This window comes from Dama dama, chromosome 28, assembly GCF_033118175.1.
Source record: "Dama dama isolate Ldn47 chromosome 28, ASM3311817v1, whole genome shotgun sequence".
NCBI classification, from domain to species: Eukaryota; Metazoa; Chordata; class Mammalia; order Artiodactyla; family Cervidae; genus Dama; species Dama dama.
The window spans coordinates 60,375,337-60,447,425 of record NC_083708.1 but is presented as its reverse complement, the minus strand read 5'-3'; positions in this window follow the sequence as shown (position 1 = coordinate 60,447,425).

Here is a 72,089-nt window from a genome sequence, read left to right as displayed (position 1 = left end):
TTTTGAAATTGCATCCAAGTACTGCATTTTGGACTCTTTTGTTGACTATGATGGTATGCCATTTCTTCTAAGGAATCTTGCCCACAGTAGTAGATACAATATGGTCATCTGAGTTAAATTCACCCATTCCAGTCCATTTTAGTTCGCTGATTCCTAAAATGTTGATGTTTTCTCTTGCCATCTCTTTTTTGACCACTTCCAATTTGCCTTGATTCATGGACTTAACATTCCAGATTCCTATGCAATAGTGCTTTTTACAGCATCAGACTTGACTTCCTTCATGCAAAGATGGGCACAATAAAGGACAGAAATAGTATGGACCTAACAGAAGCAGAAGATATTAAGAAGAGGTGGCAAGAATTCACAGAAGAACTATACAAAAAAGATTTTCATGACCCAGATAACCACAATGGTGTGATCACTCACCTAGAGCCATCCTGGAATGCAAAGTAAAGTGGACCATAGGAAGCATCACTAGGAACAAAGCTAGTGGAGGTGATGAAATTCCAAATGAGGTATTTCAAATCCTAAAAGATGATGCTGTGAAAGTGCTGCACTTAATATGCCAGCAAATTTGGAAAACTCAGCAGTGGCCACAGGACTGGAAAAGGTCAGTTTTCATTCCAATCCCAAAGAAAGGCAATGCTAAAGAACGTTCAAACTACCACACAATTGCACTCATCTCACATGCTACCAAAGTAATGCTCAAAATTCTCCAATTCAGGTTTCAACAGTACATGAACGGTGAACTTCCAGATGGTCAAGGTAGATTTAGAAAAGGCAGAGGAATCAGATGTCAAACTGTCAACATCCATTGGATCATCAAAAAAGCAAGGGAGTTCCAGAAAAACATCTACTTCTGCTTTATTGACTATGCCAAAGCCTTTGACTGTGTGGATCACAACAAACTGCAGAAAATTCTGAAAGATATGGGAATACCAAGCCACTTGACCTGCCACCTGAGAAATCTGTATTCAGGAACTGGACATGAAACAACAGACTGGTTCCAAATAGGAAAAGGAGTATGTCAAGGCTGTATATTGTCACCATGCTTATTTAACTTATATGCAGAGTACATCATGAGAAACGCTGGGCTTGAAGAAGCACAAGCAGAATCAAGATTGCCGGGAGAAATATCAATAACCTCAGATATGCAGATGACACCACCCTTATGGCAGAAAGTGAAGAGGAACTAAAAAGCCTCTTGATAAAAGTGAAAGAGGGGAGTGAAAAAGCTGGTTTAAAACTCAACATTCAAAATGCAAAGATCATGGCATCCAGTCCCATCACTTCATGGCAAATAGATGGGGAAACAATGGAAACAGTGAGAGACTTTATTTTCTTGGGCTCCAAAATCACTGCAGATGGTGACTGCAGCCATGAAATTAAAAGATGCTTGCTCCTTGGAAAAAACCTATGACCAACCTAGACAGAATATTATAAAGCAGAGACATTACTTTGCCAACAAAGGTCCGTCTAGTCAAGGCTATGGGTTTTCCAGTGGTCATGTATGGGTGTGAGAGTTGGACTATAAAGATAGCCGAGCACTAAAGAATTGCTGCTTTTGAACTGTGGTGTTGGAGAAGACTCTTGAGAGTCCCTTAGACTGCAAGGAGATCCAACCAGTCCATCCTAAAGGAAATCGGTCCTGAATATTCATTGGAAGGTTGATGCTGAAGCTGAAACTCCAATACTTTGGCCACCTGATGTGAAGAACTGACTCATTTGAAAAGACCCTGATGCTGGGTAATATTGAAGGCAGGAGAAGGGGAGGACAGAGGATGAGATGGTTGGACGGCATCACTGACTCAATGGACATGAGTTTGAATAAACTCTGGGAGTTGGTGATGGACAGGGAGGCTTGGCGTGCTGCAGTCCATGGGGTCGCGAAGAGTCAGACATGACTGAGTGACTGAACTGAACTGAACATAAATATTTATAAGCTAAACCAATTATTAAATGTATACTTTCAAATTCTGATAAGTACTATAAAGGAAAGGAAGAGCATTATAAGAAGGAACACCTTTATTTATTTTTTAACTTTTTTATTTTATACTAGGATATAGCTGATAAACAATGTGATGGTTTTAGGTGGAAGGCAAAGGGACTCAGCCGTCCATATACTTGTATCCATTCTCCCCCAAACTCCCTCCCATCCAGGCTGCCACATAGCATTGAGCGGAGCGGAACACCTTAATTCATGAGGTAGAGGAAGAGACATGATGTCTAAGCTGAGGCCACGAAGGGGACATTCACATGAAGAGTCTAGGGCACAGGAGACAGTACATGCGAGGCCCCAGGAAAGAAGAGTTCAGCCTCTCAAGGGAAAGAAGAGGCCGCTGTGACTCGGACATGGGTAGTTTTGAGGGATATACCAGCAAGATGGGGGAGGTAGCTGAGAGGTGCCTGATCGTGCAGGGACTTGTAGGCTATTTTCAGTGGGTGGAGGGACAGGAAGTGGTAAGCAGAGAGTCCACGTGCTTCTCCCTGGATGTGTAGACCGCTTGTATGTCCTACCTCATTTTTCTCCTGTTTGTTGTCATCTGCTCATCCTTTGACAGGCTTCCTAGGTGGCATTAGTGGTAAAGAACCTGCCTGCTCATGCAGGAGACATAAGACATGTGGGTTTCATCCCTGGGTTAAGAAGATCCCCTGGAGGAGGGTATAGCAACCCACTCCAGTATTCTTGCCTGGAGAAGCCCACGGACGAAGGAGCCTGGCAGACTACGGTCCACAGGATCTCAAAGAGTCGGGTATGACTGAGTGAGCACACACACACTCATTAACTCTTTTCATTACCCCCTCCTTCTTCATATATGGTCTTCCTTTCCATGAAACTACAGTGATTAGTCACATAAAGACTTCAGCATTCACAAGACTATCCACAGAGGACTCTGGTTTTTTAATGCCACCATCTCTAATATATGCTGCCCTATTCCACCCCAGGCACCCACACTGCAATTATAGCCTAGGCCCTTGGTTTTATCAGAAGAAATGCCTCCACCTTCAAAATCTCGATTTCAAGCATTTCATTCTCCAGTCACCACTTGCAACCCTTCTAGCTCACTTGTTCAGTGTTCCACTGATAAAATTCTTGAACCTTATCAAGACCTCCATTTTTGAATCTTATTAAGAATCCACCCCACCAGTTTTCACCATCAGTCCATCTTCTTTGCCCCTCTCTCCCTAAAGGTAAGTACCAGTAGAAAATGAGATCCCTGGTTGATTTCAATAGTTGACATGGGTAACCAAACAGCTGAACTCTGATGGAGAAAAACCACACTGAAAACTTGACTGACTTCACATAATATTCATGACCACAAACCCCAACTGCCCCCCAAACACCAGCAACCTGACTGCATTCCCCCATTTCTCTGTCAGTCTCCAAAATGATTATCTTAAATCTTTTCCTTCCTCCTCAAGTCTCTTCCATCCCCCTCATTTGGTTACCTCACTTCATGTTTCATGGAGCAAATACAAGCCTTCCCACAGGAAGTCACTCATCTTCCATCATTGCATTTATAAACCTCTTTGCATCAGCACCAACTTTCTACTCTTTGCTTCTTCTTGAAATGGAAAATGTATCTTTCCTCCTACTCAAGCTGAAACCTTGTTTTGGGGGGTCCTGTCTGTGACATTCTCAAGGTCTTCACTCTGTCATCAACCCCTCTCTCTCCCCCCTATCATCAAGTCTCTATTTCTACCCAGCGGTATCCATAAGCCTAAAAATATGCCCCAGAAATATTTTTTTAAAGAAAAGAAGCAGGGAGGAGCCAAGATGGCGGAGGAGTAGGACGGGGAGACCACTTTCTCTCCTACAAATTCATCAAAAGAATAACTGAACGCAGAGCAAACTTCGCCAAACAACTTCTGATCACTAGCTGAGGTCATCAGGCGCCCAGAAAAGCAGCCCATTGTCTTCGAAAGGAGGTAGGACAAAATATAAAGATAAAAAGTGAGACAAAAGAGCTAAGGACGGAGATGCGTCCCGGGAAGGGAGTCTTAGGCGGCATTGCTTGGGGTAGGGTCCGGGCCTGAGTGCCCTGAGGACAATCGGAGGGAGCTTCTGTGAGCTGCCAACTTGAACTGTGCGAGACTAAAGGCGAGAGAGTAAATTAACCGGCCCGAACACACTGCCGGCCGTTCGCAGAACAAAGAGACCGAGAGGGTCCAGAGAGGAGCTCGCAGGCTGCGGACCGGCCCAGCCCCGCCGGAGGCAGGAGGCAGGGGGCAGGGGAAGGTCGCGGCGAGACACAGGGCGCAGGCACCCGACCGGCGCGGGCGGGGACTGGGGCTGGGGACGCGGAGGGCAGAAGGCACGCGCACCCGACTGGCGCCAGCGGAAACTGAGACTGGGTCCGCGGAAGGGAGGGGGCGGCCACACGTGGGGAGAGTGCGCCCACCGAGCCCCTGGCTGCCTGGACCGCTCTGACGGGGAAGGCACAGAGAGCAGGCGCAGCTTTTCCTTCCGCGCTTTTGTGGAACACCCGAGGGCTGGAGCCTCGCGCAGCGCGGGGCGCGCTCCATATAGAACAGCCGGGAGCCCGAGCAGCGCAGACAGAGAAGCAGCGCCGGCCCCTCCCGGCAGCCCCAGCCCCGCCCCGCAGCGTCAGCCCCTCCCGGCAGCGCCAGCCCCTCCCCGCAGCGCCAGCCCCTCCCCGCAGTGTCAGCCCCTCCCGGCAGCGCCAGCCCCTCCCGGCAGCGCCAGCCCCGCCCCGCAGAGCGACGGAACTAGCTACCTGAATAAGAGTCCACCTCCGCCCGCCTGTGTCAGGGCGGAAGTGAGGCTCTGAAGAGACCGGCAAACAGAAGCCAAATAAACAAAGGGAACCGCTTCAGAAGGGACTGGTGCAACAGATTAAAATCCCTCTAGAAAACACCGACTACACCGGAAGGGGCCTGTAGATATCGAGAAGTGTAAGCTGGAACGAGGAGCTATCTGAAACTGAGCTGGACCCACACTAACCGCAACAGCTCCAGAGAAACTCCTAGATATAATTTTACTTTTCTCTCTCTTTTTTTTTTTCTTTTTTATTTTTTTCTATTTTCCTTTAAAATCCCCTATTACTCCCCCATTACTCCTTAACTTTCATTTCCATAGATTTTTATGATTTTTTTAATTAGGGAAAAAAAATTTTTTTTTCTTTTTTTTTCTTCTCTTTCTTTTTCTTCTTTTTCCTTATTTTTTTTCTTATTTTCTTCCTTTTTTTTCTTTCCTTTTTCTCTTCTATTTTCTATTCTTCTTTTTCTCTTATTTCTTTTAAAGTCCTCTAGTACTCCTCTACTACTCCTTAATTTTCATTTTCAATACACTATAACCTTACAAAAAAAAAAAAAAAAGAGAAGCCCTATTTTTAAACCGAAGATTATTCTCTCCCAATCTTGACTCTGTTTTCTACCTCAGAACACCTCTATTTCCTCCTTTCCCCTTCTCTTCCCAATCGGATTCTGTGAATCTTTGTAGGTGACTGGGCTACGGAGAACACTCTGGGAACAGACAGCTGCGTGGATCTGTCTCTCTCCTCTTGAGTCCCCCTTTTTCTCCTCCTGTTCATCTCTATCTCCCTCCTCCCTCTCCTCTTCTTCATGTGACTCTGTGAACCTCTCTGGGTGTCCCTAACGGGGGAGAATCTTTTCGCCATTAACCTAGAAGTTTTATTATCAGGGCTGTATAGTTGGAGAAGCCCTGAGACTACAGGAAGAATAAAACTGAAATCCAGAGGCAGGAGACTTAAGCCCAAAACCTGAGAACACCAGAAAACTCCTGACTACATGGAACTTTAAGTAATAAGTGACCGTCCAAAAGCCTCCATACCTACACTGAAACCACCACCCAAGAGCCAATAAGTTTTAGAGCAAGACATACCACGCAAATTCTCCAGCAACGCAGGAACATAGCCCTGAACGTCAACATACAGGCTGCCCAAGGTCACACCTAACACATAGACCCATCTCAACACTCATAACTGGGCACTCCATTGCTCTCCAAAGAGAAGAAATCAAGTTCCATGCACCAGAACACTGACGCAAGCTTCCCTAACCAGGAAACCTTGACAAGCCAATCATCTAACCCCACCCACTGGGTTAATCCTCCACAATAAAAAGGAACCACAGACCTCCAGAATACAGAAAGCCCACTCCAGACACAGCAATCTAAACAAGATGAAAAGGCAAAGAAATACCCAACAGGTAAAGGAACATGAAAAATGCCCACCAAGTCAAACAAAAGAGGAGGAGATAGGGAATCTACCTGAAAAAGAATTTAGAATAATGATAATAAAAATGATCCAAAATCTTGAAAACAAAATGGAGTTACAGATAAATAGCCTGGAAACAAAGATTGAAAAGATACAAGAAATGTTTAATAAAGACCTAGAAGAAATAAAAAAGAGTTAATTAAAAATGAATAATGCAATGAATGAGATCAAAAACACTTTGGAGGGAACCAAGAGTAGAATAACGGAGGCAGAAGATAGGATAAGTGAGGTAGAAGATAAAACGGTGGAAATAAATGAAGCAGAGAGGAAAAAAGAAAAAAGGATCAAAAGAAATGAGGACAACCTCAGGGACCTCTGGGACAATGTGAAACGCCCCAACATTCGAATCATAGGAATTCCAGAAGAAGAAGACAAAAAGAAAGGCCATGAGAAAATACTCGAGGAGATAATAGCTGAAAACTTCCCTAAAATGGGGAAGGCAATAGCCACCCAAGTCCAAGAATCCCAGAGAGTCCCAAACAGGATAAACCCAAGGCGAAACACCCCAAGACACATATTAATCAAATTAACAAAGATCAAACACAAAGAACAAATATTAAAAGCAGCAAGGGAGAACCAACAAATAACACACAAAGGGATTCCAATAAGGATAACAGCTGATCTATCAATAGAAACCCTCCAGGCCAGAAGAGAATGGCAGGACGTACTGAAAGTAATGAAAGAGAATAACCTACAACCTAGATTACTGTATCCAGCAAGGATCTCATTCAGATATGAAGGAGAATTCAAAAGCTTTACAGATAAGCAAAAGCTGAGAGAATTCAGCACCACCAAGCCAGCTCTTCAACAAATGCTAAAGGATCTTCTCTAGACAGGAAATGCAGAAAGGTTGTATAAACGTGAACCCAAAACAACACAGTAAATGGCAACGGGACCACACCTATCAATAATTACCCTAAATGTAAATGGGTTGAATGCCCCAACCAAAAGACAAAGACTGGCTGAATGGATACAAAAACAAGACCCCTATATATGCTGTCTACAAGAGACCCACCTCAAAACAAGAGACACATACAGACTAAAAGTGAAGGGCTGGAAAAAAATATTTCATGCAAGCGGAGACCAAAAGAAAGCAGGAGTCGCAATACTCATATCAGATAAAATAGACTTTCAAATAAAGGATGTGAAAAGAGACAAAGAAGGACACTACATAATGATCAAAGGATCAATCCAAGAAGAAGATATAACAATTATAAATATATATGTACCCAACATAGGAGCACTGCAATATGTGCGGCAAACACTAACGAGTATGAAAGAGGAAATTAATAGTAACACAATAATAGTGGGAGACTTTAATACCCCACTCACAACTATGGATAGATCAACTAAACAGAAAATTAACAAGGAAACACAAACCTTAAATGACACAATGGACCAGCTAGACCTAATTGATATCTATAGGACATTTCACCCCAAAACAATCAACTTCACCGTTTTCTCAAGTGCACACGGAACCTTCTCCAGAATAGATCACATCCTGGGCCATAAATCTGGTCTTGGAAAAGTCAAAAAAATTGAAATCATTCCAGTCATCTTTTCTGACCACAGTGCAGTAAGATTAGATCTCAATTACAGGGAAAAAATTGTTAAAACTTCAAACATATGGAGGCTAAATAACACGCTTCTAAATAACCAACAAATCATAGAAGAAATCAAAAAAGAAATCAAAATATGTATAGAAATGAATGAAAATGAAAACACAACAACCCAAAACCTATGGGACACTGTAAAAGCAGTGCTAAGGGGAAGGTTCATAGCATTACAGGCTTACATCAAGAAACAAGAAAAAAACCAAATAAATAACCTAACTCTACACCTAAAGCAACTAGAGAAGGAAGAAATGAAGAACCCCAGGGTTAGCAGAAGGAAAGAAATCTTAAAAATCAGGGCAGAAATAAATGCAAAAGAAACTAAAGAGACCATAGCAAAAATCAACAAAGCTAAAAGCTGGTTTTTTGAAAAAATAAACAAAATTGACAAACCATTAGCAAGACTCATTAAGAAACAAAGAGACAAGAACCAAATTAGCAAAATTAGAAATGAAAATGGAGAGATCACAACAGACAACACTGAAATACAAAGGATCATAAGAGACTACTACCAGCAGCTCTATGCCAATAAAATGGACAACTTGGATGAAATGGACAAATCTTAGAAAAGTATAACTTTTCAAAACTGAACCAGGAAGAAATAGAAGATCTTAACAGACCCATCACAAACAAGGAAAACGAAACTGTAATCAAAAATCTTCCAGCAAACAATAGCCCAGGACCAGATGGCTTCACAGCTGAATTCTACCAAAAATTTAGAGAAGAGCTAACATCTATCTTACTCAAACTCTTCCAGAAAATTGCAGATGAAGGTAAGCTTCCAAACTCATTCTATGAGGCCACCATCACCCTAATTCCAAAACCAGACAAAGATGCCACAAAAAAAGAAAACTACAGGCCAATATCACTGATGAACATAGATGCAAAAATCCTTAACAAAATTCTAGCAAACAGAATCCAACAACATATTAAAAAAATCATACACCATGACCAAGTGGGCTTTATCCCAGGAATGCAAGGATTCTTTAATATCCACAAATCAATCAATGTAATACACCACATTAACAAATTGAAAGATAAAAACCATATGATTATCTCAATAGATGCAGAGAAAGCCTTTGACAAAATTCAACACTCATTTATGATTAAAACTCTCCAAAAAGCAGGAATAGAAGGAACATACCTCAACATAATAAAAGCTATATATGACAAACCCTCAGCAAGCATCACCCTTAATGGTGAAAAATTGAAAGCATTTCCCCTGAAATCAGGAACAAGACAAGGGTGCCCACTCTCACCACTACTATTCAACATAGTGTTGGAAGTTTTGGCCACAGCAATCAGAACAGAAAAAGAAGTAAAAGGAATCCAGATAGGAAAAGAAGAAGTGAAACTCTCACTGTTTGCAGATGACATGATCCTCTACATAGAAAACCCTAAAGACTCTACCAGAAAATTACTAGAGCTAATCAATGAATATAGTAAAGTTGCAGGATATAAAATTAGCACACAGAAATCCCTTGCATTCCTATATACTAACAATGAAAAATCAGAAAGAGAAATTAAGGAAACAATACCATTCACCATTGCAACAAAAAGAATAAAATACTTAGGAGTATATCTACCTAAAGAAACAAAAGACCTATACATAGAAAACTATAAAACACTGATGAAAGAAATCAAAGAGGACACAAACAGATGGAGAAACATACCGTGTTCATGGATTGGAAGAATCAATATTGTCAAAATGGCTATTCTACCCAAAGCAATCTATAGATTCAATGCAATCCCTATCAAGCTACCAATGGTATTTTTCACAGAACTAGACCAAAGAATTTCACAATTTGTATGGAAATGCAAAAAACCTCGAATAGCCAAAGTAATCTTGAGAAAGAAGAATGGAACTGGAGGAATCAACCTGCCTGACTTCAGACTATACTACAAAGCCACAGTCATCAAGACAGTATGGTACTGGCACAAAGACAGAAATATAGATCAATGGAACAGAATAGAAAGCCCAGAGATAAATCCACGAACCTATGGACACCTTATCTTTGACAAAGGAGGCAAGGACATACAATGGAAAAAAGACAACCTCTTTAACAAGTGGTGCTGGGAAAACTGGTCAACCACTTGTAAAAGAATGAAACTAGAACACTTTCTAACACCATACACAAAAATAAACTCAAAATGGATTAAAGATCTAAATGTAAGACCAGAAACTATAAAACTCCTAGAGGAGAACATAGGCAAAACACTCTCCGACATAAATCAAAGCAAGATCCTCTATGACCCACCTCCCAGAATATTGGAAATAATAGCAAAACTAAACAAATGGGACCTAATGAAACTTAAAAGCTTTTGCACTGCAAAGGAAACTATAAGTAAGGTGAAAAGACAGCCCTCAGATTGGGAGAAAATAATAGCAAATAAAGCAACAGACAAAGGATTAATCTCAAAAATATACAAGCAACTCCTGCAGCTCAATTCCAGAAAAACAAATGACCCAATCAAAAAATGGGCCAAAGAACTAAACAGACATTTCTCCAAAGAAGACATACAGATGGCTAACAAACACATGAAAAGATGCTCAACATCACTCATTATCAGAGAAATGCAAATCAAAACCACAATGAAGTACCATTACACGCCAGTCAGGATGGCTGCTATCCAAAAGTCTACAAGCAATAAATGCTGGAGAGGGTGTGGAGAAAAGGGAACCCTCTTACACTGTTGGTGGGAATGCAAACTAGTACAGCCGCTATGGAAAACAGTGTGGAGATTTCTTAAAAAACTGGAAATAGAACTGCCATATGACCCAGCAATCCCACTTCTGGGCATACACACCGAAGAAACCAGATCTGAAAGAGACACGTGCACCCCAATGTTCATCGCAGCACTGTTTATAATAGCCAGGACATGGAAGCAACCTAGATGCCCATCAGCAGATGAATGGATAAGGAAGCTGTGGTACATATACACCATGGAATATTACTCAGCCGTTAAAAAGAATTCATTTGAAACAGTCCTAATGAGATGGATGAAACTGGAGCCCCTTATACAGAGTGAAGTAAGCCAGAAAGATAAAGAACATTACAGCATACTAACACATATATATGGAATTTAGAAAGATGGTAACGATAACCCTATATGCAAAACAGAAAAAGAGACACAGAAATACAGAACAGACTTATGAACTCTGTGGGAGAATGTGAGGGTGGGATATTTCAAAAGAACAGCATGTATACTATCTATGGTGAAACAGATCACCAGCCCAGGTGGGATGCATGAGACAAGTGCTGGGGCCTGGTGCACTGGGAAGACCCAGAGGAATCGGGTGGAGAGGGAGGTGGGAGGGGGGATCTGGATGGGGAATACATGTAAATCTATGGCTGATTCATATCAATGTATGACAAAACCCACTGAAATGTTGTGAAGTAATTAGCCTCCAACTAATAAAAAAAATTAAAAAAATAAAAATAAAAATAAAGAAAAGAAGCAAACCTTCATCACTGACCCGAGTTTGCGTTTCATCTCCATTTCTCTACTTCTCCTCACAGCAGGACCTCTCAAAAGCATCCATTTCCTCAGTAACTGTTCACTTCTGTATCTCCTACATTCTGTCTTCTGACCCTACAAACCTACAGATTTTCTGAGTTATCAACATTACCATGCTGCCAAATCTAGTGGCCAATTCTCTACTCTTCCTCCTAGTAGCATCTGACAAGCTTAAGCACTCCTGACCAGAAATACTAGGGATGCTGTGAGTCAGCAAGCATAGCGGTTTATATTTCCAGGGTAAAAGGTAGTTCATTTGGGCTTTTGAGTATGAACTGTGTCTTCTCAACCTAAAGCAGTTCTCTTTCCTCCTACAGTTTCCCTGGGTCCTATCTAATTATACCTATTCTTCAGCCCTTCTTTCATACTAAGTATAAAAGACAAATGTAAGAGACAATGTTGCTTCTCACAGTTTTTAATAGGAATGGAAACCTCAGTCAAAAATATAGAAATGTGAAAAAATAAAATTCAGGCATCCACCAGCTAGAACTATTAATATAAGAGGCAGTGCCAAAAACACTCTCCGACATGAATCAGAGCAGGATCCTCTATGACCCGCCTCCCAGAATATTGGAAATAATAGCAAAAATAAACAAATGGGGCCTAATGAAACTTAAAAGCTTTTGCACAACAAAGGAAACTATAACCAAGGTGAAAAGGCAGCCCTCAGATTGGGAGAAAATAATAGCAAATAAAGCAACAGACAAAGGATTAATCTCAAAAATATACAAGCAACTCCTGCAGCTCAACTCCAGAAAAATAAATGACCCAATCAAAAAATGGGCCAAAGAACTAAACAGACATTTCTCCAAAGAAGACATACAGATGGCTAACAAACACATGAAAAGATGCTCAACATCACTCATTATCAGAGAAATGCAAATCAAAACCACAATGAAGTACCATTACACGCCAGTCAGAATGGTTGCTATCCAAAAGTCTACAAGCAATAAATGCTGGAGAGGGTGTGGAGAAAAGGGAACCCTCTTACACTCTTGGTGGGAATGCAAACTAGCACAGCCGCTATGGAAAACAGTGTGGAGATTCCTTAAAAAACTGGAAATAGAACTGCCATATGACCCAGCAATCCCACTTCTGGGCATACACACTGAGGAAACCAGATCTGAAAGAGACACGTGCACCCCAATGTTCATCGCAGCACTGTTTATAATAGCCAGGACATGGAAGCAACCTAGATGCCCATCAGCAGATGAATGGATAAGAAAGCTGTGGTACATATACACCATGGAATATTACTCAGCCATTAAAAAGAATTCATTTGAATCAGTTCTAATGAGATGGATGAAACTGGAGCCCATTATACAGAGTGAAGTAAGCCAGAAAGATAAAGAACATTACAGCATACTGACACATATATATGGAATTTAGAAAGATGATAATGATAACCCTGTATGCAAAACAGAAAAAGAGACACATGTACAGAACAGACTTTTGGACTCTGTGGGAGAAGGTGAGGGTGGGATGTTTTGAGAGAACAGCATCAAAACATGTATACTATCTATAGTGAAACAGATCACCAGCCCAGGTGGGATGCATGAGACAAGTGCTCGGGCCTGGTGCACTGGGAAGACCCAGAGGAATTGGGTGGAGAGGGAGGTGGGAGGGGGGATCGGGATGGGGAACACATGTAACTCCATGGCTGATTCATGTCAATGTATGACAAAACCCACTGCAATGTTGTGAAGTAATTAGCCTCCAACTAATAAAAATAAATGGAAAAAAAAAAAAAAAAAAGAGGCAGTGCCAAGGCATACATTCCAGAAGGCCTTTGTGCAATCACCAAACCTACAAATCGCCCTATTGTGTATAAGACCTCGGAAGGAAAAAAATATCTGGTAACATTAATGGCCAAAATACTGGTATTTTGGTCAGTGCTTTGGTCATCTGATGTGAACAGCCGACTTACTGGAAAAGTCGCTGCTGCTGGGAAAGACTGAGGGCAGAAGGAGAAGAGAATGTCAGAGGATGAGATGGTTGGATGGCATCAGTAACGCAATGGACATGAAACTGGACAAACTTTGGGAGATGGTGAGGGACAGAGAGCCCTGGCATGCTGCAGCCCATGGGCTCACAAAGAATCAGACCCGACTGGGTGACTGAACAACATTAATGATCTGCAAGCAATGGTGCTGGGCTGGTTAAGCACCACCAGCGGCTCTGTCTGGAGAAGGAAATGGTTACCCACTCCAGTATTCTTGCCTGAGGATTCCCTGGACAGAGGAGCCTGGTAGGCTACAGTCCACGGGGTCAAAAGGAGTTGGACACGACTCAGCAATTAACACTTTCACTTTTTCAGTGCCTCTGTGTATGATGTCACTGTTGTCTTCCAGGGATGACCTACCTTCCTCCTCCACGACCCTGAAATCTGCAAACACCAGCGGCCACAATAGGGACATAATCTACGGTGTACATTCAACGCATGGTTTGAAAAGCACATCATTATTTCAAAAAGTTTAAAAAGAGAAAAACCAGGATAACTTTGTGTGAGTAAATCTCCACAACACATTGATTGTCAAAGGGGAATAAAGTGATTATCACTCACAGTCTCTGAACGTATGAATTCTAATTCCTGCAGTAAACAACACTTGTTCAAACTGGCTTCTGACAACTGACTCAGTTGGAAGGATTCATCTAAACACCAAAAACATAAAATGGCTCTTCACTGAATGGATAGCATTTTAGCCTCAGCCAAAATAATTAATTGAGATCTTACAGATACAAAACCACAAGGAGAGACACACTGGAAATGCAGCCATAAAGACTCTGATTAAAATATGAATTTCTTATTGTGACTGGTTTCTTATTTATGACAATACACTGGAACACTTGAAGATCCGGGAGCATTTCAATCTGGAGCATTTGTTGAGGTGTCTCTTTTCAAGTGACTAAAACTTATCACAATAAATACAAAATTGATTTTTTAGTTTGCATTTTCAAAAGAAATAATTGAAGTCACTTTTATGCTACTTGCATGTAAACTCAACTGTTTTAACCTGAAGCCAGCATCTTTAGAAATATAATTAATTTTCAAGCTCAAAGTAGGAAGATGATAAAAACAAGCACTCTGCATGATTTGTTAACATAGCTAATCCTTACCTCTCTGGACACTTGTTTTCTAGTTTATGGATTTAGAACATTTTCAGTTGCTTTCCTAACTTGTTTTCTGCTTCCTTTAAGGCTCTGCATTGTTTATTAGCAACAAATTCAGAGTACTCAAGGGTAACTAAGGAGGTAGAAGGAAAGTTCAGTCAATTTTCCTGTGTTTTCTGGTAATAATTTCATTGGGATTAATGGTTGGCTGATGGCTTTTCATTCACATGTATCCATATTTTTCCCATATCAGCATTGATCTTTGGCCAAAAATGAGTGATAAATGACTGTAGCCAAGATGAGCTTGGCTCTTCTAAGTTAAATATACATTCACCAGGCGACCCAACCCAGCAACTAGGCATTTGCCCAAGAAAAATGAACAACATAGGTCCACACAAACATGTGTAGATACAAGTTTATGGTAGCTCCAGCAATTATCACTAAAAACTGGCAAAAACACAAATGCCCATCAATGGGTAGATGGATAAATAAGTTGTTTATAGAATACAACAGCATTAAAAAGGAGGGAACTGCTGATATGTGTAACATCGTGGATGAGACTCGAACACTACATATTGTATGGTTCTATTTAAATGACATTTCTCTTATTTCACAGATTTTTTTTTTATGTGGACCATTTTTAAAAGTCTTTATTGACAATATTGCTTCTGTTGTATGTTTTGGTTTTTTGGTTGCAAGGCCTGAGGGATCTTAGCTCCCTGCCAGGGACTGAACCTACAACGCCTGCATTGGAAGGCAGAGTCTCAACCACTGGACCACCAGGGAAGTCCCTAAATAACATTTTGAAAGAGGCAAAACTATAATACGGACCAAAATAGATCAGTGGTTGAAAGGGCTGAGAGTGGCTAAACGAGAATGACTAGAAAGGGACATGAGGAATTCTTTTGTGGGGATGGAAAAGTTCTATGCCTTGAAGTCCATGGTGCTTACACAACACAGGGTACACTTGTCAAAATTCATCAGAACGACACACGTGAAAACAGTGAATTTTTTTTAAAGGGTGTGCATACTGCATATGAATTACGTATCAGTCAACTCACTTTATTTCTGAAACTTCATAACATTGCCACCAACCTTGGGGAGCCTACAGATGGTGGAAAAGACAAACCCAGTGAAAGGTCAATTCATGATAACCAAGGAGATATATTTAGGCTTATTTTTTATTAAAGTATAGTTGATATAGAACATTATATAAATTACAGGTGTACAATAGTGATTCATAAGTTTAAAGGCTATACTCTATAGTTATTATAAAATATATGCTATACTCCCCATGTTGCACAATATATCCTTGTAGCCTATTTCATTCATAATAGTTTGTTCCTCTTAATCCCTGCCCATGCATTGCCTCTCCCGTTCCCCACTCCCCACTGGTGATAATTAGTTTGTTTTCTGTATCTGTGAGTCTACTTCTTTCCTATTATATTCACTAGCTTGTTATATTTTTTAGATTCCACACATAAGTGATATCATACAGTATTTGTCTTTCTCTGTATGACTTATTGCCAACATCCGTTGGCTCACAGAAAAAGCAAGAATTCCAGAAAAACATCTACTTCTGCTTTATATGCCAAAGCCTTTGACTGTGAGATCACAGCAAACTGTGGAAAATTCTTAAAGAGATGGGAATACCAAACCACCTGACCTGCTTCCTGAGAAATCTGTATGCTGATCAGGAAGCAACAGTTAGAACCAGACATGGAACAGCGGACTGGTTCCAAATTGGGAAAGGAATACATCAAGGCTGTATATTGTCACCCTGCTTATTTAACTTGTATGCAGTGTACATCATGAGAAACGCTGGGCTGGCAGAAGCACAAGCTAGAATTAAGATTGCCAGGAGAAATATCAATAACCTCAGATATGCAGATGACACCACCCTTATGGCAGAAAGTGAAGAGGAACTAAAGAGTCTCTTGATGAAAGTGAAAGAAGAGAGTGGAAAAGTTGGCTTAAAGTTCAACATTCAGAAAACTAATATCATGGCTTCCAGTCCCATCACTTCATGGCAAATAGATGGGGAAACAGTGGAAACAGTGAGAGACTTTATTTTCTTGGGCTCCAAAATCACTGCAGATGGTGACTGCAGGCATGAAAGTAAAATAAACTTGCTCCTTGGAAGAAAAGCTATGACCAACCTAGACAGCATATTAAAAAACAGAGACGTTACTTTGCCAACAAAGATCCGTCTAGTCAAGGCTATGGCTTCTCCATTAGTCATGTATGAATGTGAGAGTTGGACCATAAAGAAAGCTGAGTGCTGAAGAAATGATGCTTTTGAACTGTGGTGTTGGAGAAGACTCTTTAGAGTCCTCTGGACAGCAAGGAGATCCAACCAGTCCATCCTAAAGGAAATCGGTCCTGAATATTCATTGGAAGGACTGATGCTGAAGCTGAAGCTCCAAGACTTTGGCCACCTGATGCAAAGAACTGACTCCTTGGAAAAGACCCTGATGCCGGGAAAGATTGAAGGCAGGAAGAGAAGGGGACGACAGAGGATGAGAAGTTGAACGACATCACTGACCCGATGGACATGAGTTTGAGCAAGCTCCAGATGTTGGTGATGGGCAGGGAAACCTGGTAAGCTGTAGTGTATAGTGTCACAAGGAGTCGGACACAACTGAGCAACTGAACTGATATGACTTATTACCAAGTACATCTTTTTAAAAAAACTAGTAGAAGAACTTACAAGATATGTAGTATAATAACCTCCCCTCATGTGATTCCTCATGGGTTTAATTATGAGTCAAATGGAATGTAGGAATAATCACATATGAAGTCACATTTTCTGAGATAGTTCTAATTGTGTCACTTCAATACACAGGAAATTATTTTTGAAGTTTGCAAGAGTAAAAGGGATTAAATTTCCTAATGTAGTCAGTGAAATCTAATCAAATTATAAAGAGTCAAAATAGTCTTTAGTACCAAAGTGAATTACTCTGTGGAAACAAAGAGTACTTTTTTATAGGTTATTCTCTTACGATGTATGTGATTTTATCACAATGATGCAGTCAACTTATTGTTTAGCGTAAGAACTACAATATACTTATCACCTGTAAAAAAGATCAAAATTATTATTTTGGACATATGAATCCCAATATTTAACCAGGTTATAGATGAGGCTTCACACTAAGCAATGAATTGAGTTATGCAGACTTTGCTCTCGCCTCCCTGATGTGAACTGTCTTGGTTTGCCAGCATATAACTGAACACAGAATTTCAGCTCTCAAGGTGTTGCCCAGGGATATCATTTTACAGTTACTGCCAAGCAATACCTTCCACAAAATTAGGCAAGGAAGACAGTCTGTAAGAATTGCCTCAGCACAGGGCTTTTCAAATCTTTGAACTAGACTCACAGTAAGAAATACACTTTCCATCATGCATTTGACAGAAATCATGACATGTTTCTCAAGACACTGATTTTTCCTTTGCACTTTTCTATTTTTCTCCTTTTAAAATGTTGGTTGCGCCTCACTGAATTAATTGTATTATCCAACTACCTTAAAATTTGATGTCCTCAAGGACATGAAACCTACCATTTTCCTAAAGATTATATAATCCAGATTACTGCATATCATTAAGGAGTATTTCATGTTGGCAGCATTCATGGTAAGCACCCCTCCCATTCCCATTAACCTGAACTGCTTTGACTGAGTTGCACTTTGGTTGAATACCATAAGCCCATATGAAAATGATACCTACATTAATTATTGAGAATGTTGTCAAAGACTTTGTTCATTATGCTGCAGAGTATTTCCTCTATGAGGGTCAAGGGTAGGAGAAAAGTCCTTCTGGCTTCAATGTCAGGAATAATGGTGATTATCCTAGGTGACTGGCTTATTTTCCCCTCCTCATATTTCCAGTTAGACATCTTATTTTCCACTCACAGCCTGTCTCTATAACACATACGTAGGATTTTGTGGCTAGAATTTGGGCACTTAACGTCATTCCTAATTCCCTTATACTCTCCTATCCTTTCTATTTTCCTTTGCCTCATATTTTTTACTGGTCTTATACTTCTTTTAATCTATTATGTATATATTTGTATGCCACTTTAGGGACTTCCCAGGTGGCACAGTGGTAAAGAATCTGCCTGCTAATGCAGGAGATGCAAAAGATGTGGGTTCTATACCTGGATTGGGATGATCCCCTGGAGGAGTAAATGGCAACCCACACCAGTATTCTTGCCTGGGAAATCCCATAAACAGAAGAGCCTGGTGGGCTACAGTCCATAGGGTCGCAAAGAATCAGACACAACAGAGCTTGCACACACACATACATGCCACTTTAAAACTTTGCGAAGCAAAACAAGGAGAAAGAGGAGAGAGCAAATTAGAAAGGAAGACATAAAGGTTAGTTTCCATAAATGACAACAAGACTCAGACGTCTAAGCCTTCATTTCACACAGTCTCAAACTGAAATTAAGAAGGTACAAATTCACAACACTTTGCCCTATCTGTATCAGAAACAATAATTAAAAGAGAAATCATTTTGCTGCTATTTTAAAGCTAATAAAAAAATGGTTTCAGAGTTTTATCTAAAACTAAAGTATCCCAAATACAATGGCAAACACTGCCAGGACCAGTCAGAAATAACTTCAAGCAAAGACTACCTTCTGTAATGGTGTATGACTTGCCGTAATACTAGAGACTGCAGTATTTTCTCTGCAGTCAAACAGAACAGCATTGAAACTCCAATGGCAGGGACCTACATGGAAAGAAGTTTCTTCTGAGAGAAGCAAATAACATGGATTTTACCAGTGACCAAGGTGACTGTGGCTTCCAACACATTTCTAAATAATAAAATAAGGCAGGATATTAGAGGACAGATAAAATCAACTATGAAAATGCATATTTGGCTCCATTTGTTTAAGACCTCCCTGAGGTAGTTCAAAACCAAGGAAATTACTTGGCAATATCAACAATGAAGTAGAATTAATTTTCTGATAATGTTATAGAAAATCAAATTGAACTTAGCCTTGCTTTTAGCACCCAGTCTGAAAGCTGGACTTATTAAATCTATATTACAATAGTTGAGCAGTGAAATGTTAATATCCATCCCACAACTTTTCACCGGGCTTCCCTGGTGGCTCAGAGCGTAAAGCGGCTGCCTGCAATGCGGGAGACCCGGGTTCGATCCTTGGGTCGGGAAGATCCTCTGGAGAAGGCAATGGCAACCCACTCCAGTACTCTTGCCTGGAAAATCCCATGGATGGAGAAGTCTGGTAGGCTACAGTCCATGGGGTCACAAAAAGTCGGACATGACTGAGCGACTTCACTTTCACAATTTTTCAAGTAATTCTTATGATCTGTTTGTACTGTATTTGTAACTTTAAGGATACTGGTATATAAGTGAGGGATGATAATACTACAGGCAGCCCTCAGTTCTCAGTTTCAGTGGGGAACTGGTTCCATGACCCCTGAAGATACCAAAATCCAAGGCTGCTCAAGTTCATCAGACAAAATGGCATATTATTTGCATATAACCTAGGAGCATCCTCCTGTATACTGTAAATCATCTCCTGATTACTATAATACCATGCTATATAAATAGTTGTGAATACTATAAATAGTAGCCAGCACAGGGCAAATTCAAGTTTTATTTTTGGGGGCTTTCTTAAATTTCTTTTAAAATTTCAATCCATGGTTGATTGAATCCCTACATGAATAATCCTGGAGGCAAAGAATTGTCTACATTTTCCTTAATGGTTCACCGATCCTGATGCTTCCTTGATTTCCCTTACCCATTCCACTCTACCCAGCTCTGATTACATCTACATGGTGATATCCACACAGAAATGAAAGGACAGGCAGTTGGGAACAAAAGTAACCTTAAGAACCTTTAGAATGTTCTAAATACAACATTTATTCTAAGTATAAATTTCAATAAACAGTAATAGGAAAAAATGGTTGCTGGAAGGATCGTAATTATGCTACACAATAGCAGATTAATTACTTGAGTACTTTCTTTCAATGTATAATGAATAGTCTCCATGTGGCTAAGTTTTAAGTTATGTCAAGAAATTAACTTTGAGCCATCATGCGATAGCTAAACAATAGCTTTTTGGGAGAAAAGATAAAACAAGAAGAAATGGCTTCTGCTTTCTAATAGCACTCACTTTTGGGAATTGTGTCTCTAAGCTCCTCTGGTTTCCTTGAAGATCTTCCACTCTCCTCCAATTTTCTCCCCTCTGTCTCCATTGGCTTTGATCCTCTTCCATCCTCCTCGATTCAACTCTAAAAGACTTAGCACTAAGTCTTGGGTGTCTTCTCTGCATCACCCATCCTCCACCCTGAATCATCTCAGTCACTCTTAGACTTCACGCCATCTACACGCTAACAGCTCCCAAAGGCACATTCTAGACTCGGTCAGTCCTTTGCCCTTTGATGTGCATGTTTGTGTGTGTTCTAGGCACTCAGGCGTGTCCGACTCTTTGTGATTCCATGGACTGTAGCCAACCAGGCTCCTCTGTCCATGGAGTTCTCCAGGCAAGAATACTGGAGTGGGTTGCCATTCCCTTCTCCCAACCCCAGGGATCAAACCTGGGTCTCCTGAATTGCAGGCAGACTCTTTACCCTCAGAGGCATCAGGGAAGCTGATTTGACTTGCATAGCCCCCCCATTCAGTAAATATTGACTTACTGACTGTCCATGATATACAAGGCATTAACCAGGGTCTGAGAATATGGTGGTGAGCTGAACAAAGTCTCTGTTTTCATGAAGCTTATCTTCTAGTGAAGAAACAGGCCATAAATACAATAAACAAGTAAAATATGTATGTGTTAGAAGCAATAACTGCTAAGGAGGAAAATTAATCAGGATCCAGGGAGAGAGAATTAAAATTGAAGGTAGAAACCCTTCTGGGTAGAGAGGCCAGGGAAGAATCTCTGAAGAGTTGAAATTTGATCAGAGAGCTGAATGGAGTAGGAATAAGAGACAGGTAAAGATCTATGGGAAGAGATTTTTGAGGCAGAAAGTAGAGTGAGTGCAAAGGCCCTGAGGCAGGAATGACATGGTGAGTTTCCACAAACAGTAAGAAGACAGCTGTGCCTGAAGCAGTGAGTGAGAGGAAGAAAGGAAGAAAATGGGATCCGAGAGCAAGCAGAAGACAAAACAAGACCTTGACAGCCATTATAAAAACTTTAGATTTTATTCTAACTGAAATGGGAAGCCAGTGGAGGGTTTCAAGCAAGAGAATGATACGGTCTGATCTAGTGGTCTGCTTAATGTCTCTACTTAAATGTCTTACAAGCATCTCAAACTGAACACATTTACAACAGTATTCTTCATCTTCTCACCACCAAAATAAAATAAAATAATCCTGCATCTTTTCTATTTTCCCCCAATTTAGTAAATGGTATCACAAATACCCAATTATTCAACCAAAACCTTGTAGGTCATCCTAGATTCATCTCTCTCCTTTATCTCACACATCCACTGTGTACAAAGAAAAAGAAAAAAGACGGGACTTCCCTTGCAGCCCAGTACCTAAGACTTCCCTTTCCAATGCAGGAGGTGTGGGTTCAATCCCTGGTCAGGGAGCTAAGATCTCACATGACTCCTGGCCAAAATACCAAAACACAAAACAGAAGTAAATTGTGACAAATTCAATAAAGACTAAAGATGGTCCACATAAAAAAAAAAAGAAAGAAAAAGAAAGAAAACCCTATACTTTTTATCTGCTTCTCTGTACCCATCAACTTTGACCATGACCATCTCACCGCAATTACAACCCAGGGGCCAGATCTTTTACAATTTTGATTTTCCATCAATGGCTTCCCCATACTCTAAAAGTCAAATCCATCCCCCTTGCTGTGAGCTAAAAGGCCTTGCAGGACTGGGTCCATGGCTAGCCCTTTGACATTTCACGCCACTTTTTCCAAACTTCCTGAGCTCCAACCACACTGCCCTTTATCATTTCCAAGTACATACCTTTCGGTCTTATGGGGTGTTTGCTTACTGTTGTCCACTATTCACTCACAGCTGCTCTCTCTCCCTTCAGCCCTAGCTGACATGTCCCCTCCTCCGAGAAGACTTCCTTCCCTACCCAGTGTAGAGCTGTGTTCCCTATTGTAACCTATCACAGCATCCTCTCCTTGTATTTCGCCACACCATGAGTTTCCCAAAAGCAGGAATCGTGTCAGTCTTATTCACAGCTACGCGCACAGTCCCAGGACTGGACTGGGCGGAGCAGTACTCAGTACGTTTATGTTGTCTGAAGGATCGGTTTGTACCGATATCTCTTTGTGTCATGTGGAAATGTCCGCAAACATACAACACTACCTCTATTATAAAAGAAAAAAAAATAGACATTTTTCTAAAATAACAGTTGTTTAAAAAAAAGGAAATTTAAGGAATTAAATTATACTACCATTTGATTTTTATACAAACTTGGCTATATATTTCCATAGAAAAAAATTTTATCCTAAGAAATAATAATTGAAAGTAGAATTAATATCATGGCAAGTCTCAGAAAACCATGCATTCCATTCATCAAATATTATCTGAATGAAAGACGTAACATTTTTTAATCTCTTCTGTGTCCTGGACACTGTCCTTGGTCCATCCTTACCTTGCCTCAGTTAATCCTCACAACCACCCTAAGTCTTAGAAACCATGGCGTCTAATTAATGGACGAGAATACTGGAACTCAGAGTCCTTCAGTGACCCACCTAACACTATACTAATTAGGACAGAAACTATATTCATATTCAGCTGCCTTATGTTGTAGGGACCATCTGAAAATAGATATTTTTTCTGATCACAATATTAAAAATAAACTGATAGATGCCAATGCCCTTGAACTAAACCTTAAAATATTGGACCAAGAGCTGTCTTTCCTTGGTCTTGCATCATGGAAGAAGGAGAAATATATTCTTTGGGTCTGTGCCAAGTGCAGTGTGCAACTCATAACAAATCAATAGCTGCTGATTAAAGGATTCCTTAGAGTTATATGCTTCTCTATCCCAAGGTAAACACTCTTTTCATAAAAACTTATAATCCTATTTTATCCTTCCTTGTGTGGGTTATCTTGATTATTAGTTTCTTTAATAGTAGCATAGAGTTTTTAGTGATAGTTATTACTTATCCTGACCATCTTTTGTAAGATTTTCAATGGAAAATATACTTATCTCTTCAAATTAGTCTATCTGTTGGCACTGAGCATATGATAAACAAAATCTACTATTTTCCTGAAGCTGAGTTTCTGTGCCCTGATCCATTTCAGTGAGCTCACACACACACACACACACACACACACACACACACACATATATATATATAGAGAGAGAGTATGTGCATCTGGCTGCCTAAGGTGGAGGAACACCCTTGGTATTTCCACACTGTGATAAAAAGATAAATCATCAATGAACAGTAATGAATTAAGAATTCCATCTTTTCTGGTAATGATAACCCTATATGCAAAACAGAAAAAGAGACACAGATGTACAGAACAGACTTTTGGACTCTGTGGGAGAAGGCGAGGGTGGGATGTTTCGAGAGAACAGCATGTATACTATCTATGGTGAAACAGATCACCAGCCCAGGTGGGATGCATGAGACAAGTGCTCGGGCCAGGTGCACTGGGAGGACCCAGGGGAATTGGGTGGGGGGTGAGGTGGGAGGGGGGATCGTGATGGGGAATACATGTAACTTCATGGCTGATTCATGTCAGTGTATGACAAAACCCACTGCAATGTTGCGAAGTAATTAGCCTCCAACTAATAAAAATAATTGAAAAAAAAATTTAAAAAAAAAAAAAAAAGAAATTCCATCTTTTCATCCCCTACCAGTTCAGGAAACATAGTGAACAGTTAAATATAATTTTTTGAATGAATGAGTAAATGTATAAATGAGCAAATAAGTGAAAGTGAGTAGAAGGAAGAGGTATGTGTATATTATTTTGGCCAAATCTCTCTACATGAGTGATCTTTATTATGTGACCAAAGATTGAAATCGCACCCCTACAGTAGAGGGGCAGAGTCTTAACCACTGGACTTGAAAAAATGTCCCCAAGGTACACGTACTTTGCTTTAAACATCAAACTCTTCTGTTCAACTGAAGGCTACTGATTTTCTAGAAAGTTGCTCCTTTTTCCAATTCTTGACATTTTATCATTTCATACTTAAACCAGTTTTTATTTTATAACTTCATACCTATTGTAACAACTCAATTTGTTTATTATAGAAAGTAAGAAAATACATATATGTAAAAGGAAGAAAAATAAAATGATTAATAATGCTCCTTTCCTTGCCTACATCCCCAAGTAATCGATGAATTAAAAGACAGCACATACAGAAGAAGAAGGAGGTGACTGAGGATGAGATGGTTGGATAGAATCACCAACTTGATGGAAATGAATTTAAGAAAACTCCCGAGATAGTAAAGGACAGGGAAGCCTGGCATGCTGCAGTCCATGGGGTCCCAAAGAGCCGAACATTACTTAGCGACTGAACAACACAGAAAATTAAAAGAGAATGGCAGACGTATAGAACAGACTTTTGGACTCTGTGGGAGAAGGCGAGGGTGGGATGATTTGAGAGAATAGCATTGAAACAAGTATATTACCATATGTGAAACAGATCGCCAGTCCAGGTTTGATGCGTGACAGGGCGCTCAGGGCTGGTGCACTGGGATGACCCTGAGGGATGGGATGGGGAGGGAAGTGGGAGGGGGTTGAGATGGGGGACACATGTACACCCATGGCTGATTCATGTCAATATATGGCAAAAACCACTACAATATTGTAAAGTAATTAGCCTCCAATTAAAATAAATAAATTTTTTAAAAAGAAAAAAAAATGGCAAGTTATTTCTTATCTCAGAGTATAATGCTAAACATACTATAAATGATTAAAATGCCCATTTTATTTTCCCTTTTGAACCCTGACTCGTTTCTAGTACTATTTGCTAACCCTTATTGAAAATAATATCTGTGGTGATCTATCTAGCATTTACCACGTGTTGAGACAGGTGTTTTGCAAACGTTGTACTATGTGATCTTCATAAGGACCTCTAAAATAGGTAACACTGTCAAGCCCTTTTTTAAGGATGAGGAAGTGCGACTTTTCTGGTGGTCTAAGAGTTAAAATCTGCCCTCCAATTCAGGAGACGAGGGTTGGACCCCTGGCCCAGGAACTAAGATCCCATACGCCTGAGGACAACTAAGCCCTTGAGCTTCAACTAGAGAAAGCCTGAGCTGCAAGAACGACCTAGCGCAGCCAAAAATTTTCAAAAACTTTAAAATAAAGATGAAGAAGCAAAAGCTTAGGAAAGCTAAATAATGCTACGCAGGTAGCAACTCTGATGTGGAGCAGAGCTGGGCTTCTAGCCTAGGCTAGTCTGACTCCAAAGGCTTCACTGTGCCCACACAGGACTTGGTTACCTATATTGGGTAGAAATACATGATATTTCCAATAGTCAACCATTTCAGACATAGAAAAATGGAAATCCTATATGGTTTGATATAAGTAAGATTAGCAATCTCTGGCATCAAGCCCTGTGATAAATAGGCATCAGAGTATCAGATTAAAGAGTTAAAAGCAGATGTCAGAGGTAATTTAATTTAATTTAAGACTAAAAGCCTCCAAATAAATAATTTTTTTAAAAAGGCAGGACTTGCCTGGTGACACAGTAGATAAGAATCCTCCTGCCAATGCAGGGACACTGGTTCAGGCCCTGGTGCAGGAAGACCCCTCACTGCAGAGCACCTAAGCCCGCGGGTCACGATGACGGAGCCTGTGTCCAGAGCCCACGTGCTGCAACTACTGAAGCCTGCTTCCAGACGGGCTAGCAGTGAGACCCTGAGAAAAGCATCTTCACTGCAGCTTCATTTTCCTGTTGTTGTAAAAAAAAGCATTGCCTTGCCCTGCACAGTTCATAGGGATTTGTGAGGAGCAAATGGAGTGCATACAACTGTAAAGGATATAGAACATAAGGTGATCATTGTAAACAATACTTCCACACGTGAAAAATCCAACAAACCACATTCCCGAGTTTCAAATGTGGAGGAGCAGCATTGTAAACTATAGAGTCTGTGTGGTCATGTCCAACTTCTCGGAACCTCATGGACTGTAGTCCACCAGGCTCTTCTATTCATGAGATTCTCCAGACAAGAATACTGAAGTGGGTAGCCATTTCCTTCTCCAGGGCATCTTCCCGACCCAGGGATCAAACCAGGGTCTCCTGCATTGCAGGTGGATTCTTTACCATCTGAGCCACCAGGGAAGCCCATAAACTAGAATAGAGGCCCCCAAGAGCCCTCCACAGTGATGTTAACTCAGCTTTTTACGACAATGTCAAGGCCAAGGCCAATCCTTCAGAACCCTATGAGTGATTAGTGATTCTGCCTTGACCTAAGAACCAACAGCCTGCCCTAAATGTTAAACAGATGTTTCAAAATGTGTACACATAAGTTTGGGCTGATTTACAAAAACTCATTACCATTATTGGGGAAAAAAACTTCAAAGCTGCTTAAGAAATAATTATTGCTGTACTATCTGAAAACTCTAATTGAAATTTCAAGAAGCCCAAAGGCTTCTGAGCAGCCTACATAAATTTAAGAGAAATTTATGATATATATATCATAAATGATTATGAATATAATATAAAAGAAATACTATATTCACTGGCAAAGTATCAAACTCCAAGAACATATGCCTAAGATGTCTTTATCAAGGTCTTAAAACAACTCTGAGTTGCTCTTGAATATTAATGTTCTTTCCTCCACACCTTTACTAGAAATGGCAGTTCATTTCCAGTCTCAGCATGAAGAGATTCTCTCCTTTGGGAATGTTTTTCCAGTGTGATTTATAGTCTAGATTTGTCATGCCTTGCTATCTTTTTTAGCATCTGAGGTTGTAAGAGTGAATATATTTTCTAAACTGAAAAGCAATGGACAAATGGAAGGACGCTTTATGACCACATCCTGAGACAGACATAAAAAACCTCTTCTTTCTGCATCCCTCATCACAGCAAGAATTTTAAGGAAAACTTAATTAACACATCACTTTAACAAAGATTTATATCTTCCCTTGCTGCTGCCAAGGAAAGAAAGTGCCTTCAACAACTAGCATTAGGCTTATAAAACTAAAGCATTTGTATAGCATATTGATTTAATGTTAAATCTGCTTCAAAACTGGCCTATCACTCCTCTCAGTAAATAAGATAAGCCTCAAGGCTCCTGCATATCTTTTCTTTTTTCATTCTCAACCTTAGCCTATCTTTTTCCCTATGGTTTTTCAGAATCAATTCCATTCTATGAAAATCTCCAGAACCAAGCTTGGCTTCTATTTTAGCCAACGGCCTGGTCTCTGTCAGCTCCTTCCGTGGAAATTTCTCTCCAAATCCCACCCACTTTTCTGCGACTATTTTTCTGAGGGAACCCTCCAATGAAGGTGAGAATCACTTCTTTTCCAAGGTGGATTCTCGTTGTCCTTCCCGTGTCCCCTCCCCATGGAACAGAAGTCTCCCTTGTCTCTCAGGAAGAAATAAATACAAACCAGAAGCAAACAAACAAAATACTCATTTCCACTGCATTCCTCCTTTACATTGCCCTTCCGTGTTGTGTCTTCTTTGACACCAAGCCCTTAAAAGAATTGTCTATACCTATTTCCTGAACATCTTAGCTGTGTGCTCTTAACCCTGTAATCTGGTCTCCGTTTACAACTTCTCATGAATCTTCTAAAGCTCTTCTTTCACAACCCCTACCTGTCACACTTTCTAGAACTCTCAGAGCCATCTTTTTTATATGTCAGGGTATAGTTGCTTTACAACGTTCTGTTAGTTTCTCTCTACCATGCAGTGAATCAGCATATGAATACATATACCTCCTCCCTCTTGGAAGTCCCTCCCATCACCCCATCCTGCCTGTCAAGGAACAAAACTGAATCATTTGTAGAGATGTGGATGGATGTAAAGTCTGTCATACAGAGTGCAGTGGGTCAGAAAGAGAAATATATTGTATATTAACACATAGATACAGAATCTAGAGAGGTGATAACGATGAGCCTGTTTGCAGGGCAGGAAGAAAAGACACAGATCTAGAAAACGGATATGCGGGATAGGGGACCAGAGTCAGGAACACGGTGGGGGTGGGAGGAGGAGTGGAATGAACCGGGAGGGCTGAGGTGTGTACACGGCCGCGTGCAGAACGGATGCCCGGCGGGAACCCGCTGCGCCGCGCAAGGCGCTCACCTGAGTGCTCCGTGAGGACGGCGGACCGTCGTCACTTCTCCCCTCTTCCTCCCGCAGCCCCTAACGAATCGGTACACGTTGTCAGTTCTTTCTCCATGCTGCCTCTTATATCCACAGTTTCCTGTGCATCCTTATAGGAATAGCTGAGGCCTGATTTTAGTCCTTCACTCTGTCCGACGGGTCCCCCTAAGCCTGCCTCCAGCCCCATCCTCTACTTAAGAGCAAGTGCACTTGGTCCGGTAATCAGACCTCAGCCTGGCCACCTCGTAATCCCTCCTACTCTGCACTGGGATCCTCACTTCTTCCTAGCCTTCCTGCATTATGCGTTTGCTTACACTGTATCCCTAGACTGGAAACTCCTTTCAAATCTGACTGTGGAAATACACATACATTTACTGGTTACCTCCTCCACGAGGCCCTCCCTAAAATGCTTAGAAACTAACACGACCTAAAAAAAATGGAACACTCAGATATAAGTAACAGCATAATGCTAGTTTATATGTGTATTGGTATATGAGCTGTAAATATACTGGATAGAAACTGGCCATGACAGGAACAGTTTTAAAATATGATGACCTGGAGATATGCTATGGAACTTCAGGCAGCTTGTTTTCTTTTGTAAATTCTAAATTGTTCAAAATGCCCAAGGTTTATTGCATGTTTCCTGTATACTTGTATACTAAGCTCTTTCTGTGCATTAATTTATGGTAAGTATTGGGTTGGCCAAAAGGTTCATTTGGGTTTTCAAACGTTTGGTCAATCCGGCATTCCTATCATCCTCCTGTTACTGACGCAGCCTCCTGCGGGGACACCGCTCCTTTCTCCCGGCTCCTGGTGTGCACGAGGTTTTGTTTGTGCCCTCCAAGAGTCTTTCCCAGTTCTGTGGAAGTTCTGTAATCAAATCCCACTGGCTCCAAAGTCAAATTCTGTAGGGGTTCTCATCTGCTCGGCAGGTCCACAGTGGGGCTAATGGCAACCTCCTCCAAGGGGGCTTATGCCACATGCTGCGTGACCCAGGTCTGCTGCAGCCAGAGCCTCTGTCCCTGCAGCAGGCAACTGCTGGCACGTGCCTCCTCAAGAGACGCTCAAACATTCAAACCAGGTCTGGTCAGTCTCTGTGGGGCCTCTGGGTCCGGATACAGCAAAGGTTTTGTTTGAGCCCTCTGATGGTGATCAGTACCGAAATCAGATTGATTATATTCTTTGCAGATGAAGATGGGGAAGCTCTATAGAGTCAGCAAAAACAAGACCGGGAGCTGTAGCTCAGATCATGAACACCTTATTGCAAAATTCAGACTTAAACTGAAGAAAGTAGGGAACACCACTAGACCATTCAGGTATGACCTAAATTAAATGCCTTATGATTCTACAGTGGAAGTGACAAATAGATTTAAGGGATTATATCTGATAGAGAGAGGGCCTGAAGAGCTATGGAGGTTTGTGACACTGTACAGGAGGCCATGATCAAAACCATCCCCAAGAAAAAGAAATGCAAAATGCAAAATGGCTGTCGGAGGAGGCCTTACAAATAGCTGAGAAAGGAAGAAAAGCTACAGGCAAAGGAGGAAAGGAAAGATATACCCATTTGAATGCAGAGTTTCAAAGAATAGCAGGGAGAGATAAGAAAGCCTTCCTAAGTGATCAATGCAAAGAAATAGAGGAAAACAATAGAATGGGAAAGACTAGAGATATTTTCTAGAAAATTAGAGATACAAAGGGACTATTTCATGCAAAGATGGGCACAATTAAGGACAGAAAGAGTATGAACTTAACAGAAGCAGAAGATATTAAGAAAAGGTGGCAAGAATACACGGAAGAACTATACAAAAAAGATCTTGATGATCCAGGTAACCATGATGATGTGATCACCAACCTAGAGCCAGACATCATGGAGTCTGAAGCCAAGTGGACCTTAGGAAGTGTCACTATGAACAAAGCTAGTGGAGGTGATGGAATTCCAAATGAGGTATTTCAAATCCTAAAAGATGATGCTGTGAAAGTGCTGCACTTAATATGCCAGCAAATTTGGAAAACTCAGCAGTGGTCACAGGACTGGAAAAGGTCAGTTTTCATTCACACCCCAAAGAAAGACAATGTCAAAGAATGTTCAAACTACGGCACAATTGCACTCATCTCACACCCTAGCAAAGTAATGCTGAAAATTCTTCGAGTGAGACTTCAACAGTACGTGAACCGAGGACTTCCAGATGTTCAAGCTGGATTTAGAAAAGGCAGAGGAACCAGAGATCAAATTGCCAATATCTGCTGGATCATAGAAAAAGCAAGGGAGTTCCAGAAAAACATCTATTTCTGTTTTATTGACTATGCTAAAGCCTTTGACTGTGTGGATCACAGCAAACTGTGGAAAATTCTGAAAGAGATGGGAATACCAGACCACCTTACCTGCCTCCTGAGAAATCTGTATGCAGGTCAAGAAGCAACAGTTAGAACCAGACATGGAACAACAGACTGGTTTGAAACTGGGAAAGGAGTACGTCAAGGCTGTATACTGTCACCCTGTTTATTTAACTTATATGCAGAGCACGTCATGAGAAATGCCAGGTTGGATGAAGCCCAAGCTGAAATCAAGATTGCCAGGAGAAATATCAATAACCTCAGATATGCAGATGGCAACACTCTTATGGCAGAAAGTGAAGAACTAAAGAGCCTCTTGATGAAAGTGAAAGAGGAAAGTTTAAAAGCTGGCTCAATTCCAGACAAATAAATGACCCAATCAAAAAGTGGGCCAAAGAACTAAACAGACATTTCTCCAAAGAAGACATACAGATGGCTAACAAACACATGAAAAGATGCTCAACATCACCCATTATCAGAGAAATGCAAATCAAAACCAAAATGAGGTACCATTTCACACCAATCAAAATGGCTGCTATCCAAAAGTCTACAAGCAATAAATGCTGGAGAGGGTGTGGAGAAAATGTTGGTGGTAATGCAAGCTAGTACAGCCGCTATGGAGAACAGTGTGGAAATTCCTTAAAAAACTGGAAATAGAACTGCCATATGACCCAGCAATCCCACTCCTGGGCATACACACCAAGGAAACCAGAACTGAAAGAGACACGTGCACCCCAATGCTCATCGCAGGACTGTTTATAATAGCCAGGACATGGAAGCAACCTAGATGCCCATCAGCCGACGAATGGATAAGGAAGCTGTGGTACATATACACCATGGAATATTACTCAGCCGTTAAAAAGAATTCATTTGAATCAGTTCTAATGAGATGGATGAAACTGGAGCCCATTATACAGAGTGAAGTAAGCCAGAAAGATAAAGACCATTACAGTATACTAACACATATATATGGAATTTAAAAAGATGGTAATGATGACCCTATATGCGAGACAGCAAGAGAGACACAGATGTATGGAACAGACTTTTGAACTCTGTGGGAGAAGGCGAGGGTGGGATGATTTGGGGGAATGGCATTGAAACATGTATATTATCATATGCGAAACGAATCTCCAGTCCAGGATCGATGCATGAGACAGGGTGCTCGGGGCTGGTGCCCTGGGCTGACCCTGAGGGATGGGGTGGGGAGGGTAGTGGGAGGGGGGTTCAGGATGGGGAACACATGTGCACCCGTGGCTGATTCATGTCAACGTATGGCAAAAACCACTACAATATTGTAAAGTAATTAGCCTCCAATTAAATAAATTTATATTTTTTAAGAAAAACTGGCTTAAAACTCAACATTCAAAAAATGAAGATCATGGCATCTGGTCCCATCACTTCACGGAAAATAGATGGGGAAACAATGGAAACAGTGACAGACTTTACTTTGGGGGGCTCCAAAATCACTGCAGATGGTGATTGCAACCATGAAATTAAAAGACGCTTGCTCCTTGGAAGAAAAGCTATGACCAACCTAGATAGCATATTAAAAAGCAGAGATATTACTTTGCTGACAAAGGCCCGTCTAGTCAAAGCTATGGTTTTTCCAGTAGTCATGTATGGATGTGAGAGTTGGACCATAAAGAAAGTTGAGCACCAAAGAATTGATGCTTTTGAACTGTGGTGTCGGAGAAGACTCTCGCGAGTCCTTTGGACTGCAAGAGGATCAAACCATTAAATCTGAAAGGAAATCAGTCCTGAATATTCATTGGAAGGACTGATGCCGAAGCTGAAACGTCAATACTTTGGCCACCTGATGCGAAGAACTGACTCACTGGAAAAGACCCTGAAGCTGGGAAAGATTGAAGACAGAAGGAGGAGGGGACGACAGAGGATGAGATGGTTGAGTGGCATTACTGATTCAATGGACATGAGTTTGAGCATCTCCGGGAGTTGGTCATGGACAGGGAAGCCTGGCGTGCTGCAGTTCATGGGGTCGCAAAGAGTCGGACACGACTGAGCGACTGAACTGAACTGAACTCCTATTAATGAGATCATTGGGATTGAAGCCACTTGCCAAGTCATAGGGCCAACAAGTGTGGTCTGGCTTGAGCCTGCCCTGGTAAGCACTCCAGTGAACAGCATGAAGTATTTTTATAGTTAGAAAAATATGTTTTGAATGAACTTTTTTCCTTCTGTCTCTACCTTCTGCCCAGCTCCACCCTGCAACACCACCAAATTTCAACTCATCATCTATTTCCTTTAGAAACAGTTATCTCAGCCAGGTGTTAAGGAGAAAAACAATCTGATTAAGAAATTTTGCACAGATTTGTAAATTAGCAATTGCCATCCTGAGGTAACTGCGTCTTAAAAAGGATTGTTGTTAACATAAGTGAACCCCTAATTAATGGAATTGGCAAAGCTGCTATGACTGAGACAGTCTACTAGTGACACTGTGTGAAGAGCAGACGAGTGTCTTAGGAAAAAGGACTTTCTCCATATTCCTTAAAGCACAAAGGCTGCCTTGTGCACAAAGTCTCCCTTTGTCTCTTAAACCTATCCTCCTTACTACACAAGTTTGGTTCAGAGCACCAATAATCCCCACCTTGAGGCCTGGATATATCCTCAATTATACCATTTTGGTGCTTCAGAGGCCACTAAAATCCAGGCTGAGAACCAAAGGTCTCAGGTGTGCCCAAGGTTGATCTAGTTGAAATGTTCAGTTTAGCCTGGCAAGAGCACCACAGTGCCACTAATCCATAACTGAAGCAATAGGTGTGTTTATATTAAGGCATTTATTTTTGTTGTGTGTAAGGTTCACAGAAAGAAAACTTTCCAGGATATGTGTGTAGTCTAACTTCTTTTCCATCTCTCATGTTTCAGAAGGTGAGTTTTATGGCTGAGATTTTCACTTGCACTGTTGCATAGTGATGATTTTATGTTTTGTTGTTGGTGTATAATTGCTCTACAATACTGCATTAGTTTCTGCTGCAAACAAAGTGAGCCAGTTTTATGTACACATATATCCCCTCCCTCCCCCTGGGCCCCCCTCCCTCCCGCCCACCCCACCCCCCTTCCTCCCGCTCACCGCCCCCCTCCATCCCGCCCATCCAGGTCACAAAAGAGCACAAGCCGACCTTCCTGTGTGTACAGCAGCTTCTCACTAGCTAGCTATTTTACACACTGAAGTCAATAAAATTAGAAGTGAAAAAGGAGAAATTACAACTGACACCACAGAAATACAAAGGACCATAAAAGGCTACTACAAGCGACTATAAGTCAATAAAATGGATAACCTGGAAGAGAAGGACAAATTCTTGGAAAGGAACAACTTTCCAAGACTGAGCCAGGAAGAATTAGAAAATATAAACAGATCAACTACAAGTAGTGAAATTGAAACTGTAACTTAAAATCTTCCAACAAACAAAAGTCCAGGACTAGGTGGCTTCCCAGTCAAATTCTATCAAACACTTAGAGAAGAGCTAGTATCTATCCTCCTCAATTTTCTTGAAGAGATCTCTAGTCTTTCCCATTCTATTGTTTTCCTCTATTCCTTTGCATTGATCACTTAGGAAGGTTTTCTCATCTCTCCTTGGTGTTCTTTGGAACTCAGCGTTCAGATGGGTATATCTTACCTTTTCTCCTTTGCCTTTCACTTCTTTTCTCAGCTATTCGTAAGGCCTACTCAGACAACCCTTTTGCCTTTTTGCATTTCTTTTTCTTCCGGATGGTTTTGATCACTGTCTCCGGTACAATGTCACGAACCTCTGTCGTAGTTCTGCAGGCACACTGTCTATCAGATCTAATCCCTTTCATCTGTTTGTCACTTCCACTGTATAGGGGCTTCCCTGGAGGCTCAGATGGTAAAGCGTCTGCCTGCAATGCTGGAGACCTGGGCTTGATCCCTGGGTCAGAAAGATCCCCTGGAGAAGGAAATGGCAACTCACTCCAGTACCCTTGCCTGGAAAATCCCATGGATGGAGGAGCCTGGTAGGCTACAGTCCATGGGGTTCCAAAGAGTCAGACTCGACTGAGCAACTTCACTTTCTTTCTTTCCACTGTATAATCATAAGGTATTTGATTTAGATCATACCTGAATGGCCTAGTGGTTTTCCGTACATATTTAAGTCTGAATTTTGCAATAAGGAGTTCATGATCTGAGCCACAGTCAGCTTCCGGTCTTGTTTTTGCTGACTGTATAGAGCTTCTCCACCTTTGTCTGTAAGGAATATAATCAATCTTATTTTGGTATTGACCATCTGGTGATGTCCATGTGTAGAGTCTTCTCTTGTGTTGTTGGAAGAGGGTGTTTGCTATGACCAGTGCTTTCTCTTGGCAAAATTCTGTTAGCCTTTGCCTTACTTCATTTTGTACTTCAAGGCCAAATCTGCCTGCTACTCCAGGTGTTTCTTGACTTCCTATTTTTGCAGTCCAGTTCCCTATGATGAAAAGGACATCTTTTGGGGGTGTTAGTTCTAGAAGATCTTATAGGTCTTCATATAACCATTCAACTTCAATTTCTTCAGAATTGCTGGTTGGGGCATAGACTTGGATTACTGTGATATTGAATGGTTTGCCTTGGAAATGAACTGAGATCATTCTGTCATTTTTGAGATAGCACCCAATTACTGCATTTCAGACTCTTTTGTCAACTAATAATCCTTCTCAAATTATTCCAAAAAACTTCAAGGGGGGGGAAGGTCACTCCAAAATTCATTCAAGAGGCTACCATCAGCCTGATACAAAGGTCAAACAAAGATATTACAAAAAGAGAAAATTATAGACCAATGTTACTGATGAACATAGGCACAAAAATCCTCAACAAAGTACTTGGAATCATGATCCAGCAACACATTAAAAGGAGTGAAAAGATTTTAAATCAAGGGTTCTGCTTGATGTTTGCTACCTATAAAGAATCCTTGAGATTTCTATGACATATTCTCTCTGCATTTGTAGGAATCTGAAAGTCTGTCAAATATCGATCATGGTCAAGTTCCCAAGGGAAATCCAATGAGCTGAGCACACTGGTGTCGATCACAGGACAAGCTGCTTGCTCCCTGAGGAAATGACTGGGGCTGACATGATGCTGTAAGGTAATGTCCAGAAGAGAAGCATTTAATGAAACAAAAGATCGAAAGTGATGCAAAGGAGTCTCGTTCAGTAGAAGGATACCCAGTAAGAACTTTTTGAATGGATGGGTGGGTAGATGGATCATCATTGGGTAGATTTTTGAAAGGACCTTTGTAGGAACCAACGATCGTAGAATATAATCTGGGGGTGGGGGAAATGAAATTGTATAAAAAAAAGAAATAAGTAGCATTTCTTATTCCCTCTGAAAGCTTTGTAGATAGTTTCATTGTTTCAGTGTATTCACAGAGTTCAGCAAAAAGGCAAGTGCTTTACTATGACGGTGAGTCTTCATCAAGGCAGGACTAACCTCAGTGGGAAGAGAAGAATGACCAGAGCAGGCAAAGCCAAGAGAGAATCTCAGTCATTCCAAGTTTCCATATATCCAGTGGAGCCCAGAAGGTGCCAGAAAACCTTGAATGGAGAAGCAAATGCAACCCACAGTCTTAACCAGAGAAAGGAGCACCACACCAGGAGGGGCAGACGAGTGAAGAGGGTGATTGCCCTGAGGCGCCCTGGAAACTTTGAATGTCCAATACAGGTTCTCTCCTGACTTCATGCTTGAAATTTATATTATTCAACAGTTTCTGTTACTTAAAACTTTGAAAGACACTTGCAGTGAGAGTAGCCGTGGCAGAGACGTGAGCTCTGCGTCAAGCATCCTTGGCTCCCCGACGCCTCCCACCCTCCTGCTATTAGAAGCGGCTCCAGCACTAGGTCTAGACCGCAGGCTGCAAGCAGCAGCGGCTTTCACCACCGCCAGGAAGATGCACCGAGGAGCCATCCTGAGATCCTCTGTGCTCCTCCCCTGACGCGTGGACCGAGAGGTCTACAGGTTCCAGATGCTACAGATCCCAGGCAGCAGGTTCTCCATCAGCCTCACCTCTGGGGAAATCCCCTGAAGAAGGCAATGGCAACCCACTGCTACCCACTCCAGTGTTCTTGCCTGGAGGATTCTATGGACAGAGGAGCCTAGCGGGCTACAACCCACGGGGTCACAAAGATTCGGACACAACTGAGTGACCGACACGGAACAATCTAGGCTCAAATTTCAATTCTTTTCCATCCAAGCTGGGCGGCCTCAGGCACAGGGCTTAACATTTGTGGGCTCCAGCTCCCTCAGCTGTAAAATAAGTATAGTAATAGTACCTACCTCAGGGATGTGTTCAGAGAGAGTAAGCACTCATTAAATGCTATCTATGGTTAATAGTCTTTACAGTAATAAGAAGGCCACATAATACATTCCTTTGATTTCTCTATCTTTTTCTTAAAGGAAATGAAGGTAAAACTGAACATTTAATATATAATTCATAAGTATTATAATTTACACTATCACTTGCATGTCTTTTGCCTTGTTACGGCTTACATCTCTATACTCAGAACCAACCCTCTGCTTTAAAAAAAATCTATCACAACCATACTTTTAAAATAGAATTATTTTAAGTGGCCTTAGTTTTTCTTTTTTAAAAGGAGTATATGTTTCCAGAAGAAAATAAGAATGAGTGATAGTGATTGACTGTGCCATTTAATGACTATTTCCAGAAAAGGTTACAATATATAAAAGATTTCACTAAGAAGGAAGAAGGCAGTTTCAAATAAAGGTTTGACTCTGAAATGAAACCGCCAAACATTCATAAAATTTGGTTGTCTAACTTAATATCACACCTCGTACATAACATTTATCAAACATTTGAGTGTGAATAAAGTAATCTGAAGTGAAAAAAATAAGGGTGATACCCAAAGTTATGTATTACCTAGATGTTACCCTAAACATTATTTCAATTCTTATTGTCATGGTCGTCCCAATGCCTATGTAACTTTGTTTTCACACACAAAGAGTTTGAAAATTTTGCTTCCGTAATTATAGAAAGTTGAGAAATCAAATCAAGACTATGTTTCCTGAGGAAACTCTAAATGTAAAATGAGACTGACGAACCCTGAAGGGCCCATTTGCAGCGGGTGTAACACAGAAGACTCAGATGTTCCCTCCACCCACAGTGTCTCTCCATTTCTTGCCATCTGGCGAGCCCCCCTACACCAGCTGAAGCCTCCTGCTTCTTCCTGCTTCCCGCTCATGCCCAGGAGGAGGTGGTCACTCCTTCCACCGTGTCCCCTCCATAGGTGTGTTATCACATTCCCCCCACGTTTGCATCTCTCTCGCCCAGTCATGAGAATAGGGTTTGTTTCTTATACACCCAGGAGTCCCCCAAACCTAGGAAGTCTCTCAAATGATAAATGAGCATTATAGAAATTGTTGTCCAAATAGTTGAGTATCTAGATAAGTGCTTAGGCTATATAAGCAATGGTATGGATTCGTTTTGTTTAAGCAGCTATTTTAATAAAACACTCAGGACCTTCCATTCTAATGAATTGTGCGCGCTGCTCCTCCACTAAATTGTGAGGTGCTAGAGGACAGGAATTCTGTGTCATTTACCCTTGGGAGCCCTTGCGTCATCTACAAAAGGCTTTAATGGCAGTGAGTGCTACTTGCTGAAATTAATTTAAATCCTTACAACAGGCATAAGCGCTGGGTGACTCACTCAGCAACAGTGAAGTTAGGTCCTCATTGTGTCATGTGATTCTAATATTTATTACTGATACAGCCAGTATGTTTTCATTAATTGGCCCAGTCCTTCATTACACTATGACTCAAAAGCTAAGTACCAGAGGTGTTCAATTAAGCCCAACACATCATCAAAGTGTCATCAAAACTGCAACAACCTGTCTAGAAAGCCAGTTAACTGTAATCCTACAGACTGTGTTGAAACTATGTAAGTGTCCTGTTTAAATTCCCATTACAAGCACAGTCTACCTTTTCAAGGAACAGTCTTGACAAGTAAACAGCAAAGCAGAAAGATCCTGAGTTATACAAGCAGAGGAAAGTGGTTCACAATGAACGAAACGAGTGCTTCATGCTTTGAGAAGATACGGGCTTACTCAGCTCCTGTGAGGCTGACTCACGTGGTGTGGTCTTAGCAGGGCAATGAGGAAACACAGAGCAACAGTCTACTGTCGTTTCAAAAAGATCTCGAGTTCTTCACTTGCATTTACTGAATGCTCTTAGGGGTACGTGTAGACCAAAGTAAAACTCAATTAAAACCCCTCCTTTTATCCACCCCTTCTCCTCCTAACACTTCCTTCACAAACCACAGCAGTCCTTGCTTTAAACGCTTTGGAGAATATTTCTTGTTCATCTGAGAATCAATGACTCTAGCTGGAGAAATCCCACAACGATGCCACAGCTCTCTCCCATCACAAAGTTGAAGTCTAAACATCTGGGAGCACACCCTCCACCCCCAGCACCATCACCAACACCCTCCAGCATCTGAATCTCTGGGAGGTATCATTTGTCTGCTGCTCCCAAGGTTTCTCTTGTGATCATTGCAATAAACATGTCCCCTGTCATCTGCATTGCTTTAGGGCTGAGAGAAAGGTGGAGACTCCGTGTTAATAATTTGTATGTCCACTCTTTTATTTAAGGCTAGATTTAGTACAGTAAGTTGGACGTTCCAAATACGTGGCGAGCAGAGAAAGCTGGTTTGACATTCAAAGAGGGAAAACAAGATGCTGATCTGCAATCTACAATCAACAGTGGCCAGGGTTTATTTGATCAAAGTGTTCAAATAAGGAAGTTATTAAAAAGTAGCCAGACTCAATATTAAAATTTTGAAGGAAAAAGAAACATGTACGTGAGCTATGTTCCCTGTATCTCTTAAGCATGGATGTTGAGACCTTGTTCAGAAATTCCAGCAGAGGACCAGAGTCATTCAAATATCTTTAACCAAAGAATTCTCTCTCTCTCTCCCACTGTCTTTTTGCCTCTCTCTCATTAAATCTCATAATAAAGATTTACAAAACATTTGCCATTTTCCAGGCACTATTCTTGGCACATCATGTATATTAAATCATCTAATTTTCACAACAACACTATGAGAAACTGCTAGTAACATCCCCATTTTTCCAGGACAAAACTGAGGCATCAAAAAATGGAGCAACTGATCCAAGGGGAACAGCCAGGACTCAAGCCTAGGCAATCTAGTTCCAGTTTCAAGCTTTTAAGCATTACAATATCCTGCCTCCTAATTAATGATACAGCCTTGGGAAGGATGCACAAGGACCAGGAACATAAATATTTAAGGGGCAGGAAGATGAGGGAAAGGCCAGACTTGCCACAGAAGCCAAAGGAAGTACAATTTCAAGGAAGAAATTTCAAACTATGTCAATGTCCAGAAAAGTCAAGTCAGTGAAGGCCTGGAAAAGTGTGCGCTGGATCTGGTGATCAAGGACTCGCTGGTGACCTAAGCCAGGCCAGTTCTCAAGGGTAGAGGAGCATTAGCCAGTGGCCACAGGGCTGCCGTGTGTGGAGGTTTTAGCCACATGGGAAAGGAATAAGGAGAAATGATGTATCTTCTTGAGATAGAAAGTTGTCATGGCCAAGATACAACCTCCCTCCTCTTCCTTTTTCTTCTCTTCTCCATTCTTAACCCATTTCTAAGGAAAAAAAGGGGCTTCCTGGGTGGCTCAGTGCTAAAGAATCCTCTTCCAGTGCAGGAGATGCAGGTTTGATCCCTGGGTAGGGAACTCCCAAAAGATGAGGATGTGCAGATGATGGTGTGGACATGATAAACCAGACACCAGGAGAGAGAACATGAGTGAAATTCTTAGATCACGTGACCAGACTGCGACCCAGGCACTGTTCCAATCTTTTAGGAACCACTGGGACTTGTAAAGATCACCAGCAGGGTGTGATACAAGTTCCACTTAACCCAGCCAAAAAACAAAAATTGAGAAAAGTAATTATCTCTGGGCTCTTTTGCATTTATAAATTCTACAGTTCTGTAAACATTAATCTAAGTATGCATGTGTGTATGCTAAGTCACTTCAGCGATGACTGACTCTGCAATCCCATGGACTGTAGCCCGCCAGGCTCCTCTGTCCATGAGGGCCCTCCAGGCAAGAATACTAGAGTGGGTTGCCATGTCCTCCTCCAGGGGATCCTCCCAACACAGGGACTGAACCCGGGTCTCACAAGTCTCCTGCACTGGCAGGCAGGTTCTTTACCACTAGTGCGACCTGGGGAGCCCCTAAGGATGGCCGTGGCCACAATAGCACCATGCTTCCCACTGCACCAGCACTGTACTCCCTGCTTCAACATCAGTTTCCACAGTCGTGTGGATGTGAGATAAACTCACTATGGACGCTGTCTACACCAAGGGTGCTCCATAGTTACACGGATATAAGATAAACTCACCAGGCAGCGCCTGACACCAAAGCTGTCAGGACAGAGGAAAACATCAAGCTCAGCATCTGTGGCATTCTTTCCAGCTCATCCTGACACAGTTTGGCAGAAAGAAAGCTTAAACTGTCGCATATAATTATTGATAATGTCAGCCTGTAGAACTATAAGCCTAGCAGTTTTATTTAGACTATTATGTGCTACAAATAAACAGTAATAGAAACTTCAAATGAAAGCATTATTTGTAGCTGTATTATATCTAACAATGTAACATAAGAAAAGCTTTGTCAATTGCAGAACGTTTAACTGACTCTGCCCTTGAAATAGCAATACACAAAACTCCATCAGCAGGTCTCAGATACAGGCAGAGTTCACCAAGAGTTACAAAGCAGAAAGGGGAGAGAGGTCCCTACTCTCTGATTTTATGGGAGCACTGAAAACATTTGAATGGCAACAACACAGAATAAAGAAAATAAAAGAGACCCTTCCCCCTGTTTAAATGACCTTTCTAAATTTCTGAGCATTAAAACAAATAAGCTGCTCACCACAGCAAAGTGTTTAAACGTTTACTTTTTCTGTCTTTAAATTAGAAAAATGTCAGGGCAGAGCTATAAATGAAGTGATACATTTCGATTAAGCTTGATTTCCCAGATTAACTAGATTTTTTGGTACATAAAGTCACTCTGTGCGATTCAAATGCATAATAATTACTTAGCATCTGGACCAAGACGCTAACTTTGTGGGTTAGAACCTGAGCTTATAAACCCAACACTAAAAGTTCAAATCTAACACTAAACCCAGTAGGTCTCCCTTGAGCTTCCATCAGCTGATGTGTCCTCAACACAGAAAGAGAAGTGGGGCCGGACAGATTAACACGACCAATACAGTTATTCCAAGTGCAATTCAGTGGGCATTCTCTGTGGGCGGTGGATCAGATGCCATGGAGATCTCTGTATATAAGAAGCAGAATAAGGACTTCTCTGGTGGTCCAGGGGCTGAGACTGTTGGGAGACTGTGCTCCCAACGCAGGGGCCCCAGGTTCAATCCATGGTCAGGGAACTAGATCCCACATTCTGCAGCTAAGAGTACGTATGCCATGACAAAGACTGAAGATCCTGCATGCCGCAACTAAGACCTAGGGCAGCCAAAATAATCAAATAATTAATTATTTTAAAAAGCAGATCATGGTAATTTTAAATCGTATTACCCCATATCCAAAATTCAGAGCATCCTGACTGACGACGATTATTAAATCCAAATTCTTGGAGATCAGTTTCTCAGACTAGAAAATTTTCTCCTTAACAAGAAAAATATCTTTATTTTGATATTTTATTGTATCTTCCCCCCACACACATATAATTATTGGCCTATCCTAAAGCATCTTGGAATGCCAACTTGATAATACCTTTGAGGATCCAATCTTACTTACAAATGCTATTAATCTACTTATTAGTACATCTATCAGTTCAATTCAGTTCAGTTGCTCAGTTGTGTCTGACTCTTTGCAACCCCATGGACTGCAGCACACCAGGGTTCCCTGGCCATCAACAACTCCCAGAGCTTGCTCAAACTCATGTCCATTGAGTCAGTGATGCCATCCTATCAATTTATCCTCTGTCATCCCTTTCTCTTCCTGCCTTCAATCTTTCCCAGCTTCAGGGTCTTTTCAAGTGAGTCAGTTCTTCACATCAGGTGGCCAAACTATTGAAGCTTCAGCTTCAGCATCAGTCCTTCCAATGAATATTCAGGACTAATTTCCATTAGGATTGACTGGTTGGATCTCCTTGCAGTCCAAGGGACTCGCGAGAGTCTTCTCCGACACCACAGCTCAAAAGCATCAATTCTCTGGCGTTCATCTTTCTTTATAGTCCAACTCTCACATCCATACATGACTACTGGAAAAACCATAGTTGTGACTAGACAGACCTTTGTTGGCAAAGGAATGTCTCTGCTTTTTAATATGCTGTCTAGGTTGGTCATAACTTTTCTCCCAAGGAGCAAGCATCTTTTAGTTTCATGGCTGCAGTCACCATCTGCAGTGATTTTGGAGCCCAAAAAAATAAAGTCTGTCACTGTTTCTACTGTTTCCCCATCTATTTGCTATGAAGTGATGACACTGGATGCCATGATCTTAGTTTTCTGAATGTTGAGTTTTAAGCCAACTTTTTCACTCTCCTCTTTCACTCTCCTCATCAAGAGGCTCTTTAGTTCTTCTTCGCTTTCTGCCATAAGGGTGGTGTCATCTGTGTATCTAAGGTCATTGATATTTCTCCCTGCAATCTTGATTCCAGCTTCTGCTTCATCCAGCCTGGCATTTTGTATGATGTACTCTGCATATAAGTTAAATAAGCAGGGTGACAATAAACAGGCTTGATGTACTCTTTTCCCGATTTGGAACCAGTCTGTTGTTTCATGTCCAGTTCGAACTGTTGCTTCTTGACCTGCATACAGCTTTCTCAGGAGGCAGGTAAGGTGGTCGGGTATTCCCATCTCTTTAAAAATTTTCCACAGTTTGTCGTGATCCACACAGTCAAGGATTTGGTGTAGTCAATAAAGCAGAAGTAGATGTTTTTCTGGAACTCTCTTGCTTTTTTGATGATCCAACAGATGCTGGCAATTTGATCTCTGGTTCCTCTGCCTTTTCTAAATCCAGCTTGAACATCTGGAGATTCATGGTTTACATACTGTTGAAGCCTCACTTGGAGAATTTTGAGCATTACTTTACTAGCGTGTGAGATCAGCGCAATTGTGTGGTAGTTTGACTATTCTTTAGCATTGCCTTTCTTTGGGATTGGAATGAAAACTGACCTTTTCTGGTCCTGTGGCCACTGCTGAGTTTTCCATATTTGCCATCATAGTGAGTGCAGCACTTTCACAGCATCATCTTTCAGGATTTGAAATAGCTCAACTGGAATTCCATCACCTCCACTAGCTTTGTTCATAGTGATACTTCCTATGGTCCACTTGACTTTGCATTCCAGGATGTCTGGCTCTAGGTGAGTGATCACATCATCATGGTTACCTGGATCAAGATCTCTTTTGTATAGTTCTTCCGTGTATTCTGGCCACCTCTTCTTAAAATCTTCTGCTTCTTTTAGGTCCATATCATTTCTGTCCTTTATTGTGCCCATCTTTGAATGAAATGTTCCCTTGGTATCTCTAATTTTCTTGAAAAGATCTCTAGTCTTTCCTATTCTATTGTTTTCCTCTATTTCTTTGCATTGATCACTTAGGAAGACTTTATCTCTCCTTGCTATTCTTTGGAACTTTGCATTCAAATGGGTATATCTTTCCTTTTCTCCTTTGCCTTTAGCTTCCTTCTTTTCTCAGCTATTTGTGAGGCCTCCTTAGACAAACTTTTTGCATTTCTTTTCCTTGGGGACGGTCTTGATCACTGCCTCCTATACAATGTTACAAACCTCTGTCCATAGCTCTTCAGCCACTCTGTCTATCAGATCTAATCCCTTGAATCTATTGTCACTTCCACTATATAATCATAGGGGATTTGATTTACCCCACCTATCAGAACAAGACCCAGTTTCCCCCACAGTCAGTCTATCCCATCAGGAAGCTTCCATAAGCCTCTTATCTTTATCTGTCAGAGGGCAGAGAGAATGAAAACCACAATCACAGAAAATTAATCAAACTGATCACATGGACCACAGCCTTGTCTAACTCAATGAAACTATGAGCCATGCTGTGTAGGGCCACCCAAGTCAGACAGGTCACGGTGGATAGTTCTGACAAAATGTGGTCCACTGGAGAAGGGAATGACAATCTACTTCAGTATTCTTGCCTTGAGAACCCCATGAACAGTATGAAAAGTATCTATGATACCTGTCTAATAGAGTCTGGTCTTGGGAATGTCAATGGGTTTGTGGGTAGAAGAATGCATATTACTCCACCAAGCCTCATCCATAGACAAACAAGCTTCTGGTGAGATATATTTTGATTCAAAACACCTCAGATATGTTAACAATGAATAACTAGGACAAATCTTTGCCTCACTAAAACCACACTACAAGTTAGATCACCACAATTTGGGCTAAGTTAAAACAGACTCTAGTAATCATCTTGAGTGTCTCTCTCCCAATATGAAATGTGCCAATGGTTCATCCTATAGACATCCAAGGGATCCGGGTTCTATTTTAATCTTCAATGGTATACAACTGAAATTTATTCTAAAAAGGAACATTAGCTAGGTATACATCTGCAATTTTGTCCAAATGTAAAATGATAGGTAAATTAATTCTATAACCTTATATGAGTGAAACTATGTGTTGCTGTTTTTGTTGTTTAGTCCTTAAGTCATATTCGACTCTTTTGCAACCCCATGGACTACAGCACGCCAGGCTCCTCTATCCACGGCATTTCCCAGGCAAGAATACTGGAGTGGGCTGCCGTTTCCTCCTCCAGGGGGTTTTCCCGACCCAGGGATCGAACCTGAGTCTCCCGCATTGCAGGAAGAGTCTTTACGGTTGAGCCACGAGACAAGGCTTAGTGATACTATCACGGTATCACTACTGTTGTAGAATTTGCACAGCATCCATTATTTGGCCAGTCTCATTCCATATTTTGGTTGTAGTTGTTTATTAAAGGATATCATACTAATTCATTAATTTATCCTGTTACAATGAGTTTCTGCAAGAATGATGAAGGTAAGATTAACTCTATAAAAATATATTGAGACTGTACAGAACATCTTCCAGCCCTATTAGAACATAATCAGTTACATAAATACATTTAATGACAGTCTTACCAGAAAAAAAAGGTAATCAATCTAAATATACATATTTTGAAAACCAAACCATGTCACTATTTATCTATCCCTGTTCAAGACAGACACAAGAAACCCCAACACTATGAGAAATTTCTCAACAGTGAGAAATTCTTCATTGAAAGTCTTTGTCACTAAGTTGTGTCCAACTCTTTGTGACCCCATGGACTGCAGTACACCAGGCTTCCCTGTCCTTCACTGTCTCCCAGAGTTTGCTCAAACTTATGTTCATTGAGTCAGTGATGCCTTCCAACCATCCCATCCTCTGTCATCCCCTTCTCTTCCTGCCTTCAATCTTTCCCAGCATTACAGTCTTTTCCAGTGAGTCAGCTCTTCCCAACAGGTGGCCAAATATTGGAGCTTCAGCTTCAGCATCAGTTCTTCCAATGAAATATTCAGAGTTGATTTCCATTAGGGTTGACTGGTTTGATCTCCTTGCTGCCCAAGGGACTCTCAAGAGTCTTCTCCAGCACCTGTGGTAACATGTTATGCTTCCTCGGGGCTTAACAGAAACATCTCAGCAAGCCATTCCATTTTTACTACAAGTAGCACATCAAGGTTGCTTAGGAATATAAGGGAAAAAAATGCCTCAAACACTACAACCCCGAAATATAGTGACCTGAATGAGACAGAAGTTTCTTACTCTCTCACAGAGCAGGCTGTGGATCAGGTCTGGTGGATCCCCTCCACCATCCTCTACCAGGGCTTCAGGGTTCCCCCATTCCCCAATCAAACCAGTCAATCCTAAAGGAAACCAACCTTGAATATTCATTGGAAGCTGAAGCTCCAATACTTTGGCTACCTAATGCAAGAGGCAGACTCATTGGAAAAGACTGTGATGCTGGGAAAGATTGAAGGCAGGAGGAGAAGGGGACGACAGAGGATGAGATGGCTGGGTGGTATCACCGACTCAATGGAGATGAGTCTGCGCAAACTCAGGAAATAGTGAAGGACAGGAAAGGCTGACATGCAGCAGTCCATGGGGTCGCAGAGTTGGACATGACTCAGTGGCTGAACCACAACAACACTCCCCAGTCAGAATCAGGACAAAAAAAGATGTCTAAGACATGTGAATTGACCTTGAAGGAGATGACATGGCAATCCTGTATCTCTTTTGCCCATAGCCAACTGGTCAGTAATTTGCCGCAAGGGAGGTAAAGAAGTGTCATTCCTAGCTGGATGGGAGGGTTTTCTTCCTAAAAAGGACAGAAAGGCTATTGGGAAGAAGTTATTAGTTTCTATCATAGACCAACTCTCTGGCCATCCAAATACTCACACACAGTCTTTCTGTACATATGGAAAACATTCCCACCCTATATTTCCTCCAATTCAAAGTCCTGGGTCTCTGAGTGGTACAGGTCCTTTCCATCAGGACTCTTCAGGGACCTGCAAACTAACACATTACTCTCTCTCCATCCTCTTCTCTCAATTCAGCTCACACACACACACATACATATGGGCCCACAGGCAAAAGCAGAGACAGAACAGGATAGCTGCCATAACATCTCCTATTCACAAAAGGAGGGCACGTGCAGAGCAATGAATGGTCCTCAGCTGTGAGCCTGACCGGGAGTGTTCATGGCGACCCCCTCATGCTGGAAGGACAGGCGCTGTCTCGGTTGGAGCTTGGTTCTGCTCACCAGGAGGCATCACCTTGTCAGCCACCCTCCGTGGCCACTGCTGTCTAGGGACTTTTCTCTCATTCACCATCATGGAGGCCCCATAACCAGAGAAGGAGATGTCGGCAAATGGTCCAGCTTTCTGATGGCACGTGTTTGGGAGGGAGGGCAGGGCTGCTTTAGAAAACTAAGCTTTTGTAGGTCAGACCTGTGACTTCTTTGGCAGAGCAATCCCCTCAAAGTTGTGGTGGGCTGTTATGGGCTTGCCCCTGCCAAGTTCTAAGTGCAATAACCATTCCTAAAGTTCTCCTTGGAGCACAGATCTTAAGTGGAGTCACTCTCGTTTTATTTACTGCCCCCTATATTTTCTCAGTTTCATGACTGCTCCCCCAAGGCAACTTGAAGCAGTCAGCTTGGGAGGGAAAGCGAAGCCCTTAATAAGATCCTTGTCTCTGAGTTGCTTCCTGGTCTGAATGTGGTGTCTTACCAGGTTTGTGAGAAAAGTTCTAAAATACAGATTTACCTTTAGAACTTTGCTACAGAAGGGTTGACTTTTCCAACCTGGCAAATCCCCAAATTTAACTTGCATATCATAGGCAGAAGCAGATTTATTTTTGTTCCCAGCTCTGCTTCCAAACTGGGCAAATTTTGTCTGCTTTCATCTCTCTTTTGTAAAATCCAGCAAGAAAAAGCCAGGAAACATCAAACACTTGAGTTTTTCCATGTAGTTACCCTAGACCAACAGATTCAGTAAGCAGGTCATCTGTCTTTCAAGTGACTGGAGATGAAATTTTACCAAATAGTTTTCAACAGCCTATAGTCAGCAGCATGAGAACCTGTACTTTCTGTTGGCCTGCAAACCACTGCCAGACAACTGAGCATCATTTTAGTTATTTTTACATTGAAGCTTACTTCTGGGTACCATTTTCTGTATTAGGTAGCTGCTATAACAAAAAGCCCCCAAACACTGGCTTATAATAAGAATGAAGTTCACTACTTTCCCAAAAGGCAGTCTAGAGATTGCAGGGTGGCCCTGTCATTGGTGACACGTAGCTTTCATAACTCTCTCAACTGTCACCATGTCCTAGCTAGCAGACAAGGAAGAAGAGACAACTCAAAGCAAATGGGTGCTCTACAGGGAGATAATTTCAAAAGTGCTCATATATCTGCTCTCATCCCATTGGCTTAAACTTATTTACATTACTATATCTTGATTCACTTGCGTTCTCTAGCTGGGGAAATGCCTGCTCCTTGAAAACTGGCTGGAGCAGGATACTATTACTAAAAATAGTGGAGAGAATGGCTAGTGAAGAGCAATCGGCAGTCTTTGCCACAATGGATTTTAGGATCCTAGCTTAATGTTACTCCATCATTTTGACTCCCCCTTTTGACCTGGGTTCCTAAGAGTCTGCAAAGCATAGTACACAATGCAGCATCTCAACTGCAGACCCAAAGACCCATCTTTGATGAGTTTACATAGACAACAGTCCCCACACACTACACATTCCTAGTTCAGCCTCACACTTACCATAATTTTTCACATCCCATAGAAAGGAGAAAAGCAGGAAACAGGCTAGCATACCAGTCTATTGCGTCCAGTTTGAAATGTTCATAACTGAAGACTGTCTTTCTTATCTCCTCTTCATGGTGAAATTCCTGGAATTCTGTGGCATGCAGCACCCACCCACTAGCTATAGTAGTCTCCCAGTGAATCAGGGCTTCACCAGCCTTTTCAGCCCTGATGTTATCCTTCTCAAGTTCCACAAACACCAAAATTATGACTCAGGAAAATATGATTTAATCAAAACAGTCATAGATGGGCTATACAGTATTCTAAGAAAAATGGAAAACAACTCCCCTGTTGATTACAACACATTGCCCTTTAAGACAAGAGTTCAGTATACCATTTGAGCCTTTTTAATTCTTCTTCAACACACTCTGCTTCTAGTACCATAATTTCACAGTCATCTTCTGATCAGTACTAAGCTCACTTCCCAGATACTTTGGTACCAGAATTGCATACCATGGGGTAAGTGATTCACAAAAGATCTATTATGCAGCATAAACTGGATATAATGCTATGTGTGAGATATTTGTGAATACAACAGCAATGAGCCTGTCATCAAGAGAATCTTATTCCTATAGAATGGGACAAACAATAGAAATGGTGACTCAATCAAGATGTTTTTCCTAAGAGGCTCCACTGATGAGTGAATTGTCTCCCGGATGACCACCTCATTGGCCTTCCTTCAAATGCCTATAAATGCATTTCTAATTCTCATCAGTAGATCTCCTGTAAGCTGTAAATCTAGAGGTGATCTTGCCAGTTGTTTTAGAAAACTCTTAATGGACACCCCTCCGACACTAATTAAAGAAATATAACTGTTCTTGAATTTTTATTGTGTTTAATGAAGCTCTGTTTAGAGGGAGAAAACATACATATATACATGCCAAGAGCCAAAAAAACGAAATCCTGACAACATAATTCTTTTTATCATTTTGGTTGATAAATGCATAACATCCCTCATCAATGCCATAATAGATACTTTAAACCCATCATAACAACCTTTCCAACCAATGCCAATTCTATCCTACTCTATCGAAAACTCTAGGAAAATGTCATCAATTAGAACTGGTCCTCAGATTGAAACCTATTCAACAGCCTGACATCTAATCACACTCCCTACACACACACACACACACACACACACACACATTCACTGAGGCCTAAGGTGACACAACAAACTAGTAACAGATCTGAGACTAGGGTCCAGGACTCCTATTTCCTGGGACTAGGCTTCTTTTTTCTACAATGTATTTTGATGGCTAGTTGATAAAATAATGATATTTGTAACAGTTTGGAATGACTCTATTTGCCAAAGGGAAAATCATCTAAAGAAAAAGAAAGATCAATCCATAGCTCCCTAGATGGCAGTTTAAAATAACTGCTCTATAAAAAAGAACTTTTAAAAGTCCTTCTAAATGTTAAGAAGGTAAGAAAAAATACTGTTAATTAAACGCAATAGCTAATGTTTACTATGCATATTTTAGCATTATTAGGCCAAACTTACAATAGATTAGAGTGTATGCAGGCGTGCTTCCCACATTTTATAGTATATTCATGCTCTCTTGTATCATTATTTGTGAAATGCTAATGCCATTTTTTTGCCTTTTATAAGGAATGTAAGTGGCCATACTTTTACAAATTAGGAGAAATAGATGAGGTCTCCCTTATCTTAGAGTATGGGTGTGGGCTAGTCCTGGACTTTTCTGCACCCTAGTTTTCTCTCTGTTGAGTTGAAGGGGTCTTCTTTATAGTCTCTGAAAATACTCAAGCCCTATTATTCAAAGCATAATTTGGGGGACTTCCCTGATGGTCCAGTGGTTAACACTCTGCACTGCAAATGCAGGGGATGTGGGTTCGATCCCTGGTCTGGAAACTAAGATCCCACTTGCCACACAGCCAAAAAAAAAAAAAGCATAATTTTGTTGTTTTAAAATTATTATAGGATATTTCTGGGCTTTCTATCTTGTTCCACTGGTCTGTATTTCTGTTTTTGTGCCAGTACCATACTGTCTTGATGACTGTAACTTTGTAGTATAATCTGAAGCCAGGAAGGTTGATTCCTCCAGCTCCATGCTTCTTCCTCAAGCTGCTTTGGCTTGTCTTGAGAAAGCCCAGAAATAAACCCATGCACCTATAGGTATCTTATTTTTGACAAAGGAGGCAAGAATATATGATGGGGCAAACACAGTCTCTTCAATAAATGGTGCTGGGAAAACTGGACAGCAACATGTAAAAGAATGATTTTAGAACACTTCCTAACACCATACACAAAGATAAATTCAAAATGGATTAAAGACCTAAATGTAAGACCAGAAATGATAAAACTCTTAGAAGAAAACATAGGCAGAACACTTGATGACATAAATCAAAGCAAGATCCTTTATTACCCACCTCCTAGAGTAATGGAAATAAAAACAAAAGTAAACAAGTGGGACCTGATTAAACTTAAAAGCTTTTGCACAGCAAAGAAAACTACACACAAGGTGAAAAAACAACCCTCAGAATGGGAGAGAGTAATAGCAAATGAAACAACTGACAAAGGATTAATTTCCAAAATATACAAGCAGCTCATACAACTCAATACCAGAAAAACAAACAACCCAACCAAAGAGTGGGAAAAAGACCCAAACAGACATTTCTCCAAAGAAGGCATACAGATGGCTAACAAACACATGAAAAGATGCTCAACATCTCTCATTATAAGAGAAATGCAAATCAAAACTACAATGAAATATCTCCTCATACCAGTCAGAATGGCCATCATCAAAAAGTCTGCAAACAAGAAATGCTGGAGAGGGTGTGGAGAAAAGGGAATGCTCTTGCATTTTTGGTGGGAATGTAAATTAATACAGCCACTTTGGAAGACGGAATGGAGATACCTTAAGAAATAGGAATAAAACCACCATATGACCCAACAATCCCACTCCTAGGCATATACCCTGAGGAAACTAAAATTGAAAAAACACATGTATCCCATTGTTCATTGCAGCACTATTTACAATAGCTAGAACATGAAATCAACCTAGATGTCCATCGACAGATGAATGGCTAAAGAAGTTGTGGTACATATACACAACGGAATATTATTCAGCCATAAAAAGGAGTGCATTTGAGTCCATCCTAATGAGGTGGATGAACCTAAAACCTATTACAGAAGAAGAAACTCAGAAAGAGAAAGATAAATATCATATTCTAATGCATATATATGGAATCTAGAAAAATAGTACTGAAGAATTCATTCACAGGGCAGCAATGGAGAAACAGACATGGAGAATAGACTCATGGACATGGGGAGGGGGAGGAGAGGGTGAGGTGTATGGAAAGAGTAACATGGAAACTCACATCACCATGTGTAAAGTAGACAGCCAACGGGAATTTGCTCTATGGCTCAGGAAACTCAGACAGGAGCTCTGAAAATAAAATTATTATAGGATGTTAAACTTGAAGCTTTACTTTCGAATGTACCTAAAATATTGTCAACTTACTTGACACCACAGTTTCAAAAAATGTATGTACCTCCTCAAATCTTAAGTTGAATCTAAATTTTTATCTCAAATGTAATAGTTACAAAGATACAATTTCTCATATCTTACATACTATGTGTAAGATTTAAATGTATTAAAATATACGTGGAGTTGCAGATGTAGTCCATTCAATTAACAAAACCTATCTGCAATTAACAAAATCTCTTCATCAAAGTCAGTCCCAACAGTCAAACCAACTAGTCAAGTCAGACTTTCTTTTTGCCATTAAAAGTCCAGTTTTGGAGGCGGTCCTAAGATGGCAGAGAAATAGGACAGGGAGACCACTTTCTCCCCCACAAATTCATTGAAAGATCATTTGAACACTGAGAAAATTCCACAAAACAACTCCTGAACACTGGCAGAGGACACCAGGACCCAGAAAGGCAGCCCATTGTCTTCAGAAGGAGGTAGGACAAAATATAAAAGATAAAAAGAGAGACAAAAGGGCCAGGGACGGAGACCCATCCCGGGGAGGGAGTTGTGAAAGAGGAGAAGTTTCCAAACACCAGGAAACCCTCTCACTGGCGGGCCTGTGGGGAGATTTGGAATCTCAGAGGGCAACATAACCAGGAGGAAAAATAAATAAATAAAACCCACAGATTACGCACCTAACCGCAACTCCCAGTGGAGAAGTAGCCCAGACACTCACGTACGCCACCAGCAAGAGGGGGCTGAACAGGGAGGTGCGGGCTGCATTGCTCAGGGTAAGGACCGGACCTGAATGCCCTGACAGCAATCTGAGGGAGCTAGCATGAGACAGCACCCCAAAGTGTGGGGTCAGTCAGTTCAGCCGCTCAGTCGTGTCTGACTCCTTGTGACCCCATGAATCGCAGCGCGCCAGGCCTCCTGTCCATCACCAACTCCCGGAGTTTACTCAAACTCATGCCCATCAAGTCAGTGATGCCATCCAGCCATCTCATCCTCTGTCGTCCCCTTCTCCTCCTGCCCCCAATCCCTCCCAGCATCAGGGTCTTTCCAAATGAGTCAACTCTTCCCATGAGGTGGCCAAAGTATTGGAGTTTCAGCTTCAGCATCAGTCCTTCCAATGAACACCCAGCACTCATATCCTTTAGGATGGACTGATTGATCTCTTTGCAGTCCAAGGGACTCTCAAGAGTCTTCTCCAAAACCACGGTTCAAAAGCAACAATTCTTCTGTGCTCAGCTTTCTTTATAGTCCAACTCTCACATCGATACATGACCACTGGAAAAACCATGGCATTGACTAGATGGACCTTTGTTGGCAAAGTAATGTCTCTGCTTTTTAATATGCTATCTAGGTTGGTCACAACTTTCCTTCCAAGGAGTAAGTGTCTTTTAATTTCATGGCTGCAATCACCATCTGCAGTGATTTTGGAGCCCCAAAAAATAAAGTCTGACACTATTTCCACTGTTTCCCCATCTATTTCCCATGAAGTGATGGGACCAGATGCCATGATCTTAGTTTTCTGAATGTTGCGCTTATACCAACTTTTTCAGTCTCCCCTTTCATTTTCATCAAGAGGCTTTTTAGTTCCTCTTCACTTTCTCCCATAAGGGTGGCATCATCTGCATATCTGAGGTTATTGATATTTCTCCTGGCAATCTTGATTCCAGCTTGTGCTTCTTCCAGCCCAGCGTTTCTCATGATGTACTCTGCATATAAGTTAAATAAGAGGTTGACAATATACAGTCTTGACGTACTCCTTTTCCTATTTGGAACCAGTCTGTTGTTCCATGTCCAGTTCTAACTGTTGCTTCCTGACCTGCATATAGGTTTCTCAGGAGGCAGGTAAGGTAGTCTGGTATTCCCATCTCTTGAAGAATTTTCCACAGTTTATTGTGATCCACACAGTCAAAGGCTTTGGCATAGTCAATAAAGCAGAAATAGATGTTTTTCTGGAACTCTCTTGCTTTTTCGATGATCCAGAGGATGTTGGCAATTTGATCTCGAGTTCCTCTGCCTTTTCTAAAACCAGCTTGAACATCTGGAAGTTCATGGTTCAAGTATTGCTGAAGCCTGGCTTGGAGAATTTTGAGCATTACTTTGCTAGGGTGTGAGATGAGTGCAATTGTGTGGTAGTTTGAGCATTCTTTGGGATTGCCTTTCTTAGGGATTGGAATGAAAACTGACCTTTTCCAGTCCTGTGGCCACTGCTGAGTTCTCCAAATTTGCTGGCATATTGAGTGCAGCACTTTCGCAGCATCATCTTTCAGGATTTGAAACTGCTCAACTGGAATTCCATCACATCCACTAGCTTTGTTCGTAGTGATGCTTTCGAAGGCCCACTTGACTTCACATTCCAGGATGTCTGGCTCTAGGTGAGTGATCACACCATTGTGATTATCTGGGTCATGAAGATCTTTTTTGTACAGTTCTTCTGTGTATTCTTGCCACGTCTTCTTAATATCTTCTGCTTCTGTTAGGTCCATACCATTTCTGTCCTTTATCAAACCCATCTTTGCATGAAATTTTCCCTTGGTATCTATAATTTTCTTGAAGAGATCTCTAGTCTTTCCCATTCTGTTGTTTTCCTCTATTTCTTTGCATTGATCGCTGAGGAAGGCTTTCTTATCTCTCCTTGCTATTCTTTGGAACTCTGCGTTCAAATGGGAATATCTTTCCTTTGCTCCTTTGCTTTTCACTTCTCTTCTTTTCACAGCTATCTGTAAGGCCTTCTCAGACAACCATTTTACCTTTTTGCATTTCTTTTCCATGGGGATGGTCTTGATCCCTGTCTCCTGTACAATGTCACGAACCTCTGTCCATAGTTCATCAGGCTCTCTGTCTATCAGATCTAGTCCCTTAAATCTATTTCTCACCTCCACTGTATAGTGGTATCACATATGTATGTGATATCATATATATGATAAAGTAAGACTAATGCATATTTCCTTTAAAGATGTGTATTTCTTGGAATGTACCTACATTCAGAGTTCTAGGAATTAAAGGTCAGATAGCCAAATAGCACTCAGATAAAGCAGTTTGAGTAAATCATGCTGACTTTTTAAAAAATAATTTTATTGAAATATAGTTGGTTTACCATGTTGTGTTAATTTCTGCTTGTACATCAAAGTGACTCAGTTATTATACATATTCTTTTTCATATTCTTTTCCATTCTGATTTTTCCCCTGCAGGGAACCAAATTCAATATCTTATGATAAATCAGAATCTGTACAGCAGAAATTAACACAACATGGTAAATCAACTATATTTCAATAAAATTATTTTTTAAAAAGTCAGCATGATTTACTCAAACTGCTTTATCTGAGTGCTATTTGCCTATCTGACCTTTAATTCCTAGAACTCTGAATGTAGGTACATTCCAAGGAGTACACATCTTTAAAAGAAATATGTATTAGTCTTACTTTATCATATATATGATATCACAAGTAAATGTAAACAAATTTTCTCCATATGAAAATAAAATGCAATATATTTATCAATCAGTTGAGAAAAATGGTATTTATTCATTTTTTATTATATATAGATAGGCTCAGTAGAGAACGCATGTGCTTTATTAAAGGAACTGAATTGATTTTAGTAGGGCTGGAAAATAAAGTGCAAGGAAGTGAGCAGTAAAGAGAAGCCTGGACCGATTAGCAGAGACAATGTTGTGAAGGACCTTGTAAGCAGTAGGATGGAGTCAGAAGGCAGAGGAAGCCATCAGAGTTGTCATCTTCCTACATCATCAGATTTACATTGTAAGAAGCTCCCTCTGGAGGCAGTGCAGGGAACAGACAGATTAAAGGGCAGAAAGAAGCAGGAGGCTTGATTTTTCTTTGTTGTTGTTTGACTGCTAACTTCTGTCAGACTCTTTTATGACTCTGGACTGTAGCCTGTCAGGCTCCTCTGTCCATGAGGATTCTCCAGGCAAGAATACTGGAGTGGGTTGCCATGCCCTCCTCCAGGGGATCTTCCCAACCCAGGGATGGAACCCAGGTCTCCTGCATTGCAGGTGGATTCTTTACCACTGAGCCTCCAGGGAAGCCCTTAGAGTATTCTTAGGTGACAGATAATGTTGAGCTGAAATACCCATATTTGTCGTGGGAATAAAGAGAAGTGGAAAGACTCAAGATTGTAAGAGTTGAAATCTCCCAAACTTGATAATTTGTTGGATGTAGGCAGAGGAACTGACTGAGCCAGTTAGATATATGGGTTTACGGCTCCAGAGAAAGGTCAAGGCCAGAAATCAAAGTGGGAAGATCTCCGACATAAACACAGTAGCTGAAGCTGTGGGAAGAGGTGGAGTGAACGTGGGGCAACCGTGTAGCGTGGAGGGCGAGAGGGATCTAGGAGAGGAGCACCAGCATCACACACAGGGATGGTTCAGAAGAGGCAGCTTGCAAAGGAGAGCGAGAAAGAGGGCCTGAGAGCTAAAGGAAGCCTGGAGCAGGATGGGGCCATGGAAAGCAAGAGCAACAAGCACTCCAAAACAAGAAGAGCCTCAGTGCGTGAAAGGCTGTCAGGTGGAAAGTAAGAAAGACTGCACGTGGGCTGACTGTTAGAGTCCGTGTCAGTGAGAGGCTTTCTCCTGCCTTGGTAACTTAAGGAAGAATTCAATGGCTTGAGTAGCGATGGGACTTGAAATTAGAGGAGAAATTTGAATGGGAAAGGGTGAAGAGACTACAGTAGCTGGAGAAGAGCATCTCTGTGCTCAAGGGGAGTTGTTGTTGTTTACCATAGGAAAGATTTGGACAATTTTTAAATGGTGGGGAAAGCCTGTACACAAAAGAAGTATTTTTAAGAGTTTAGGAGAGAGACACTATGCTGGAATTGAGAAACAATGTGAAGTGGGAGAGGGGCTAAGTTAAAAAAGAAAAGTGAGTGGGTGGCGGTGTTACGGGTTATCTATGTCCTGTGCTGTGCGTAACCGCTCAGGTGTGTGAGACCCCAGGGACTGCAGTCCGCCAGGCTCCTCTGTCCACGGGAGTCTCCAGCCAAGAATACTGGAGTGGGTTGCCATGTCCTCCTCCAGAGGATCTTCCCAACCCAGGGATCGAACCCAAGTCTCCCGCATTGCAGGCAGATTCTTTACCATCTGAGCCACCAGGGAAGCCCAAACAATATTACTATCTTTGCATAAATCAGATTTTTAAAATTATAACCCTCACAGAACTGTAACATGACAAAGATCATGTATATCTACTGATAAAGGAAACATAAAGGGAAAAGAGGAAAAATAAGCATTAACAAAACTTTCAGCTTCCCAGAAAAAAAACTCATAATCTATATAACACAATTTGTTGTTTCTTAAATTACCTCTGCATATTGGTAATTTATAATTTATATGGCCATGATGCAAACTCATATTATGATAAGCAGATATTTCAGATTAAATTCAATCCTCCAAATTCAGTCCATTTTTTGCACTCAAAAACACCATTCAGGGCTCCCCTGGTGGCCTAATAGTTAAGAATTTGCCTACCAGTGCTGGGGACTTGAGTTCCATCCCTGCTCAGTGAAGATCTCACCATACCTCGGGGCAACTAAGTCCACTGGCTGGGGGCTTAGTTGAGCCCAAATGCCCAGACCCATGCTCTGCAACAAGGCAAGCTCCCATAATGAAAAGTTCGCGTACCCCAACGAAGAGTAACTGCTGCTCACCACAACTAGGGAAAGCCAGTGCCCAGCAATGAAGACCCAGCACAGCCAAAATAAATATAAACAATAAACAAATAAATCTTAAAAAAAAAAAACGCCATTCAGACTTGAACAATAGAAAACAATCACACACTCCCAAAGCAAAGAAACGGCTTTCCTGGTCAAAATATTTTGCTTGAGCTCACTCAGTCCGATAACATTTGTTAGGAACCCAAAACAGACATAATTTTTTAAATTATAAAGTAATTATAAATATATATTGTTTATTTATATGTAACATGTAGTTTTATATAGCATATAATTTCATTTATAGTTTATAAATATAAATTAAAATTTTAATTTAATTTTTAAAATTAGCCATTTATTTTACATATATTTGGACTTCTATTTTTTTTCCTTTGTAGACAATTATGAGCAAGAACTGGTACCAAAAGTAAATTGAGACTTTTGAAGTAAGATAACCTATAACTCCTTTCTCAACACACCACAGTTATGCTAATTCAGTATTTCCTTGAAATAACTCTTCTGCCTTCTGATATATGGTCATCAGAGTTAAGCTCTTAATGTGGCAGCATCTAGATCATTGTTAGTCTCTCAATTTTGGCCCATGTTCTGATCAGTGGGAATCTAATGGATCACACAGCACTTCACAGACCACCAGCCTGTAAAATTACCAAAAAGTAACACAGCAATATTTCTCTGACTCAGTCACCTTCTAGAGAATTCAGATAACTCAGACCCTAGATCCTCTCTTCCAAGGAGAGAAACCCCTCTCTCAACAAAGAAAAAAATCCTGAAAGGAGTCTTTCTCCTCACGCCCATGTCTCTCCTGGCTCCTGGGTATGCAGTCTTTCTCAATGTATTTGAGGAACAAAATGCTTCCAGTGCCTATTAAATCCCAGCTCACTAAGGAGGCCAATGATACCAAAATGCCGGCTCGGGTCGTCTTTAACGTGTGCCCTTTCTGGTCCACGCTAGATCTCAAAGTGGCATTGCTGCGTTTAAAATGAAAGCTCTCACGACACACCTTAACTTATTCCCCTCTCCAGTGCCGTTCCCTCTCGACTCATGTCCAAAGACAACTGGGTCAGAAACCAGAAGGTGATCGCATCTTGGTGCAACCATGTGCATATCCTGCCCCACTCCCGTGTCCTAGGTTATAATTTGTGGAGCATCGTGTGATAAAGGAATGAGCTGTATGAAGAGAAAGCTCCAGAAATCTGCAGAGGGGCCTGCTCAAATCTTTGAATGAATTCTTATCTGTCCATGAACATAATGAAACTCTATGAGGCTGATAAAGAGCCTCCAGAAAGCGAAAGCCTGAACAATTAGCAGAGCTCACACAAGCCTGGGAACAGTTCATATTACCAGAGTGCAGAGACTTTTTAACTAATAGGCCACTGGGTAGCATCCTTGGAAGGGTATTGCCTTAGTAAATTAGCCCCTAAAGGGTTTGTTAAATCTGCCCTAACTAATATTAAAATTAGCACCTGGAAGAATCAGCCTCGATCTAAATGTAAGACCAGAAACTATAAAACTCCTAGAGGAGAACATAGGCAAAACACTCTCCGACATAAATCAAAGCAAGATCCTCTATGACCCACCTCCCAGAATATTGGAAATAAAAGCAAAACTAAACAAATGGGACCTAATGAAACTTAAAAGCTTTTGCACTACAAAGGAAACTATAAGTAAGGTGAAAAGACAGCCCTCAGATTGGGAGAAAATAATAGCAAATGAAGAAACAGACAAAGGATTAATCTCAAAAATATACAAGCAACTCCTGCAGCTCAATTCCAGAAAAATAAATGACCCAATCAAAAAATGGGCCAAAGAACTAAACAGACATTTCTCCAAAGAAGACATACAGATGGCTAACAAACACATGAAAAGATGCTCAACCTCACTCATTATTAGAGAAATGCAAATCAAAACCACAATGAGGTACCATTACACGCCAGTCAGGATGGCTGCTATCCAAAAGTCTACAAGCAATAAATGCTGGAGAGGGTGTGGAGAAAAGGGAACCCTCTTACACTGTTGGTGGGAATGCAAACTAGCACAGCCGCTATGGAAAACAGTGTGGAGATTTCTTAAAAAACTGGAAATAGAACTGCCATATGACCCAGCAATCCCACTTCTGGGCATACACACTGAGGAAACCAGATCTGAAAGAGACACGTGCACCCCAATGTTCATCGCAGCACTGTTTATAATAGCCAGAACATGGAAGCAACCTAGATGCCCATCAGCAGATGAATGGATAAGGAAGCTGTGGTACATATACACCATGGAATATTACTCAGCCATTAAAAAGAATTCATTTGAACCAGTCCTAATGAGATGGATGAAGCTGGAGCCCATTATACAGAGTGAAGTAAGCCAGAAAGATAAAGAACATTACAGCATACTGACACATGTATATGGAATTTAGAAAGGTGATAACGATAACCCTATATGCAGAACAGAAAAAGAGACACAGAAATACAGAACAGACTTTTGAACTTTGTGGGAGAATGTGAGGGTGGGATATTTCAAAAGAACAGCATGTATGCTATCTATGGTGAAACAGATCACCAGCCCAGGTGGGATGCACGAGACAAGTGCTCCGGCCTGGTGCACTGGGAGGACCCAGAGGAATCGGGTGGAGAGGGAGGTGGGAGGGGGAATCGGGATTGGGAATACATGTAAATCCATGGCTGATTCATATCAATGTATGACAAAACCCACTGGAAAAAAATAAAAATAAAAATAATTTAAAAAAAAAAAAAAAAAGATCACTGATCACAGCTCACCATAACAAATAGAATGGTAATAAAGAAAAAGTTTGAAATACTGTGAGAATTACCAAAATGTGACACAGAGACAAGAAGAGAACAAATGCTGTTGAAAAAATTGTGCTGATAGACTTACTTGACATAAAGTTGCCACAAACTTTCAATTTGTAAAATAAGCAATACCTGCAATGTGTAATAAAGAGAAGCATAGTAAAACAAGGAAAAAAAAAAAAAAAAGAATCAGCCTCTTCCAGGACAAATATATTACATCTGATATTATGGACTTAGCCTTTCTTGGGACAGAGAAGGAAGGCTCCAGTGTGAGCAGAAGGCTGGAGGGACAAAGACCATTCACACACAAAAAAATCACACCTACACAAATACAAAACAGGTCTACAACTAAAGGCATTTAATGCTAATAGCCATGCATTCTCAAATGTCCTTAAATTCAGCCTTATCATTCATCCATCTCACGTATGAAAGCAAACAATTATGTAAGTTCTTTAAGAAAGACATCAGTTCCTATGGAGCTCAGTAACTACCATTCTGTATCCACTTCATGCTTAATGAAAGTCAATGTGAATGCTTGATTCAGATCGTCCAGGCATTTGAAATATTGTTCTGCACTGGAAATGAATTTCACTTGTGCCAGCACCTGAAGGAACACATGATCAGCACATATAAAAATGCTTTTGCCACAGAGAGTAAACCTTCGTTTTTCTCTTCCTCTGCAAAAGACAAACACGCAAACAAATCCCCAAGGCTACTATAAAATGTTACAGAAAGTTAGTAGGCTAAGTAGATTTTTGCAAAGCTAATGACTTTCAAAGTCCTCAGCAAGATTAATTTACTTAATGAAAAGAGCAGCATTCTCTTCCCTCATATATTTTCCTTCTCGAGTGTCAGAGTTCAAAAATACAATCTTTGGTATCAGATAATAAGCCTCACTCTTCCTGTCTCTGAGCCTCTCCAAAATTACGTTACACGCCCTTTTAGGCCACTGGAGTCTCAAAATCTATGATGTTTTTAATATAAAGTTTAATACAATAATTCCTCTGTTGAACAAATAAATATTAATACTTTTACCAAACGTGATTGATATAAACACTGCAAATAGGAAGCGCTGTATAACTGTAATAAGATCAGAAATTTCCTCAAATTCCAATAACAATTAACTTAGAATTTTTAAAATAGAGGACATATTATAAGTTATAGTCTGTGGGTCATACTGCTTATAAAACAAAAACCTCAAAAACTGTTAGCAAATAGTTCTTAAAGTTTTCTACCTCAACTTCATTCACATGTGCAACCAATTCATTTTTCCCATCATAGGCATTCATTCAAAGTGAAAGTAAAAGTGAAGCTGCTCAGTAGTGTCAGACTCTTTGCAACCTCATGGGCTGTAGCCTACCAGGCTCCTCCATCCATGGGATTTTCCAGGCAAGAGTACTGGAGCATGTTGCCATTTCCTTCTCCAGAGGATCTTCTCGACCCAGGGATCGCACCTGGGTCTCCCGCATTGCAGGCAGACGCTTTACCATCTGAGCCACCAGGGAAATCCAAAATTCATTCAAAAATTTACACTAAATTCCTTCTACAAGCAAAGTGCATACAGGAGTAAATACCACTGACAAGGTCCCTATCCTCATAGATATTAAAGTCTCCTAGGGGTGGAGATAGTAATCAAGTAATATAAACATAAGTAGGAATGACAAAGATTAAAAAATGACATTAAGATATATGAACCCTAGTGTTTGCTGCAGCACTATTTATAACAGCCAAGACAAGGAAGCAACCTAAATCCATGGACACATGACTGGATAAAGAAGGCGTGCATGTATGGATAGATGTATCAGGCTTCCCTGGTGACTCAGAGAGTGAAGAATCCGCCTGTGATGCGGGAGACCTGGGTTTGATGCCTGGGTTGGGAAGATCCCCTGAAGAAGGCAACAGCCACCCACGCCAGTATTCTGGCCTGGAGAATTCCACGGACAGAGGAGCATGTAAGGTTACAGTCCATTGGGTTCACAAAGAGTCAGACACGACTGAGTGACTTTCACTTTCATATATATATATATGTATGTATGTATATTGCAATGGAATATTACTCAACCACAAAAAAGAATGAAATAATGCCATTTGTAGCAACATGGATGAAACTGGAGATTATCATCCTAAGTGAAATGTCAGACTGAGAAAGACAAATATATAATATCACTCATATGTGGAATCTGAACACACAAATTAACTTCTTTATAAAACATAAATAGACTCACAGACACAGAAAAGAAACTTATGCTTACCAAAGGGAAAAGAGAGGAAAGGATAAATTGGGAATTTGAGATTAAAATACACACACTTCTACATATAAAATAGAAAAACAGCAAGGATTTAACATACAGCGTAGGGAAATATACTCAATATTTGATAATAACCTGTAAGGGAAAAGAATCTGAAAAGGAATGTGTGTGTGTGTGTGTGACTAAACCACTGTGCTATACACCTGAAACTGCATGATGCCGTAAATCAATTATACTTTAATTAATTTTTTAAATAATTTTTTAAGGACATATGAGATTTGGTACCTAGGTTTATAAGTTATGATATAGGAAACTCTCTCCTTAGAAACTGCCCCAGGGAGATGAGAGTTGGGGTCTCTCTCCCATAGTCATGCCGCAGACGCCTTGTCTCGCTGGCCCATCATTCCTTAGGCAGCTCCTTTCGGCAGTCTAGTCACCATGCATTGTGTCCACATTCTAACTTCAAAAAGTAGAGGAAAGAAAGAAATGGGAAGCCAGCATTTCCTTCTAAGGGACAGAACCCAGAAGCTGCCTACATCATTGCTGCTCAGGTCTGGTCGCCCAGGATTTAGTTGTTCAGCCACATCTGTTTGCAAGAGTCTGTGAAATATAGTCTCAAGCTGGGCAGTCACATGCCAAACTTGAGGTTCTATTATTTAAAAAAGGAGAGAGCAGAGACAGGGGGCCTTTCCCAGACTCTGCCTTATCTAGCCCGTGCATTAAACAGATGCATTCAAATGAATAAGGTAGTCATCATTTGTTGTAGAAAATCAGATCACAAGCATATATGGCCTCTCTCACATGAATTAATTAAATGATTAACTGAGTATTAATTAAAAGGGCTTTTGTTCTTAATCTGTTATTATTTCAAGAAAGTTGGAGATTGTATCTCCTAATATTGTTTACCAATGTGGAGGAAATATTCAAATTTGGTTGCTAAGTAACCATTCTTATTTGACACATAGTTAAAATCTAATTGAACTAAGTAATCTGCAATAATAGGAGAGAAACTGCTAAAGTAAATTTAAAGTACCCTAAATTCATTCCAAGTAATAATTGTAAGTGCTTCTTAACAAACTCAGTCATTTAAGAAATAAAACAACAGTTAATAAATACAAATTAATGAAAGAATAAACAGAAATCAACTTTTTGCTTGAATATAATTCTGTTCTTATTTCTGCTCATTCTCATAGACTTAGTTATCTTTTATGATAAGCCCCACTAGAAAATAAACATGTAAGAAGCATGGATGCATTAGCCTTTACATTTCAAATTACAACTAAAGAAGATGTGAAAACATGAGAGAATTGTAAGAGCAGATGTCTAGATTCTCCATGACCAGGAGCAGAGGAATATCCTTCCTAGCCTCTGGTCTCCGATTATTCAACAAACATCTGTTGAGCATCTTCCCTGAGTCACACGCTGTGCTAAGGGGTGTCGTGAGAGAAAGGGGCACACTTCATGCTGGCAAAATCCCAAGGTGAGAAGAATAAGGACAGGGCTCCCTCCCCTCCACGAACGCAGTAAGCACGTGTGGAGCCTGCTCCCAGTCTCCTCGCTGTGTTTACTTGCCCCCCACCTCCTGCCACCCCTCGTGTAAGAAACTGTTTATAAGATTCTGTTCTGGGGAATCTGATCAGAGACACAGAAAAACTTAAAGATACCACTCCCAATTTCCTGATGAAATGGCCCAGACTTGCAAATCTCCTACATGCATGCAGCCTCCAGTCAGATGGAAAGAAGTCCTCCTCTAAACATGAGGGGACATGGACATCCCTATGCTAGTTAAGACTTTGCCTTCCAATGCAGGGGGTGTGGGTTTGATCACTAGTCTGGGAGCTAAGATCCCATATGTCTTGAGGCCAAAAAACCAAAACATAAAACAAAGCAATGTTATAACAAACTCACAAAGACTTTAAAAATGGTCAACATCAAAAAAATCTTTAAAAAAAATCTTTAATAAATAGATAAACATGATGAAACATTCAGAGATCATCAGACATCTGAGAGATGGTGTGGGGGGGGGGCGGGTGACAAGGCAGGTATAAGAGAGTCAGAGAGAATTATCCCATCACACCTGAGGGGACAGAAATATAGGACTCATACTATTTTATAAAATTGCTAACACAGCTCCTGTTTGGAGATCCAGTGAGTATATGTTCTACAACAGGGGTCAGCAAACGATGGCCCGTGAGTCAAATCAAGCCTACTCACTCACAGTTTTTGTAAATAAAATTTTATAGAAACACATCCACGCCCCTCATTCACACATTGCCTATGGTGGCATTCATGCTACAGCATACAGTAGAGTGGTCGAGAGGTGGACCTTATGCTCCATGGAAGCCTTAATTATCTACTGTGTGTCCTTTCATAGGAAAAGTTTGTAGACCTCTCTTCTACAAAACAGGTCATTTGAATGATTTCTTCAATCAATCATGCAATTTTTTTTAGTGCCGGCTCTATGAAGGGAGAAATAAAGGTGATTAAGACATGGATCCCATTTTCAAGCAACCTAAGATTTAGTAAGAAGAGCTAACATTTATATATGTGTGTGTGTGCATGCGTGCGTGCATGCATGCGCTTGGTCGCCCAGCTGTGTCTGACTCTTTGCAGTCCCATGGACTGTATATATGTATGTATATATATATAATCACATTAGCAAGTAGACAGTGAAAAGCGCTCTACAGGGCACAGATAATACGCTAGGTTGTTAGGAGACCCACTAATATTTGTGTAGCACAGGGGCTCACAGAAGACTCCCAAAGCAGATGATTTTTGAACTGGAACTTAAAGATTAGCTACATCCTTGAAATTTTACCTTCTTTTATATCCTTAAAGTGCTTTACATATTTACTTGAAACCACGGGTTTTTAATTCAGATGTTTAAAAAATAATAATAATCTTGTCCTTTAAAAATATCACTTTCTGTACAAACTGTCATAATTGTATTTAGGTTTGTCTTATTTAATTCTTATTGTCAAGGATCTTGAAAACTTTGTCTAAAGAAATTAATAGTGAATTCACATAATGTTCTCTACCATACTCTGATTTGGGTAGGAAGCATTTATGAAAGTGTGTATGGCAGAGAAGAAGAAGAAATGGTTAGGTCAAAGTAATTACAGCCAAGCTGCTCTCTAATCTCAAGGTAACTTGGCTGTTTGGCATGAATCTAATTCCACAAAACATACCACTCATTATTGCTGGTATAAAAGAATTTTTTTCAAAGAACACTACAGTTCTATAGCAACAGAAGACCAACTTTTATTTCAATGGTTCAGTTTTTAAACTGTATTCAAAATAGATACGAACATCTCTTCTGAGCTCCATATACATGAGTAAGCCAACGATGCTCACCCACATCTATCTGGACTGATGGTTTCCGACTTTCCTTTAAAGCATAATGACTGGAAACTTCACAAATGGGGGCAACCTCTTCTTTGGTGGGGAGGCAGCTCTCATCTCAAGAGTCTCCTTGCTACCACCTTGTGGGAAATGACCACCGTTAATAACCAACAAGCACAGAGGAGAAAAAGTTCTAAAGCACTCACCAACGTTTTAGTAAAGACTTTGGGGTAAGAAGGCAGTGAAAACAGAATATCACATGAAACTGGATCTAGAAGAGCTCACCAGGGCTCTGAGTCTCAGAGCCGTCCGCCTGTCCTTCTAGAGAGAAGATGGGGACACCGTTCCCACATTTAACTCCCTGAGCTTTCTCCCACACCTGATTTCCCCCAACCGTTTTAAGAGATACAATTATTTCACCACGATTCACAGCAGTTAACTCACTGTTATGTCCAAGGTTGATACAAGGAACAATTCGCAAGACCAGAACGGAGGGGCAGAGCTGAGAGGTGAGTCTGAAACAGAGGCTTTGGTTAAAAGTGTGTACGTGGAGCATTCATTTATTCCATTGCTTTCCACGCCCTAAATATGAAATACTGGGAACTAGATGTCCATTCTCTAGAGGGCACCTTCTCTAGGAAAGCTGAAAGGTCCAAGAGAAAAACAAAATCTCTGAGACAGTAGATTATAGACCTAGAGAGTTGACTATACTCAAGTATAGTCAAAAGAAACGGCATCCAAAAGACAGGAATTCAATACTGGTTCACTCAGTTAACAGGAGTTTCAGAGGTGAAAAAGAAGAACTGGGAGACGTAAATTATCATAGAAATAATGCTAGAGAAATTCCCAGAGATAACAAGTATAAGTTGTCAGACTGCAAATTCCCACTGACTATCCAATATACTGAATTTAAAAAAAAAATAGACCTGTAACACATTATTTGAAATTTTGCACACCAAATTTGAGTAAAACAAATAAGAAAATATGGATTATCTACCAAAAAGAAGAATGATATGGTGTTTCTCATTCATAATTCTATATGCTACAGGACATTAGACCAAACCTTCAAAAATATGAGGAAAAAATTATTTTCAGCAATTAATTCTCTGCAAAATTATCAACCAAGTGTGAGATAAAAGATATGCTTGTAAATGCATGAATTTAAATAAATTCTCCTTCAGTTCTATTCAGTTCAGTCGCTCATGTCTGACTCTTTGCGACCCCATGGACTGCAGGTACCCTATGAATGTTGGTGACTGTCCATCACCAACTCCCAGAGCTTGCTCAGACTCATGTCCATTGAGTCAGTAATACCATCCAACCATCTCATCCTCTGTCATCCCCTTCTCCTCCTGCCTTCAAACTTCCCCAGCATCAGGGCCTTTTCCAATGAGTCAGTTCTTCGTATCAGGTGGCCAAAGTATTGGAGTAAATGCATTAATTCAAATCAATTCTTCTTAGGTGCATCTTTTCTAAGGATTCTTTTTGGCAAGATGCTCCAACAAAATAAGAGGACTAACCAAGAAAAAGAAATGGAAGGAGACCCAAAGTGCTGGTTTCAACCTAAAGGAAGTGGTGAATCAGAGTTCCCAAAGGCAGATCTGGAGAACAATCAGGGCAACAATCAAGAGCAAAGAAGACAGGACACCAAGAGGACTCCAAAGCCCTCAAGGAAAAAGGAGAGGCGACAATTGGGACACAAACACAGCAGAACATTTAGAAATTTAAACGCAGCTGAATGGAAACTGGGGAAAAGAAAAAAGAGCACTTTGAAAAATTTTAACTCTACCATAAATGAATACATTCTTACAAGCATTGATTTTTAGTCACCCAGAGTAGTACTATATCCATAGTGGGAATACTGGAGAAGAGGAGGTAGATGTCCTAAAAGATATAAACCCTCACCAATTAAAACAGGAAGTCAGTAGGTAACCTCTCAACTGGATTAATAAGACTATAACAGTATAAGCATATCACAGTAAATAAAAACAACCACTGAAAATAAAGCAAATAAAGACAATAAAAATGATAACTTCCTAAAAGTAATTTTTAAAAATCAGAGAAATAATAGTAGAGAATTGCCTGAAAATGAGTGGTGGACATGTTCATACTGACAACACCCTCAAAGTGTCCAACACCTGGCAATATATATGTGCCAGCTTATAGCATTGTATAATGTTGCATCATTAAGGATTAAGGAGAAGATTCACGGATACCAAAAACTGTGTGCTGATTCCAGCTAATTTTCTAACCTACATTTTCTTTTCTTTTTCTTTTACTCAATAGGTAATTTTCTTGAGCATCTAGCAATGCCCGGCATCATCATTCTAGGTGAGTCTAGAGCAATGATCAAAAACCAAATTCTTGCTTTGTGGAGCTCTTTGCATGTAGAGAGGACAGACAATATAACTACTAAATATAGAAAGTGTCAGGCATGGTGAGTTTCAGTATGAATAAGCATGGGAACATAATAATTTCATAGTAAATTTTGAATTAGTTATATATTTTTAATAGTTTTGTACCTTCATCAACCTGGTATTTCCCAAACGTGAGATTCTAGCTATGCTTTCAGTTCAGTTCAGTCGCTCAGTTGTGTCCGACTCTTTGTGACCCCATGAATCGCAGCATGCCAGGCCTCCCTGTCCATCACCAACTCCCGGAATCCACCCAAACCCATGTCCATCGAGTCGGTGATGCCATCCAGCCATCTCATCCTCTGTTGTCCTCTTCTCCTCCTGCCCTCAATCTTTCCCAGCATCAGGGTCTTTTCCAGTGAGTCAGCTCTTCACATCAGGTGGCCAAAGTATTTGAGTTTCAGCTTCAGCATCAGTCCTTCCAATGAACACCCAGGACTGATCTCCTTTAGGATGGACTGGTTACTTAAAAGTTGAAAGAAGAGGCCAATAATCACCACCTATATACCCTTTTCCTAAATTCAGTTGTTAAAAACATTATGCATTTGCTTGCTCTTACTTTCTGCAGGGAGGAAGGAGTGAAAAAGAGAGGGAGACAGAAACAGAAAGATTTACATTATTAACTTTTTTCTGAGCCATTGGAAACCATGTTATAAGCATCACGATCCCTACTTCATTCAGCATGTATCTCCTAAGAATAAGAATATTCTCTCACCTAACCACAATACCATTATTTCACCTAAGAAAATCAATGATGCGTGTTTGTTGCTCCTGGGATGTAACTGCCTCTGAGACATTTTAATGAAGATAGCAAGGAAAATATATACACAATTAGTTTATACCAGTATCGTCAATTCAAATCTAACATCCCAGGGTTCTACCTTAACTTTTCCCAACCCATATTTGCAGCTCCCTTCTCCCACAATGAAAATCATTCCCCCCCCCCACATCTATATATTCACTCAATAGCTGTGTCCTACTACACAAAATAGTTTGAAAATTATACCACCAATATCATTAAAAATAAAAAATCTAATAAGAGTTCAAAGGTGCTTTGTAATTGTTTTAGCCCTGAGATAGTTTCTTCTAAGTGTATATGATCAAAGTACTGTATTCAAAAATTACTTGATTAATTTCTTCTGTGTAGTAGTGTGGATATCAACTTCATACAAAGTAAGGGTGCTTCTGTTCGTATTTAGTTTCAATGTTTGCTTTTTATTTCATCTGTTTTGTTTGCTTTTTTTGAGTATATAAAATATTCACATGAATATTACATCACAAAAGTCAAAACCATTTACAAGTTTATTCAGGAAATTCTAGTTCCCACATTTCTACCTTCCTCAATTCTCACCTGCCTACTTATATAACCACTTCCATTGGTTTCTAGCTTGTCATTCCTGTGTTTCTATTTGAAAAACCAAGTTGTGTGTGTGTGTGTTCGTATTTCTCCTTCTTTATTACACAAAGATAGTGCACTATATACCCTATTTTGCACCTTGCTTTCTTTAACAATATACCCTGAAAATGATTCCATGTAGTTCCATAAAGATCTTCTTTGTCATTTTCGTGATGACAAATCACTCCATTTTGTAGCTGTTCAACTACTCTAAGAGGGGGTGTTTAGGCTGTTTGCAACATTTTACTAAAATACAAATCATTTCTCCCTGAGTAGCTTGGGGCATTTTGCTTTCTATATTTAAGATGTACCTTCAGAGGCTTAAAAATATTTTGAGAATTTGCCACACAAGATGGTTAAAGGCTAGAGATATCATTAGGTGTGGCAGTTGTCTGTCCAAAATCCATTTTCTTCTCTCTACTCACAGAATCTTGGTTGAATTATAGACCTCAATGTGCCAACTAGAATACTATATTCTCCACCCACTCTTAGGCAGACTCAACAGAGAGGAGGTCCTTTGCCCTTCTGTCATCTGTTCTCTTTTTTTTTTTTAAACTTTTTATTTTATATTGGAGTATAGCTCATTAACAATGTTGCAATAGTTTCAGGTGACCAGCAAAGGGACTCAGTCACACACATATATGCATCCATTCTCCCCCAAACTCCCCTCCCTCCAGATTGCACATAACATCGAGCAGATTTCCCTGTGCTATACAGTAGGCTCTTGTTGGTTATCCATTTAAAATACATTAATAGCAGTGTGTACCCTACACTCTTCTTGTGTAAAATCTGAACAAAATGTCTGGAAGTCCAGATGCCATTTTTGACTATTTACTTAGTCACTCGGTCATGTCTCTTTGCAACCCTTTGGACTGTAGCCCGCCAGGCTCCTCCATCCATGAATACTTGAGTGGGTTGCTCTTTCCTCCTCCAGGGGATCTTCCCAACCCAGGGATAGAACCCAAGTCTCCTGTGTCTCCTGCATTGCAGGTAGATTCTTTACCTGATGATCCATCAGGAAAGTCCCTTCGGATTATGAAGGGACTTCAAAAGCTGCAATCTGCATACAAAGGATGGCATAGCAGATAAATAAGAGACCTGAGTTTCGGCCCAAAACTGCCTGCCTCTAGATTTCCTTACATGAAAGAACAATAAACTTCTCTATCGTTGGAGCTATTTGTTTGGGTTTTTCTGATAATAAGCCAAATAAAATAGTAGTGATACAGAAACCGGTACCTGATAGCAGAGTGACTTTAGGAACTTGAGTCAAAATATGCCAAGACTTAGCAGAGGCAAGCCAGCTGGAAAGCTGATGATCTTTATAGTGGGAGAGCAAAACAGGCAAATGTTTGCCTCTGC